The sequence below is a fragment of the Poromitra crassiceps genome, assembly GCF_964638095.1.
Source record: "Poromitra crassiceps genome assembly, chromosome: 17".
In the NCBI taxonomy this organism is placed as follows: Eukaryota; Metazoa; Chordata; class Actinopteri; order Beryciformes; family Melamphaidae; genus Poromitra; species Poromitra crassiceps.
This window is the reverse complement of record NC_139635.1, coordinates 10,770,960-10,825,903: the sequence shown is the minus strand read 5'-3', so window position 1 is coordinate 10,825,903 and position 54,944 is coordinate 10,770,960. Positions and strand designations below refer to the sequence as shown.

At 43.5% G+C, this 54,944-nt stretch overlaps 1 protein-coding gene across 1 annotated transcript; it reads left to right on the top strand.

The window, feature by feature from the left end:
• Positions 1-16,458: 16,458 nt before the first annotated feature.
• LOC310792199 (NLR family CARD domain-containing protein 3-like) lies at positions 16,459-54,658 on the top strand (the record flags this gene model as incomplete). Its single annotated transcript, XM_083653928.1, has 6 exons — positions 16,459-16,726; positions 17,009-17,076; positions 23,694-24,652; positions 42,809-43,000; positions 47,399-47,659; positions 54,652-54,658. 6 exons carry the CDS (start codon positions 16,459-16,461, stop codon positions 54,656-54,658), a joined length of 1,755 nt encoding a protein of 584 aa, XP_083510054.1.
• Positions 54,659-54,944: the final 286 nt, after the last annotated feature.

Sequence of the window (54,944 nt, the reverse complement as noted above, 5' to 3'; positions counted from 1 at the left end):
AGATCTAATCATGTGTGATCAATCAATAAGCTATTATGGTTCATAAGATATCTGTGCTATATGTGTGTAAAGTGGCTGCTGTGGTGTTTAGTAAGCAGAGAACCAGTCAGATTTTTCTGGCCCATCCTGATTCATGTTGTTTATGTGCAAATCAGTGCAATAAACATGGACATATAAACACATCATCAACTATACAAGAGGCTATAGGAAATGATGAGTGAGTGTGTGCATCAAAGTGCATTCCAAGAATTCCATGTGTTAAATTAAGGATGATTGAACATAGCCTACATATATGAAATGTACGATGAGTGTAACAGCATCTGATAATGCTGCATAATCAAAGCAGTCTAAAACCAGGCCAGCTCTGTGCTGAAAGGGCGCACTGCGCTTTATGCGGTGATATTCCCGTGTGTTTGAAATTAAAGAAATTGTGAATTAAGTAGCCTATGGCTTTAGATCAAAACATAACATATAGCTTACAGAACACTCAGTTGGTGATCGCCCTCTATAATCAAATCAGTTTAACACTACAGGGACAGCTCCATGGTGCTGAAAGAACACACAGGCTACTTCCCAATACCATAAATAATGGAGAGAGAAAAACAACACACGAGAAAATGGACTTTGTTATATCGAGATAACGAAATAAGTAGTAGTTATCATGATAAAACGGCTTCCGTATGCTACTTGCCCTATTAGATGCTTTGATAAATGTAGTGTTTTTCACTGTGGAAAGAGGTTTGCTGCCACACAACATTTACAACGGACGATAATGTGCTTAGCATCCTTGACTGACATAGATTCAAAGCAATGGGAAAACTTCCAGCTGTTGAAAGTCTGCCTCTCTCCTCACGCTTGCTGTTTTAACTCATAGTCGACTCATAAACCTGCTTTAATTGACTTTAATTAGATATCTCTGTTTCCCAGGAGGATCTCTCTGCTTCCCAGGAGGATCACTCTGCTTCCCAGGAGGATCTCTCTGTTTCCCAGGAGGATCTCTCTGCTTCCCAGGAGGATCTCTGTTTCCCAGGAGGATCTCTCTGCTTCCCAGGAGGATCTCTCTGTTTCCCAGGAGGATCTCTCTGCTTCCCAGGAGGATCTCTCAGTTTCCCAGGAGGATCTTTCTGCTTCCCAGGAGACAGAGTACAGGACATCACTGGTGCCATTCCAAAATGTCTTCAAGATCACCATCTCCACAGTCGTCACATATGGCGAATTGGACATAAAATCACAACAGTCTGATACTCAAAGATGTCTTGCTTCACCTTATGCTGCAAGCGACAGGTAAACAAAACATGCCTGGCCCTGCCTTCTCCCAGATGACAGGCTCTTCTCTGTTATCTGTTATCTGTTCTTGCTTTAATCCAGACAAATCTCCTGACTCTCAGGTTCGAAAAAGAAAAAAAACACTGTGGGCCCTGGATCATGGGCAACCCTTGAGCTAGCAGGTGAACAGGACCAAACCGCCAACTTCCATCCGGAAGGGGCGTAAAGGCTCTCCCTGGGCCACAACGCATCGTGGCCCAGGGCCTGTCACCTGGCATCGCATCAACGCATCGTGGCCTAAAGGGAGGGTTGTCATTTTCGACAGAGAACCACAAGTTCTCTGTTGCAAGCCGCAATACGAAGAGATCGACGCGGGCGCGTCGTAGTAATACCAGCGGTGCAGCCATTTTATAACTCGACGCACAGAAGGCATTTGATCATGTTGAGTGGCCCTATATGTTTGAGTCAATGCACAGATTCAGGTTTGGCAAATCATTCAGATCCTGGGTAAAGCTTATATATGGTAGTCCAACATGTTCAGTTATAACCAACAGTGACAAGTCAACCAGATTTCCACTACTTCGCTCGGTCCAGCAGGGTTGCCCTCTTTCGCCGGCCCTCTTCGCGGTTACGCTCGAGCCACTCGTGCAAAAAATACGTAGCCACCCAAGCCTTACAGGCCTGGGGATCATTGGTATTTTTTTTGTCCAATATTTTATTTTCAAGTTTTCCTGAAATAGAACAAGACAAACAAACAGGCTCAGATACAGGGGAAAACAAAACATAAAACAAACAAACAAAACATGCCACAACGACACTCAATATTACAGCTTTGTGATATAATATCGTGCTACCAGCTGGATAGGGTGCTCATGTGCTTCTAGGAAATGTTGTGTAAGAGGTCAATGAGGAACTAGCCGGGCAAGTCACCTGTTACCCTTAACCTCATCGAGGTTAAAACCTCAAGGGTCGGTTTCGCAGAAGGCTTAGATTAAGCCAGGAGTAGGCCTAATTTGGACTAGTTAAACTAGGACATTTAAGTGGCTCGCATGAACGTGGTTTAAATCTGACTTAGTTAGTCAGAGACTATGGAGTCCTGGAGTAAGCCTAAATGAGAACACCTGGGTCAAGCCTCATTAGGTTAAGTAGGAGGAAAGGCTGTTGGTCTAATGGTGCTCAACAAAACCCGGAATATAATTGAAAACACCATTACTGGAGTGAATCTTGAGTCCAAACAATGGCAGAAGCAAAAAGAACTCGCTCAAAAAACTATAGTGAGTATTAAAAAACTACTAAAACAAATTGTGGCAAACCATCCAGTTATACAAGGGATCAGCCGAGCAGCATTTTGCTAAACAAACCGTGTCACTGAGTGGCAACGGCAATGGAACACTATGGAGCCCAAGTGGCGTGAGGCTTGAGTGTCTGACTCTAGCAGACTACATCAAACTCTTGAGCTAATTCTGCTCTCACTCAGAATGTCAAAATATAAGCGATGTGATGTATAGTTTTTGAGATATTAACGTTTGTTTGGCACAACTCATATAACTGCTGCAGGGTTCCGCATTTCTGGGTGGCAAGTGACATCACGCTGATTTGTCCTATAGAAAGTAAGAACCATACTGCTGCTACTGAGCAAAAGAAGAAGAGAGTTTGGGCTGCAATTTGCAGTGAATTCAATGCCTCAAAGTGATCAGAACTTAGAGAGAACTGGGTACAGGCCTTCCTCTTTGAGACAGAGAGGAAAGTCTAGGCTTGAGCAAAGTAATGATCTCCAATGCATTTTCTTTGTACATACGAAAGTGGTCTCGGAAAGTTATTTCATCAAACTGATTCAATGGATTACTCCTATCCACAAGTACTGGTCTGGCTGGCCCCTGTAGTGCATATTGGTCTTCATTTAGATATTCCAAATAGTCCATGCTCCCAAACAGTCCATGCTCCCTTTCACAAACAGTACTAAGCAGAAGTTAAACCTGCTGCTTTGGAGGATTAATTTAAGCTTCAATTTAGTCCCAGAGTAGCTTTGATCCACCCTCTTGCAATCGGCTTTGTTTAATCCAGAACAGGCTAAATCTACAACTATTTTAAGATAAGGCTGTGCAAGTGATTTAGAGTTAAGCCAGCTCAAACAGCATTTTAGTCTGGGACTATAGCCTTGTCTGCGAAACCGCTTCCAAATGTTTATCCAAATCGATCCCCATCTTCTAGAATGATCCTTCGGCAAGCTGTCCGGATACACAATTAACTGGACAAAGAGTGACTTCATGCCCCTTTCTGACATCTTCACTCGCGGCTTTCTGGAAAACCGCCTCACCTATCTTGGCTTGACCATACCCAGAGTTTCGAAGCAAATATTTAAGTTGAATTTTGATGATTTTGTTTTAAGATTTAAACAATGTATAGAAAACGAAGGTTTAGGGAATAAACCAGTTTATACATATTAGTGAAGCCCTTTAGGCCTCACTTATTGGGTAATATCCCTCGCATCAGCGAAATAGACTGAAGATTTTTCCTGGTGGTAGCACCTGTGGGCGTGGTCGGCCGCACAGCACGGCTGGCCAATGAGAAGTGGCCCTACTCCGCTGCATGCTATATAAGGCCAGCTCGCCAATTGTTCTGCTCTCAATTTAGTAATTTTTCTTCATTACTATGGGGAGCAGGGTGCACCGAGCCTAAAGGGCTTCACTAATATGGTTTATTCCCTAAACCTTTGTTTATCTTCTATTAGTTCCGCCCTTCAGGCCTCACTTATTGGGTAAAGGGCGGGGCCTGATCTCCTCTACGCACACTGCGACCCCATAGGTTTAGTAGCGGAGGATATGCTGTAGCCCAGGTATCTCATATAAGCATCTGTCCTTGGCGTCCGCACAGGCAAGGCCTGGGGAGTAGGCGTGTAAAACGAGAGAGGGGAACCTAGACAGTAACATATTTATAATAGGGGAATTTTCCTAACCTTCATGCTTTAGGCAGGACGTCACCCCCCAGTGCATGTTATCTTTAACACGTTGAGTGCCATAGCCGAGATAATTCGTCTTACATAATCCAACGCTTGAGTGCCAGAGCCGAGTTTACTCGTCTTACATAAACATTTTTTTTTTTTGACGGTGGGACATCAATCAACAACTTTTACATCTTCGAGATCACTATTGGAGCAAGATAATGTGTATAATCTATTTTACCGACCCACTAAGTGTTGACAGTGCTCCCCCAGACGACCGAAATCAAAGAAAAAACTGCCGCGGGAGCAAGCCCCATTCAAGGAAATGGCGAGGCGATTTTACAGTAATCCATTTCAGACTTGTCTTGCCGAGAGCGGCCGCGCGCAGGCAGCAGCACACAGAGAGCGGAGAGCGATTTGCAAAATAGATTATAGGTGAAACACACTTTGAAACACCTCAGAAAGGCCAGAATCAACATCTGCCCATCGCCCACGCATTCCCCGGCCCATCTTGACTCGCACAAGGAGCGTCCGCACGCAGGCAAGCAGGCAGGCAGGCACGCAGACAGGCAGGGAGGCAGCAGCAACGCGCTTCTGACACGCCCGCCAGGAGGAAGGAGGAGAAGACACACGGAGGGAGGAGTTTGAATGAGAGGGGTGTTTCCTGTTGTTATGGAGGAAATTACTGTTCAAAACTATTGTTTAGAATGTCTGACGGTCTTACTGATGCCAAAAATGAATGGTTAAAGTGACTGTTTCACAAAAAGCCATTTATCTCTGAATAAATTTCCAGACGCTGAAACCATGCTGTACTCAACGGCTAATATCTACATAACTACTAACTCTGCAAACTAACTCTTTTAGACAGAGAAAGCACACATTCTATTAGTTATTTTTAGATGATTGGTGTTCATGAATTCTTAACAGAAAATAATTCTCGGCTGTTGTAAAATGAGCCAGAATCGTCAAAAACACCCCTGGCACAAGTTACCTACAGGATTGAAAACATGGCTGGCACTCAATGTGTTAAGGAGAGCCATGAGCTTCCCTGAGGTGTTATTTCGAATCGCACATAGGTTACGCAAAAACCACGCCCTGTGCCCGCCTACGCAGCAGTCAAGCGCCGGGATTGGCCAGGAGCAAGTCTTTTGTCTTCTTTTGACAGCTGGAATCTCCCACACCACAACCACTGCACGGCACGCAGCCCAGCGATTTCATGAACCAACTGAATTGCTCTTTATAGCGGACATTGAAATGAATTATTAGTGCATTAACGCATTAATGAAAACGCAACACACAAGCTTTTCAAACAAACATTTCCCACACACCAGGCCAGCGATTTTATTAACCAAATTGCTCTTGATAGCTGACATTGAAAATAAATTACTGTAATTACGCCAATGAAAACACAAGCTTTAACACACAATCGATTTTTAAACATTTATTTCAAAACATCATTGTAAAATTCAGGCCTTTAGCCAAAGCTTCAATAACAGAGCTCAGCTGACAGTTTAACCTGCAAATGAAAAATATAAAAAATATAAAATTAAAAATACAATAGGCTACAGCACATAGGCCTGATTCGAAATAACGCTTCCCTGAGGACGTTTCCATCATCCTGGGGCTGCTTCAGGATGGGTCTGGGGTATTTTGCACCAACACTTGTGCATGGGGAGATAAATTATCTATACTCCCCGAGTGGGTTAGAGAGACCCCTGACACATCCTTCAGGTAGAAGCGGATGAAATGCCCCGCTGAGACCCATGAGGCAGCTGGAAAGATGTCTACCGACATACCTCTCAACAGATCTGAATGTCCCCCCCCACCCGTAGAGGGAGGCATCCATGAACACCGTTACGTGTGACGTCACTCTCCCCAGGGGGACCCTGGTGGCTCCCCAAAACCTCAGATCCGGTTGGGTTCAAAATGCATCTTTTGTCTGATTTTGGATCCACCCCTGTCTGGTTGAACCAACATTGTATCCTCATGTGGAGGAGACCCAGCGTCACTAGCACATGGCTTGCTGCCATTATACCCAGTAGGCGCATCACAGTGAGGGCTGTCACTGATGCTCCGGGAACACAGACTCGGAGGAGGTGGAGGAGGGCATCTGCCCTTTCTTCTGCCCCGTCTTCCTCTCATAGTCTTGGAATTGAGGTGTATCCCCAGATACAGAGGTCTGCATAGCCAGGGGGAGGTGACGTTGCCTTTTCCCGCGGTGTGCCGCTTTGATGAAAAAAAATAGGCTGCAGTAATATTTATTAGACGATAGGTGGCAGCAGATCACCTGAATCTGCTGAATCACCTGAAAAACCGATACACTGTGTGACCACAACACGGTTAAAACATAGACAGTAAATATAGTGGACCACCTTAGCTATATGTTTTTGACACGGCAAAATGAAGCTCACTTCCCGATATTGTTTGATTTCGTTTGATTGATTGATTGATTCGAGTGAACACAAACTACGAACCGAAGATTGGACCAGAGGACATGACGACGGAGAAACTTAACCGACCAGCAGTCTGCCGGCTTCAATCAATGAATGCTTAATATTTATTGAAATGAAATATGGTGATATCTGGTGGTCTGAAATTACTCTCTCTAGCTAGGGTAACTGGCTTATATTGTCATATTATTGTAACGTCTGAATACAGACTGCATTATGCTACACCATGCAAATATATTTCGATATAATTCAAACAATTAGCTCACCATACCATGGTGGGCTGGACTGTATTGCTGTGAAAAAGTTGAATTACCTCAACACAATTGTGTATCAGCTTTAAATGTCCAATTTAACAACAATTTGTCCAACAGCATTAAACAAACGACCAGCAGCATTCAAATGTGCAAAAACTTTATATTTATTGAAATGTGGTGATCATGTCACAAGTCACATTACATAACGATATAGCGTTAGGTGTTCTTTTGATCAACATACCTCATAACGGGGATCTATACTGTTACATGTGTCTACTAACATCATTAAAAGATCATAAAGGTAACGCTTCTGGTAGTTTACTTTTAATCTCTGGCTACGTTGCTAGCTAGCTAGCCGCAGATCAGCTCTGAAGCCCCAACTTGTATGGTCGCTGCCCGTCCACTAAAACCCGATTTCGATATAGCGTTAGGTGTTATTTTGATCAACAGACCTCATAACGGGGATCTATACTGTTACGTGTGTCTACTAACATCATTAAAAGATCAGAAAGTTCACGCTGTTTCTGGTAATTTACATTTAATCTATGGCTACGTTGCTAGCTAGCTAGCTAGCCTGCCTTGGCAACTGGTTGTGCTGTGGTTGGGATCATCTGGTTTCCTGTGGCTGGTGTCAATCAAGGAATATCCCGCCCCTAAAGTTATAATTTTTATCGGCTCTTTTACTCAAAATGGGACCATAATTTAGAAAACGGAGCCCAGGAGAGCATGAAAAAGACTTGAAATTGTTTATTCAGACCATAAACTTATTCGGAAAATGTTTATTTAAGATACAGACCGAGAGAGAAGTTGGCTCATTTTTAAATTGGAGCCAATGTACGTGTCGTCGCTTCCGGACCTGACGTGCGCCCCCCTACGGACTTTCGAATTAATGGAATTCCAGGATGGGCTTCAGAAATTCCCATATTCTGTTGGCCACTGGGTTAAAATGACAGAGTGGCGCTGTCCACTATTTCTGTTCATTGACTCCACAGGAAGTGCCTGGAGTGAACCAAAGAAGAAGAAGGCTGTCTAACGTTAAAGGCCCATTCCGTTGGTTCTGGCGAGAAATAAATGTGCACAAAGTGTTTATTATTGGCACTGAGTGAATGCGCCTTGACGTAACTTAAAAATGGCGACCAGGGGCGTTTCTCTCCGACCAGCCGTTCAGAAGATACATGGAAAAACCGCAGTTTCGAAGTGGATAGCATCTCCCGCCACAGCTAGAGGATGTGACGTCTGCGCGCGTTCATGAGCTTCGCCTCTTGTCCTAGACTGCTAACAGGAAATGGCTAAAGTAGCTTTTAACGTTTCGTTCGTCGCTAGCTAGCTACAGGAAACAACAACACAGACTCCAGATAAATAAATATTTATCTAATGAAGCCCGTCTGGCCAGACAGCAGCAATGTGACCGACATCGGAGGGAAACTAGAGTCAGGACTGTGTTTTCGGTTCATGAAGGAAACTTGCTGCTTGTAGCTACTGTAATGTGGTTTTGACCAGATAACGTTAGCTGCTTGCTAATTTTCAAGATTCAAGATTTTTACTGTCACTCCGTAGTAGGCTACAAGTATCTGACCACCTGGTCAGAAACTCTGCTAACATTACCGTCTTGTGTGAAGTAATGCAACCCTAACGTTACTACCGTTATGCATGGAACATTATTGTTTGACTGCATTTAGCTGCGGTGGTGAACCTGCAGCTGCTATTAGAACCATAACGTTAGCTTGATGCTATACGCGGCTAACTAATAGATTTAGCTATATTTATAGAAATTACCACCAGCCCCACTAATAACGTTACTGTCTTGTGTTGATAATGAATCTAACAGTCGGAAATATGCCTAACGTTAGCCTACTGTCTGTTATGCTTACGGTACATTGTTTGAGTTCAGTTTGGTCAACTCCAGGCATTACACGGTACCGTACATACAGTGGGAGCAGGCTATTTCCTGGCTTGTCCCGCAGCCAGCAGGCTCTAGTTAACGTTAGCTTGATGCTAATCGCGGCTAACTAATATTAATTTACATTTATAGAAATTACCACCAGCCCCACTAATAACGTTACCGTCTTGTGTGGATAATGAATTTAACAGTCGTAAATATGCCTAACGTTACTGTTATGCTTATGAAACATTGTTTGATTGTTCAGTTTGGTCAACTCCAGGCATTAGACGGTACCGTACATACAGGGGGAGCAGGCTATTTCCTGGCTTGTGCTAACATGAGTATCGACTTCCCCGCAGTCAACGCAAGCCAAAACACGGCCAAACATGCCACAATAACGTCCCCTAATTCATCCAGAATCCTTCCTGGGCATCTCGAGGCTGATCTGACTGATACATTTTCCAGGTTGCCGTTTTCAAGTGACTTTTATGAGTTAACGTTACAAAGCAACCATCACAGTCTGCTGTTGCCAGGCAACTGCTTGTGCGCGTGCAAGTATGGTGCCCGCACGTCAGCTCGTTCACACGCTGCCTGCAGTTACACTAACGGCCACCGGCGTCAGTAATAGTGAGTATTGACGGATTGGGCCTTTAAATAAAAATAAATAAATAAATAATAGTATTTTATGCAACGCAGCGCTGTGGAAATAGGCTACAGTGTGTGCTCATCCCTTTACAAGTCCATTCACTATCCATCAACTTTGTAACACAACAGTGAAGGTAAGACATCAAAGTGAAGTGGCTAGCTAACATGTGGCTAATGGGAGCTAAATCTAACTCCCGTGTAAACCGTAATATCTGCTGTGTCGTTTCAACTTTGATTGAAAAATGTTTCCACCAGATTAAAGAAAACATTTAGGCCTATGTGATATTGACTGATGCGCGGTCATGCATCATGGTGTAGCTAACGCTAATCAATCTACAGTAGCTAGCTCTATTTTGGACTGGAGCTGCTGTATGGAGCTAGCTTGTCGTCTGAGCCATGATCTGTTTTCCAATCAGGGAATTAGGAAAACAAACGTGCACATTACATTAAAAAACACATCAGTCAACATCACACAGGGTCTTTTCTTTAATCTGGTGGCAGCATTTTTCAGTAAAATGTGAAACGACGACAGATAATGGTTTATAGTGGGACTTAACGTAGGTTCCATAAAGATCAGGTTGTTTGTAAACAAACTGCTTCGGTTGCTAACAGAAAGAAGATGATGTATGGGCTTGTAATTATTTTATAATGTTAAACTCAGAGCATACATGTACAGGTTTGTACAGACAACAGATTTGTAATATTGATGGGGATATTCTGATGTTGATGTAGGTTACCAATAAGACATAACAAGTATGACTGAATATATTGTGATTGACGCCCCCCTACAAATTATTAATGCCATTAAATAGGAACAGGTCTCTTTATAAAAACATACAGTATCATTTTAGGCCTATTAATAAGTATCAATAATAATAATAATAATTTAATTTATTTTTCAGTAAATCACAGCATCGTACAGCTCCATGTTCAACTGAGCAGAAGCAGCTGAGTCAGACAGCATTCTGAACATGATTGCTACAGACATCCATCAAGAACCTACTTCATGAACATGACGGAGGAAAAGTATGAAGACCTCAAATTCAAGTTGCCATTCTTGTCATCAGCTCAATCCATTCCTTAACACGTTGAGTGCCAGAGCCGAGATATCTCGTCTTACATAATCCAACGCTTGAGTGCCAGAGCCGAGATATCTCGTCTTACATAAACATTTTTTTTTTTTGACGGTGGGACATCAATCAACAACTTTTACGTCTTCTAGATCACCATTGGAGCAAGAGAATGTGTATAATCTATTTTACCGACCACTAAGTGGCGACAGTGCTCTCCTGACTAGAGGAAGGCAAGCATTTTTTTAACTTGTCACGCCATTCTCACCCCAGCCATTCTCATGAAAATGGATGGGGGAAAACGCTTTCGTTTTCGCGCTGATTGCTGGCGATGCGGGATTGCAAATTTACATAATAGATTACAGGTGGAACACACTTTGAAACACGCAGCATAAATATGACCAGAATCGCAAAAGCTTCTCTCAACCAAAACTCCAAGAAGCGAGCGAGTCCATCCCGACTTCCTCAAACAGCGGCCGCGCAGCCACAGGCACAGGACAGCAGCAAAGCACTGAGACTGGTGACAAGCTTGTGACGGCCGCTGCAGCCAAGAAGAACGCCCACGGAGGGAGGAGTTGAAGCAACTCTCCCTCTCGCTCTCTCCCTCTCTCTCTCTCTCTCTCTCTCGAGAGAGAGAGAGAGAGAGAGAGAGAGAGAGAGGAGAGAGAGAGAGAGAGAGAGAGAGGAGAGAGAGAGAGAGAGAGAGAGAGAGAGAGCGCACAGAGTGGGAGACAAGGGCACCCATAATCACAGGCACGTGAGGTGGTTCTAAAAATCCATTTATCTCCAAACTCTCTGAAAATCTCTGAAACCATGCTGTACTCAACGGCTAATATCTACATAACTACTAACTCTGCAAACTAACTCTTTTAGACAGAGAAAGCACACATTCTATTAGTTATTTTTAGATGATTGGTGTTCACGAATTCTTAACAGAAAATAATCCTTGGCTCTTGTAAAATGAGCCAGAATCCTCAAAAAAAAACCTGGCACAACTTACCTACAGGATTGAAAAAATAGCTGGCACTCAATGTGTTAAAACCACATGGGCTACATTATTTCCAGTGTCTCAATATTATTCTACACCCTGTTGTGGCCAACCAGCCTCTTCTGTTCAATAAAATCATGTTTCACTGATGGAAGTCTGATTGAAATGATGTAATCAGAAGTCTAACTAACTGGATTGGTTAATTCAATTACTTTGATGTATGCCATGCAGAATAGTCACTGTTCAAATTGTCCTACTGTATATATCTTATTGTTAGGCTACTTTAGACTTGGGGAAACAGGGAAAATCCAGTTTGTGTATAGAAAACTTTATTCAAACCAAATAAATATGTTTACCATATTCCACACAACATTAGGCTACTTTGACAAAGTTTTGAGTTAAGTCCATCTTCCATTTAAAACAGTCACTTTTTTAATTGAAAAGTGAGCCCCATGTCTACATTGGAATGTGCAGGGTGTTGGAAGAGCAGGGTGAATTAGCAAAACAAAAGACTAGGGGAAGGGCATTGCTATTCACAACACATTAAAGGCCCATTCTGAGCTGAGCCAGAAAAAAGCCCTGTTGAAATTATTTTCTATTGCAGACCAACAGGTTTACATTTCAAATAAAAGTTTGTTTCAACATAACCACTATAGACTGTGTTAATTAACAGCATACTCCCACATACATACTGTATCATCATATAGGTTATTACATACTGTGTAATTTACAGTGGCTGCAGTTTAATTTAGCAGCAGTAATGTGTTTTATATTTCATTCATTCACTGTTGAGCCTTTCTTTAAGCTCAGTGATATGATATTGCAGTGTTTCAGATCAAATGATTGCCTTCTGTCAATGAGTATTGTTTGTTTCAACTTTCATTCTTGAAAATGCTCTCGTGTCTGGTCTTGGTCTCGTCCCAGCACGGCAACTAGCTTGGAGGGTGGAGCGCTTTGTCTCACTGAAGGCTCGTCAGCAAGGGGGGACGGCGGGTTGTCCTGAAAAAACAAGTCAAAACAGTCAAGAGAGTGCAGAGCCAGGTCCAAAAACATAATATGCACAACTTGAATGTAACAGCTTATTTCACAGTATTATTAAAGTGCAAACCAGGGTTCCAGACTAACTTTTACCCATAGCTGGGTAACTATGCAGTGAACTCTTTATGCATATACAGAGCTGAATGTTGGAGCTTCGCTGCAGAATAATATATGTGATTAGGGTTGCGAGGGTGCGATGTCAACCAAATAGCCATTGCGTGGTATTTATGAATTCATTAATTGGTTTATGAAGTAGCTGCGATACTGTTTGGCTGCGACGCTGCACGTTCACAACCTGACAGCTGATCTCTGCATGAGAGACACCAGTAATACAGTACAGTCAAGTGGCTGAACTAAGCACTATAGGCTATCACTACCAGTAATATTGAAAGGCCAAAACAAATAACGTTAACGATACAGATCCTGACCAACAACGTGTGTATTGCTGGCAGAAAACAGGCAGAATTACTGGCGGATAACGTTAGTTATCGCGTGGCTTTGAACCTAACGCTATTGGAGAGAGATAAACACAGCAGCAGCATGGATGTAATGGAAGCGACTTTATGCAAATAGGCGAGTTGAATTCACAATTGAAGACCTGTTCATTACTCACATTGGGTTGAAAACAGGAAAGAATGTGAAAGAAACATTTTCACAACACAAATGACTTCTGCTGAATCTGCTCCTAGTCCGCCTCCCCAGTCTGAACTGCACCTGGGGATACTTAGGGCGCGCTTGTTCAACAACGCCTGCACCTCCCCCGAGTGTTACGTTGAGTGGAATTGGCCTTTTTTATGATTAAATCTGCAAATTTGTAATTCAAACAGGTAATTAATCACGATGGTCCGATGTAGAAGGCTCAGAGGTCCGCCTCCCCTCCGCTATACTGCTTCTCTAACATACTTGGGTGCGCTTGTTTAATGCCTCTTCGCTAGAGTCCTGCACGCTATCGTTGCAAACCAGTCGCTTCGTCTTATACATGACATCAACATCTGTCAACATGTGAAAGTGTCTCTTTACTATGAAGTGATTGAAGAATGACAGGGCCAATATCGGGCATACCCCACCTGACTTATTTGGTGTGAGGAAGTAACGGGAGTAGAATCCACTCTGTACTTCCTCCAGGGGGACACGAGAAATTGCCTTTTTTGCTAAAAGGTCTAACAATTCTTTTTCCAGAGCCATCTTCCCTCCTGGGAAGATGTCTTCTACCACAGTCTCTAACACACCTTTGAAGTGGGGAGGCGTTGTTTTGAATTATAGCATGTACCCTCCTGTCAGCGTGTTTAAAACCCACTTTTGTCCGCCTGCAATCTGTTTCCAAACTGCATAGCGTTCTGACAGGGAGCGCACCCTGTTTGGACTTGTGATCTTTGATTGTTTCAACAGGCAGTTCTTGGACCACCACACTGCTGTTATGTTCGCGGGGGCCGGAGCGAAAGGGAGAGAGAGCCTTATCCCTATCGGGATTGCTGTCGCTCTGGTCATGTCCTCCCAGCATCGCCACGCCTTGTGCTGAGCTCGGTAAGGCGAAGGCACTGTTACTTAGCTCCTGGAAGCCTGGCATTTTGGGCCAGCGAGCGGGGCCGGGCCGGGCCGTTAGTGGTCCCGGGAGCATGAGGTCCAAGCGGTGCGCTGCTTTGATAATCACCTCCGGGAGATTAAAGCAGGGACCCACTGGTTCAGCGGCTGCAGCAGGGAGAGTTAGGGCTGCTGGCGGGACTGCGGTGGCAAGTGGCCGTGGTGGAGATGATGTAGGAGAGAGGAAGAGCCTGAAAGGCACCGCACTCTCGTCTTGGGATGAGTCCGCCCCGTCCAGCTCTCTCAATGGGGAAGAGGGGGTTAGGGAGACAGTCTCCTCATCCGGAGCGGATTCCTGGTCGGTGGAGCTCGACTCGTCGGGCGTGCTAAATTGCGGGACTTCCGCAGAAGCAGCCGAGGCCCAGTCCGAGGTGCTGCAACCCTCGAGCCCAGAGGAAATTAACTCTAGCCGGCTTACAAGCTCTGCACGGTCCAGGTGCTGGCGAGAACAGCAGTGCTGAGCGCCTTGTTCGCATGCACAGGTCCCAGGCACGAGAGGCATTTGTAGTGGGGATCTTCCCGAGTGATGTAGCCGGTTCCGGTAGACGTACATCTGGCTTAAAGCGAAAGCTCGTGCGCTTTTGCCCATCGCCACTGCCAGAGTGTCCTTCGCCAGCATCAAGGTTTCGCTGGGAGCCGCTCATCCTTGTCTTGTCAGTCTTGCTGAATGAAGAATTTGAGAGCAGAACAATGGGAAAGCCGGCCTTATATAGCACGCAGCGGAGTAGGGCCACTTCTCATTGGCTGCTGTGCGGCTGACCACGCCCACAGGTGGTACCACCAGGAAAAATCTTCAGTCTATTTCGCTGATGCGAGGGATATTACCCAATAAGTGAGATCTAGTGAGGCGGAACTAATACAAGATAAACTGGAAAATCCTGCCTCTGTCCATGATTGGTCGCATAAACTCAATTATGATGGTTTCACTTCCCAGATTCCTCTATTTATGATAGAACCTTCCCATACTTCTTACATCGGCTTAAAAAAAATTACTCCATAATTCTGTCTTACATCTGGAACTACAAGAACCATAGAATCTCGAAAATTCATCTGCAAAAATGTAAGTCTGAAGGAGGGCTGGCCTTGCCAGCATTTAGGCACTACTACTGGGCTGCTAATGCCAGGGCTCTAATGTTTTGGCTCCAGGGGATCCCTGACAATATAGCTTCCGGGGCCCCCCTGTGGCTGAAAATGGAGGCTAGCTCTATTGGCAACTCTTCACTGCCAGCCATGCTGTTTGCTAAGTTAGAGGACCCTGGGAAAATGTACTTTTACTGTGAAGAGCTCTGTCAGAATTCTGAACCAAGTCAGGAGTGTTTTGAGTCTACCAGATGTCTCTGTCCACACACCAATTTGTTTTAATCACTCCTTTTTGCCTCCATGGTTGCACAGAGACTACCATGCCTGAAGTGAGAAGGGGCTAGTTTCCATCAAGGACCTTTACATAGATAGTCACTTAGCATCCTTTGATCTACTGAAGAAGAAGTTTGAGTTGCCTGGCACGAACTGGCTCAGATTCCTGCAACTCAGAAATTATGTTCGATCCAGGATTTACACTTTTGAAGCATACGCGACCTCACCTGCTCTTCAGCCAGGAAGGATGACATCACTGATGACATCATCACTGATGTCATCACATCATTAGGTAATTAGGGCAATCACCTAATAAAAAAGATCCGGCTCCGTCAGGTCACCCTGGGTGCTCTTTACACCGCCTGCAATTTTCAGCTCGATCACGCGTAAAACGGCACGTGGCCGGCCAAAATTCTGCTCACACGCACACACATTCTTATTATAGGATAGTGAAGTAAATAGTTGTTCTGTTTCTCCTGTTGGTTGTCTGTGCAGGTAGAGGGAGGCACACCTGGAGAGCTCTCTCTCCCGCGGTCTCCTGAAGATGTCAGATCAAATGAACTCTCTCCTGGAGAGACAGACCCCCTGGTGTGCCCTGGAGAGACAGGTCCCAGGTCACCAGGACCAGATGAGCAGAAGGTATTGCGACCATCACACACACACACACACACACACACACACACACACACACACACACACACACACACACACACACACACACACACACACACACACACACACACACACACACACACACACACACACACACCTTTTATCCTGAAAATATATTGGGTTTGTAGACTTTGGACTTAGATTGTGTAGGTAAACTGTTGTATCTACTACAAATTATGTATGGAGATTTTATTTATTTATTAAGTGCAAATAGTTATTTTTTTTGGTTTAATTGTTCTTGGATTTGACTTTTTTGTTTGTTTAATTGTTCTTGGATTTGACTATTTACTGTGATTTTACCAGGGAGCAAAGGTGGCAATGGATAAACGGAGGCTCTTGGAAGTGCTGGATGATTTGGGAGGCAAAGAGTTCAAGAAGTTCAAGTGGTCCCTGCAGCAGCCTGGCAGGCTGGGTTTCCCGGCCATCAAAAAGCGCCTGTTGGAGAAAGCAGACAGGATGGACACAGTGGATAAGATGGCCCAGACCTACACCGCAGAGACTCTGGAGGTGGCCAAGAAGATTCTATTGGAGATGAAGAGGACAGATCTAGTGGAGAGTTTGTCAAACAGCAGCTCAGAACCCAAAGGTATTGTGATAAATGATGATGTAATATGCTGCAGAGGAGCAGCATGGCTCTGTGATGGCTTTTTAATGGTTTTTAATACAGTGGAGTTCTAAGGCTGCACTGAGCACGGTTACATGGACCAGACTTGTAAGCAAAACAAATTCATTGTTGATTTTGTTATTTTAATATGATTTGGTTGACAGGAAGCAATGCTTTAAAAAAAGAATTTCATTATTTTTATTGGGCCTATTTTTTTTAAACTTTTTTAACAAATTAGAGCAGAAATCTTTGAAACTGATGCAGTATTGAATGAGATCCAGCTGTACAACGGGCTGGAACAGAGGCAGACGGGGCATCAGGGTACCGTGGATGTACGTCCTGTATAGAGCTTATATTTTATGATGCCATTGCCTAAATACCATCTGGTAGAAGACGTAGATCAGGGGTTCCCAACCTTTTTTACACCGCGGACCGGTTTAAAATGTACAATGTTGCTGCGGACCGGGGGGTGGTGGTCGTGGTGGTGGCGGGGGGGGGGGGGGGGCCGTGTACGCACAGCACATAGTTCATACATATGAATAGACGATAGCGTCTAAGCTATCGTCTGCCTCCACTGTCCAGTTTTGCGTTGGGATGATGCAGGTATAGGCGTGGCCCAGGCGTGTCCGTGGCCTCTAGCCTATCATCTGTCTCGCGCAAGTGTCATTTAGCGCTCTGGGGAAGATACTGTCGGAATGTGCCGAGCGCAAAGAGCGGTTTGGGCGTTGCCCGTTCCAAAATAGGCGTTCCAGTGCAATGTGTTAGAAAAAGCGGCTTGGGTGCTCTCAATTTTAATGCCAGCAAATAGCTGGTCTTAGCGCAAACAACCCCACTACGCCAGGCGTACGCCTAAGCGCAGACAGCATTCTCCGTGCAGTACAGGAAATCCTTGCTTGGATACATTTACGCATGGCATGGATGTCACTCTTCTCGCGCCTGCACACACTCTTCTCTCCTCGGAATGCCATGTTGAGTTTCAACTATAGCCTGCATTGCAGAAAACACACACCTTGATTTAAAAATTAGAATTAGTTTGTCATGGTTTTATTAGGCTACATAATTCCCGTGGTGTAACATTAGATTACTTTAGGTAGGAGAGGGTAGGAGAAAATAAAAAGCAAATGTTGATCTTTTCCAACCATTATACGTTTAATAGCACCGCAATAGCCCTCTCCACTTCCCTCGTCGGGGGGAGAGAGAGAGAGATACTGCCTCACCTCGTAATAGCCAGTAACCTATAGTCTAGTAGGAAGGAGGGGGTATCATGCACCCCCCGGAAATATACTTCTAATCAGCATTTCTAGATTGGAAAAATTGTGTAAAAAATGATGAGCTATGTTAAAAAGTTGTGAAAATGTCCCACATATCATTTCTATGCACGCTCACTCGCTCACGGCCGGGCCAGACATCTTGCGTCTGCTGTGCGTCTGCGTCGCGTTACCTGTTGATTTTCATTTCGGCGCCCATGTTAACAGGTTACAGCAGCCACACCACCGGCATGAGACGCGCATCTCAGGCGCGTGTCTTGCGCGTCATCTAGAGAATAGGAGCGACGCCTATTTTTCCTGCTTACCGCGCGCGTGTCTCTACAAAAATAGACATTAAAATATTTTGCTGTTCATAATCATATCATACAAGCACTATTAACTACATTTTCAAAGCAGACATAATAAAATATAACAACACTTCCGTTTTTTTTTCTCTGGGCGAATTTGCGGCATATCTTTTTTCGACTCTGGTTCGACTTTTGCGAGTTTTCGCCTGCGACTTGAATTGATAACCACTGATTTCCATAGGCTATAGGCTATTTATTTTACAGGGGCAGCCACAGCCAATCAAGGCTCGTTTTGATTTGAGACGGGAGGATGAGCTCACAGCAGTTCTCCTGCCCTCTGAAAACCACATACAGTACATAGGCTACAACGTGGCTTCGTTCCTCCCCTCCCCACACACACACACACACACACACACACAAATCAATACTGCCTCGATTATGAAGTGAGCCCAAGCGATCTTCAGTTAAAATTATCATTGTATTGTTTATAGCAAATTTAATATAAGGGAAACTCTATAGGAAGAGAGTTGGCAGACAGACAGCAGCGCAGCAGCTGCAACGCAGCAGCAACGCTGCCTGTGTGGATGCCGCACGCGTCCCAGCCGCAGCCCCCACGCGACGCACACACACGCACTAGGTAGACGCGAGATGTCTGGCCCGGGCGTCACTCTCTCCCTCTCTGTGATATGCCCTGGGTGACACCACTGATTGTTCACATAGAGGCACACACCTCCACCAGATTTTTTATCCCTCTTCTCCAAATCCCTATCCAGTCTGAGCATGGTAAATCCGTCCAGTTCTGTATGCGTGGTAGGGATCCGGTCCGTCAGCCTGGTCTCCGTGAAGCATAACAGGCTGCTTTGTCGGAAAAGTTGGTCATGTTTCATCAGTCCCGCTAGTTCATCAACTATTATTCAGTGATTGCACGTTGCCCATAATTACTAATGGTAGGACCGGTTTGAAGCGTCGCAGCCTATTTATGACGCCTCCTCTCCGGCCTCCCTTTCTTGGCCTCATTTCGGTAGGTAGATCAAGGGAGAGACGCTCCACTACAGTCGGGTGAAGCTGGAGGAGCTCCTCTGAATTGTAGGTGTATTTTGCTGGGCAAGTAGTCACTTCACGATGGGCTCGCACGCTTGGCCAGAGAAATCCCCACAACAGCCATAAAACAAGACCGATTGCTATTTCCTTTATCCCCCGACATCTTATGGTAGTTCGTGCAATCCACTTAAAAACACATGCTTGAGACCAGTAAAAACACGATAAAACAATCAAAATGCACCAAACAAACAGACAGGTGATGAACTGGGCTGGCGCCTGTGCAGACTGATACAGAGACACAGGGCCCTATTGTAGCAAAAGCGGTAAATTTGCATTTGCGCTTGTTTTGCGGTCATTTTACACCGCACACAACGCAAATTGGGGGCGTGCCCAAGCGCATTTGTATTCTCCCTGCCGCGCTATTACCACGTTATAGCCTATATTGTCACAGCCCTATGTTCCCCCAGCCCTATGTTCCCACAGCCCTATGTTCCCACAGCCCTATGTTCTCCCAGCCCTGTTTCCTCTGTTTAATAATAAAATAAAGATGTTCACCTGTCTTTCAAGCATTTTCATAAATGATAAAAAAGCATAGAAAAATCATCCTACCCCGCCAGCGATAGCCGTGGCCGGAGGCATTATGTTTTCGGATTGTCCGTATGTACTGTACAGTATTTCTGTCCTGCCCATTCTCGTTACATCTCATGGGAATGCATGAAAAGAAAGTGTGTCTAAATTGCACAAAATCCTACACTGGACTTCTTCGTGTCCCATACAAGCAACCCACCAAGTGTGAAGTCAAGTGAACAATATGAGGATATGAGGACACACAGACATACAGTACAGAGATTCCTGCCTTTACAGTATGATTACTCATTATTACTGTACTATATTACTACTACCTATTATTTGTTTGTTTATTTAGATCCCCATTAGCTACTGTAAGGAAACAGTAGCTATGGGGTCCACATTAATATTTTACAATACTTCAATACTTCAATTCAGAAGCCACATATAGAATATATTAAAAGTAAACTAGCTAAATCTGTTGGTATTCTGTACAAAACTAGGGATCTGCTGAATAAGAAATGTTTGCATATATTGTATTTTTCACTTATAGTGCCATATATGTCATACTGTGTTGAGGTCTGGGGTAATGTATATAAAACAAATATAGATCCTATTATTAAACTACAAAAAAGAGCTATTAGAATAATAAATAAAGTTGGTTACCTCGAATCGACCAATCCACTATTCATAAGGTCCTGCACCTTACAATTCGTAGATATTGTGTATATAAAAATGTTAGAAATTGTTTTCCGTGTTAGGAGTAAAAGCCTTCCAGTTTGTATTCAACATTTTTTTAATTTAAGAGAAGGAAATTATAATTTAAGAGGGTTATGCATTTTTAAAACAGGCAAAGCGAGAATTAACTCATTGAGTGCCAGCCACTTTTGGAAAACGGATGCTCCCAGTGCCAGCCCTTTCAGAGCGTTTTCAGTGATTTCTCGAGCCCCACAGAATATTGTGTGATATTACTATGTAAACACCGAACACGCCCAAAGAACGATGAGACTCTATTGTATCATCAGCAAAAAAAAGTTTATTGATATCATTTTCCGTTCTTTAGTTATCAGCAGTAGAAGATAGGTTGTTTTCATCAAAAACAGACGTTTCAAACTAGAAGCTGAGATAATGAGCCTTGAAGCATTTCAAGCACATCACTGACTCTGAAGCTAATATTTTCTGATGTAGTGACACCTCAAAAATAATTTCCTTCAATAAAACAGCTAAAACAAAGGAATTTTGTTTGGCAAAATAATATTTTTTAGCTGCAACCAGCAGCGCTGGCCCCTGCGTGCGCAGACCCTACACCTTCTTGCTGGTCTTGATTTACTGCTGGTGGGCATCAGATATTCTAGCTTGTGTTTGGCAATCTGTCCATCGAGCATGCTGTCACAACACCAACACTGTTGTATGCTGCCCTGCGTGCCCCACCCCCCTCAACTGCACACCCCTCCTCCGTGGGAGTGTCTCTGGTGGCTCTCTGCTGCGTTTGCTCTGCACTGAAAAGTGCGCTACACCCAGCTTTTTCACAGCGTTCCGCCGTTTTTGTCGCCGGCTCCCAGCGCTTCCAGCTGAGAATAATGTAACTTTTCAGAAAGACGCTGGTGTCGGCAACTAATCATGTGGAGGGGCTATCGCAGCGGAGACGGAGGGGCTCAATTGTGGCAGCAGATTGGCTGCTGTTCACAGGCACAGCTAATGTTATGCTTCATGCATATCGATGCATACCGATGCGGTTTCCGTTTCCCCATGACTTCTTCTGTTTTTTCCTCACCTTTCTCTAATCTGGAGAGCACTGTCGCCACCTAATGGGTCCGTAAAATAGCTTATACACATTCGACATCCCCCATATTTTTACAGGAGATGCATCAGGCTTTGATCCACGTCCCACCGTCAAAAAACGCAATTGACGACTTTAGTCGTCATTGGCACTCTACGTTACTATTTGAATTGACAACGATAGTCGTCATTGGCACTCAATGAGTGTCAAATCTCGATGTGTTTCAGTTTTGGGAGTTAAACTATGGAATAGCCTTTGTGATGATTTGAAATTGTGTACATCATTGTTGAGGTTTAAAAAAGCCTTAAAAAGTCAAATAATTCAGGATTATAACTTACAGTAAATTCTGTCTTTCTTTCTATTCTTTATTTTGCTGCAGATATTCTGGGTTTTTCTAATGAATTATACAGGATAGGCAAAAAATAAGCCTTGGCTTCAGCCTATTCCTTTTTTCGGTCATTGATTGTATAAATTGTATTTGTGTGAAATGGTCTGATATGTACATGTATGATGATGTTCTCTTGCTGTATATTCATACAAATTGTTAAATTTTGTTTGTGGTTCATTATAACCTATGACCGAAAATAAACCATTCATTCATTCAAGATACATGTGCTGTGGGGATGTAAGCCTGAGGGAACATAGGGCTGTGGGAACATAGGGCCTAATTTTGAGGTAAATCCTTGGGGAAACATAGGGCTTTGGGTATTGTGTTTGGATAGAGGCTAAATAATCACACCGTGTTGCCTAGTTTCATGCTCTTTACTTCACTGCCATGAACCCACGCTTTGCAACAATCCCATACATCGGGTGCAGTAACTCTTAAAGGCACAGTAACATGTACCTAACTTAACAAGGCCAACCAGACCATAACCATAACGTTTTCAGACATAACATTTTCTCCCCCAACCCCCCTTTTAAAGAAACATAACATTCACTCCACATCCCCTGTGTCACAGACCCGGTGGTAGGGAAGCAGAAATATGAACTGTATATCTCGGTTGGCTTTGTCTTCAGCCCAGTCCAGGGTGAACTTTTGTGTTAAGACTGCCAGTAATGGTGGGTAGAGCAGAATACAGTCCATGGAGTTGGGAATAACTTATTATTATTGTGTAAAATTACTCAACTCTCATTGATTCCATCTGTTGTTTGTTCTTTCAGAAACGTGTGAAGCTGTGTGTCAACGTCAACACAAATCTAAACTCATAGATGAGTTGCAATATCTGTCTGAGGGGATTGCTAAAGCAGGAGGAAATCCCACAATTCTGAAGCAGATCTTCACAATGCTTTACCTCACATTGGGAGGGAGTGGAGGGGTCAATTGTGAACATGAGATCAGACAGATTGAAGAAGCATCCTGGAAACCAGCGAGATCAGAAGCAACAATAAGATGTGAAGACATCTTTAAACCCTTACCTGGAAGAGTTAAACCAACCAGAACATTGATGACAATGGGAGTGGCTGGCATTGGGAAAACAGTCTTAACACAAAAGTTCACCCTGGACTGGGCTGAAGACAAAGCCAACCGAGATATACAGTTCATATTTCTGTTCACTTTCCGAGAGCTGAATCTGCTGAAAGGGAAAAAGTTCAACTTGGTGGAACTTCTTCATCTGTTCTTTCCTGCAATCAAAGAAGCAGGAATCTGCAGTTTTGACGAGTTCCAGGTTGTGTTCATCTTTGACGGTGTGGATGAGTGTCGACCTCCTCTAGACTTCCAGAACGAGATCCTGACTGATGTCACAAAGTCGACCTCAGTGGATGTACTGCTGACAAACCTCATCAGGGGGAAACTGCTTCCCCTTGCTCGCCTCTGGATGACCACACGACCTGGAGCAGCCAATCAGATCCCTCCTGAGTGCATTGACGTGGTGACAGAGGTGAGAGGCTTCACTGAGCCACAGAAGGAAGAGTACTTCAAGAAGAGATTCAGTGATAGGAAGAAATTCACAGAGGAGCAGGCCAGCAGAATCATCTCCCACATCAAGGCTTCACGTACCCTCCAGATCATGTGCTACATCCCCATCTTCTGCTGGATCACTGCTATGGTTCTGGAGTCTGTGTGGAAAACCAGTGAGACAGGAAAGATGCCCAAGACCCTGACTGAGATGTACATCCACTTCCTGGTGCTTCAGTCCAAACGGGCGGACGTCAAGTATCATGGGAGAACTGAGAAAGAGACTAGGGAGATTATTCTCTCTCTGGCAAAATTGGCTTTTGAGCAGCTGGAAAAAGGCAAGCTGATCTTCTATGAAACCGACCTGACAGAGTGTGGCATTGATATCACAGCAGCCTCAGTGTACTCAGGAGTGTTCACACAGATCTTTAAAGAGGAGAAGTGTGGGCTGTACATGCAGGACATGGTGTACTCTTTTGTCCATCTGAGCATTCAGGAGTTTCTGGCTGCTGTCTACATGTTCCATTGTCACATAAACATGGATGAGAAGGTACTGGAGACATTCCTGGGAAAAGGTTTGGTTAGATCTGAAGACAGTGGACACTCCCTTGATGTCTTCCTGCAGACAGCCATGGACAAATCCCTGGAGAGTAAAAATGGCCACCTGGACCTCTTTGTCCGCTTCCTTCATGGCCTCTCACTAGAGTCCAGCCAGGAACTCTTACGAGGCCTGCTGGGTCAGACAGAGAGCAGACCAGACGACATCCAGAGAGCCATCAGCAACCTGAAGGAGATGACCATCTCCAATACCTCTCGTGACAGAAGCATCAACATCTTCCACTGTTTGGTGGAGATGAATGACAAGTCAGTACATCAGCAGATCCTACAGTTCCTGAAGTCAGAGAACAGATCAGTGGATGAACCCTCTGAGATCCAGTGCTCAGCTTTGGCCTACATGCTAGAGATGTCAGAGGAAGTTCTGGATGTGTTGGACCTGGAGGCCTACAACATATCACAGAGCCGACGACTGAGACTGATCCCAGCTGTGAGGAACTGCAGGAAGGCTCGGTTAGTCCTGATGTGATTGTGAATACCAACAGTGTCGATTTTTTTCCAAAGGGCCATACTGTCTTATACATAAAGTAACCGAAGAGGACAGTGAACATTATACATGCCAACACTACTGATTTTCGCAAGAGTCCCCCTATTTGTAACCCTCTCTCCCACTGTGACTCTCGTAAACTCTCGTAACGGGACAAGCCCCGTATTTTATTGTCACACGAATGCATGCGGCGACAACACACTCATGCTGACGGTGGCCGGTGAAAAGTGTCCTCTGCATTTAACCCATCCAGGCATGTCCTTTCCTCCGGGGGCAGGCCAGGAGCAGTGGTCGCTTTCTCGTAGAGCGCCCGGGGACCAACTTCGGATGTTGTCGTCACTGGTCGGATGACGATGACGATCTGATCTTCTGCATGTTTTTAGTGGGGGGGTTATATACGGAGAAACCCCCTGTGGGAGCACGGGGAGAACATGCAAACTCCACACAGAGAGAAAGGCCCTTACGGCGAGATACCCCACCTGGGCAGTAGGCACTGAGGATATGGGGGGGAACACAACCACAGCGCCCACAGTGTCCCAGGCGAGAATCGAACTCAGGACCTTCTGACTGTGAGGCGACAGCTCTACCACTGAGCCACCGTGCCCCCCGATTGGGCATTTCTCTTGTTAATTCCCCAATATTATATACATAGTGATACAAATCCAATGGCTGTAGCAGATGGGATTTACTAACACAATTCTGCCTTTTATTGAGTTTTTGGGTGTTGTTTAGTTTTTCTTTGAGAACGTTGGGGGCCGGATTGAGATGGTCCAGGGGCTGGCCCCTGGGGCCGAATTTTGCCCATGTATGGTGTAGACTGAAACTTATACTAGGGTTGTCACGATACTAGAATTCCTAACTTCAACACTGATACCAAGGAAAATATCGATACTCTATACCAGAGGTTTTCAAAGTAGGAGGGGGCCTCCCCAGGGTTAGGGTGGGTTAGGGTTAGGGTTAGTAGTTCCAAGCAGTTTCAGGGGAGGTTCAGTGAACGGAAATAAAAATATATTACATTAGTTGTTATTTGTTATCAAAAGGAGATCACATAATAGCCTAAATGTTTGTGATTTGGTTAAAGACCACTTTGCCAGAGTCAGAACTAATAAACGCCGTCAGACAGACATGTACAGTATTTATGTATTTGGTGTAGTAGTCAAACAGCAATATCAGGCCTTTGGCTTAACTGTTGAGTGTCTATGGGATCAAATAACATAATCATGAGCCAATACAGGCATCCAGGAATTGAGCCCCTGCTCTAGTCATCAGCCTATTGCCACTTTCACACACAGATCCCGCAATATTGCCGTTCAGAAGGCCTGCAACCCCGGCAGTGTTGCCACAGAAATTGCTTTCACACAGAACCAAGCAGCCCCGCCATATTTCTATGCTTTCAGATAGCATCCACCCCTCCCGGATTGAAATGAGGCGTGAACCATGGGTGCTGAGTTTCCGTTATTACAATTAATCAAAGCCTGACAAATTAAAATGATGCTGGTCACCAAGTCCGATGAAAATAATCCCATCTCAGCTCAATTTGAGTTGTAGCCTATTGGGCTCAAATTACATTTCCATGCAGCTCCTCCTATTAAGTAGCCTAAATTAATATTTTCATGTGTAGGTTATAGCGTAGGCTACTGTATGATGAATGAAACCACCAAACATCGCCTGCATGCGCAACAACTGTCAACAGTGCAGCTGGTCGTTAAAAAGATCAAAGAGAAAAGACGAGAGCTCACCCAATGTCATGGTATGGTTAGATGGTGTAGTGTGTGGACCCAAATGCAGAGGAGAGAGAGGCAGCAGGCAAGGCAATGCAGACCAGGCAGGCAAGGTTTCTTAGAGAAAAACAGTCTTTACTGAATCATTCAAAAATACAAAATAACAGAAACCCACTAGCCAGAGGCTAGACTAAACTCAAGAGCAATTGTCAAAACAACACAGGGAAGACGATACATACCAACCAAGGGACAGATAGACAATGATTCAACAGGGACCACACACAGACTGAGACAATATATACACAAGGGAATCATCAGGAATAGCTGGGGAGGTAGGAACACAGGGGCAAACCGGGAGAGCTGATTGGTGGGGAGAACTCAGGTAATGGGGCAGACTAACGAGACACATAGGCAACAGGTGGGAGGAATTAAGGCAGACTAACAAGGGAACATGGGCAACAAGTGGGGAGAAGACAGACTAATACACAAGGGAAAAACACAACATAACTCCTTTCTCTATTCCCAGACTGATCGTCCACTGAGTTTTAGCTCCTCAGAAATCACACATACATGGCAGGCCACACCGTGGCCTGGGTGTTACACTGCCCCCTCCTTAGGAACGGCTTCCAGACGTTCCCCTGAAACACTGAGCAGGGTGGGCGGAGGGGGACCCGGAGGCGGGACACAAGAACCAGAGACCCGGATGGGGAAAGGGCAGAGCCGGCAACCTCAGGTGGACAACCTGGGGGCAGGCCAAACTGGCGGAGCAGGTCTGGCGGACGGCCAGGCGGACTGCCAGGCCGACAGAGAAGGTCAGGGGGACGGCCAGGAAAACCAGACCCTGGCAGAAGACCAGGAGCGGAGCCAGGAGTCGGAACGCCCGGACCGGAGCCAGGAGGCGGAACGCCAGCACCGGAGCCAGGAGGCGGAGGACCAGGACCGGACCCGGGAGGCAGAGAACCAGGACCGGACCCGGGCGGCGGAGGACCAGGACCGGAGCCAGGAGGCGGAGGACCCGGACCGGACCCAGGAGGCGGACGACCCGGACCTGGGCTGGAGCTGAGAGACACAAGACCAGAGTACCTGCGAGACACCGGGACCAGTGGCACACACTGCACAGGAAGTTCCCGCACCACAGGAAGCTTGCTGGGTGCCGGAACCGGTGGCTCCCGCAGCACAGGAACAGGAAGTCTGCGGGGCGCAAGAACTGGTTGCTCCCGCAACACAGGAAGCTTGCGGGGCGCCGGAACCGGTGGCTCCTGTAGCACAGGAAGTCTGCGGGGTGCAGGAACCGCTGGCTCCCGTAGCACAGGAAGTCTGCAGGGCGCCGGAACCGGTGGCTCCCGTAGCACAGGAAGTCTGCGGGGCGCAGGAACCGGTGGCTCCCGTAGCACAGGAAGTCTGCGGGGCGCAGGAACCGGTGGCTCCCATAGCACAGGAAGTCTGCGGGGCGCAGGAACTGGTGGCTCCTGTAGCACAGGAAGTCTGCGGGGCGCAGGAACCGGTGGCTCCCTTAGCACAGAAACAGGAAGCTTGCGGGGTGCCGGAACCGGTGGCTCCCGCAGCACAGGAACAGGAAGTCTGCGGGGCGCAGGAACCGGTGGCTCCCGCAACACAGGAAGCTTGCGGGGCGCAGGAACCGGTGGCTCCCGTAGCACAGGAAGTCTGCGGGGCGCAGGAACCGGTGGCTCCCTTAGCACAGAAACAGGAAGCTTGCGGGGTGCCGGAACCGGTGGCTCCCGCAGCACAGGAACAGGAAGTCTGCGGGGTGGAGGAACTGGTGGCTCCCGCAACCCAGGAAGCTTGCGGGGCGCCGGAACCGTTGGCTCCTGTAGCCCAGGAAGTCTGCGGGGTGCAGGAACCGGTGGCTCCAGCGACACAGGAAGATAACGTTTGCGGGGTGTCGGAACCGGTGGCCCCTGCAGCCCAGGAACAGGCCGCACCAGGACCACGAGACCACGGGGAGCAGAGACTGGAGGCTCCCTAGCACTGGGCAGTGAGGACTCTGTAGCACTGGGCAGTGAGGGCTCTGTAGCACTGGGCAGTAAGGGCTCTGTCGCACTGGGCAGTGAGGGCTCTGTAGCACTGGGCAGTGAGGGCTCTATGGCACTGGGCAGTGAGGGCTCTGTAGCACTGGGCAGTGAGGGCTCTGTGACACTGGGCAGTGAGGGCTCTGTGACACTGGGCAGTGAGGGCTCTATGACACTGGGCAGTGATGGCTCTATGACACTGGGCAGTGAGGGCTCTATGACACTGGGCAGTGAGGGCTCTATGACACTGGGCAGTGAGGGCTCTATGACACTGGGCAGTGAGGGCTTACCCTTGTGGCGGCGTTGACGCTGGGACTTGGATTTGGACCTCGGCAAGGTCAGGCAGGGGACCAAAGCCGGCTTCACCGCGGGCAACATTGGTGCAGTTTGCAGCTGCTGGTAGGCGACGGTGAGGCGGGCAAAGTCAGCCTGGAGAGAGGGAGGTTGTTTGCCAGCCGACAAGGCTGCCTGCCGGGCAAAGTGTGCGAACTGCATCATGATCTCGTAACGGGACAAGCCCTGTCTTCTCCAACCCACCAGACATGGTTCCGCCCTGTTGTTGGATGGCGCAGCGCACTCTCTGAAGTTCTGCTGGGTCCATGACTGGTTGAATCATTCTGTCATGGTATGGTTAGATGGTGTAGTGTGTGGACCCAAATGCAGAGGAGAGAGAGGCAGCAGGCAAGGCAATGCAGACCAGGCAGGCAAGGTTTCTTGGAGAAAAACAGTCTTTACTGAATCATTCAAAAATACAAAATAACAGAAACCCACTAGCCAGAGGCTAGGCTAAACTCAAGAGCAATTGTCAAAACAACACAGGGAAGATGATACATACCAACCAAGGGACAGATAGACAATGATTCAACAGGGACCACACACAGACTGAGACAATATATACACAAGGGAATCATCAGGAACAGCTGGGGAGGTAGGAACACAGGGGCAAACCGGGAGAGCTGATTGGTGGGGAGAACTCAGGTAATGGGGCAGACTAACGAGACACATAGGCAACAGGTGGGAGGAATTAAGGCAGACTAACAAGGGAACATGGGCAACAAGTGGGGAGAAGACAGACTAATACACAAGGGAAAAACACAACATAACTCCTTTCTCTATTCCCAGACTGATCGTCCACTGAGTTTTAGCTCCTCAGAAATCACACATACATGGCAGGCCACACCGTGGCCTGGGCGTTACACCCAAATATGCCGACAACGCGGAAACTGGTAATCCATTAAAGTTGCTGGTGAATTTGGTCACATTTTCAACACAGATTTGAGACAAAGAAGATACGGGTGAAGGACATCATAACCATGGATAAAACTGCATTGTGGTTTGACATGGTCGGCTCGACGGGGGCACGGTGGCGCAGTGGTAGTGCTGTCGCCTCACAGCTAGAAGGTCCTGGGTTCGATTCCCACCTGGGACGCTGTGAGCGCTGAAAGAGTGCGTGCCCGTCCGCATGTCCTCGAGTGCCCACCGCCCGGGTGGGGTCGTCAAAAGGGCCCCCTGGGGGTTTCCTTCATATTATACCCCTCACCAAAAACATGCAATATCCTGGTCACTGAAGTGGTGCCTCCTCTGGTCGTTTGGGGCACCTGTTCAGAGCGAGGGGAACTCGTTGGAATAGTGTGATCCACCCACGTGCTATGTCCTACCGGTGAAGCTTCCCCTGTCAGGTGAAAAGAAGCGGCTACTGCCCATGTCTCGAAGGAAGCATGGATCCAGTTTCAGCTCTCCCCAGATCGGCAGAGGGTGGAGCACCAACCAGGATAAACAAATTAAATTTGCACTAATGGGCGATAAAAATGCGATAAAAAAAGATCTGGGAAAAAAATATATATAACTCAACTACAGTAAATGCGAGAGTGGCGGGGTTTGATTGATGCACTCTTTAAAGTGGAAATGTGTTCCCCCGCAACACATTTTGGTTCTGAGCTTTTCCTTTTAGTTTCTGATGATTTCTCTACATCAAATCCCTCAGGTTTGGTCCAATGATTTGTTTGAGAATTGTATAGATTTTTCCCCCTGCCAGCGTTCTCATCAATATGCGCAGCTCAGCAGCATGCAACAATTAAGCTGCCTTCACATGATGAGTGATCTTCTCTTCTCTCACCGTGAGGTAGAGAATTTTGCCTACTAATGTCAACATCGTTTGAGCATAAAATAGCCTAACCTACTTACTCATAAACTGTAGGTACGGAGCATTCTTCCTGGCGCCCCTGTTGCAGTCATGGATTGCATAGGCTACTTTTTTTACTTTCATTTAAATCTTTCCCCTTTTTATTTCTGTGTGAGGTAGTTTCCCCTGTAATTTATTTTAATGAGAGCTGAGCTTCGATCCGTCTTCCCACGGGTACCCTTTCAGACAGACGTCGATTCGGGGCTATGACTACCTTCACTGGTGGAACGAAAGGCGTAACAAAATGATCCACTACTCCGCATTTGTGACTTTCACACAGGAGGAAGTCTTAATAATCCCACAACATTCACGGCTTTCACAGACTGTGTGAAAGGGGCTTGAGAGAACACAGCAGTTTAACCCTGCTCTAGTCAGCCTATAGAGAAATTTGGAGTGGACGTCACAGGGTTATGTCACTAGTACCAGAAACCGAAACTAGAGACCTCCGGAATAAGGGAAAAAGACGTCTTGTGCCGTATAGGCGCTGCGCTTTCCAACAAGGAATATGAAGATGTCCGGCACTGCAACTTTGGCAATGTAGTTTGATCCAAGACCAATCCTGACAGCGAGTACTGGTCAGGAAACCTCACCCCATTGGGAGATTTACAGTAGCTTAGTTGTGTAAGATAACCTGTCTGTTGCTGGCAAACCTTTGAAATACGTAGAGAAGGCATCCAGGTCTTCCATATTTCTATGACCACTAAATCGCTAGCTGTCACTTTCTGCAACCAGTTTGGCTAGGCCCACAAAATGCATAATCACTGTTTGCAAACATATACAATGTCTGTAACAACACAGCAGATTACCCCTGCTGTAGTCATCAGCCTATCACAACACAGCAGATTATCCCTGCTCTACTCATCAGCCTATCACAACACAGCAGATTGCCTCTGCTCTAGTCATCAGCCTATCACAACACAGCAGATTACCCCTGATGTAGTCATCAGCCTATCACAACACAGCAGATTACCTCTGCTCTAGTCATCAGCCTATCACAACACAGCAGATTATCCCTGCTCTACTCATCAGCCTATCACAACACAGCAGATTACCTCTGCTCTAGTCATCAGCCTATCATAACACAGCAGATTACACCTGCTCTAGTCATCAGCCTATCATAACACAGCAGATTACACCTGCTCTAGTCATCAGCCTATCACAACACAGCAGATTACACCTGCTCTAGTCATCAGCCTATCACAACACAGCAGATTATTCCTGCTCTAGTCATCAGCCTATCACAACACAGCAGATTACCTCTGCTCTAGTCATCAGCCTATCACAACACAGCAGATTACCCCTGCTCTAGTCATCAGCCTATCACCAATCTGGGAACCCATTGGTGAAAAAAAAAAACTCTAACCTCTGGGGGCAGCCCCGTTTCCATGTGGTGCAACAGGAACTCAAGACGCGCAGTCGGCAGCGGAAGAAAATTCCTTTCCGCTCCCTGCAAGCTCTATAGTCTAGCAGCAAGTCCTCAAAAAAGGCTTTAGTTTTCGAGATACCCCTACCCGAGGTAGAACAAATGACAACAATGATTTTTCTTATCTTTAGGGTCTCCCATTAATGAAATTGATTCTTGGCAAATTTTATTTTTGGGGAAAAAATGTTTTTTTGGCTGTTCTTTAGAACTACCCCAATCCCTGAAAAAGAGCCAAATTAGGCCAGTCCGAATAGGGTAAAGGTGACAAAAAAGCTCATACCTTGAGAATGCTCACTCTTTTCCTCACCAGACTTGCTGAGGTATGAACCAGGTGGCTGCCCTACATCACCAAATAGTCAGAAAATGATTTACCTAAAAATATCATGAATTATAGTCCTGTAAATATAGCTTTAGTTTAGGCGGACATTGTACTTTGTGGTGATAGGAACATAGGACTCCATCACTTTTCTCTCATTTATCAGAAAAACAGAAATCCCTGGAAAATATACCATTACTGAATTGTCTAGGGTGCTATTGAACCCTGACCAGTAGTTGTATGGAGATATCTGGTACAGTTCTATTGCAAATGAGATTTCTTTAGACATAGACCTACTACCTCTTCTCTGAAACTGTCAAATTAGGTCATTCTGAATGGGGGATAAGTGAAGTGGCATAATAGCCTATAAGTTAAGAATGCTCACTCTGATGGTCATCATATTTGGAGAGGGAAATACCAGGTGGCTGAACTACATCACCAAATAGTCAGAATGTGGGTAAACCAATAAAATAAAGTTGATCTAAATTACAAACCACCTGGAGCGGCTGTAGCTCAGGAGGTAGAGCAGGTCGTCCACTAATCACTTTGGATAAAATAGGTCGGTGGTTCGATTTCCACCTCCTCCAGTCTGCATGTCGAAGTGTCCTTGGGCAAGATACTGAACTCCAATCGCTCCGGATGGTGTGCCAGCACCCTGCGTGGCAGCCTGCCGCCATCGGTGTATGAATGGGTGAATGTACCTACTGATTGTAAAGCACTATATAAATGCAGGCCATTTACCATTTACCATAAAACATAGAAATACAAGGTGTAAATATTGGAAGTTTTATTGAAACTGGAACATTAATCCAAGTATAATAGTAATCATAATACACAATCACAAAAACAGACTAGAAAAATGGATTAGAAAACAAAATAACCAAGGCAAAAATAAAACAGAACAGAGAAATAAAAAGTGACTGCTTTTTTGTCCACGTATATGGACACTTTTTTCACAGCCAAAGTATCAGGCCTTTGTTGCGTATTATGACCCAACCAGATGATTGTGCCAGTGTTTGGGAGTCTGGGGCACATTCACAACCTTATCCTCCATGGACTGCAGTTGTAAGGATTGCAAAAGAGTGATGCAAACAAAACTGTCTAAATATTGTTCAGTCTGGAGGCAGCCTGTCTATCTGGAGACGATCATGTTTAATATACTGTATCCTTAGTATCATTGTCCATTTGTCAGATTAAGCTATCACAATGTTACATTCTTCCCTCTTCTGTGTATCATATTGTAACCTTTTTCCAAAGTATTTAGATCTTGCATTGTTGCTGCGCGTATATAAGATGTTGGAAGGGCAACAGAGAGGCACTGGCCCTTTCCACTCTCTCCACAGTTTGCATCTTTGCAATACAAGTAAGTAATGTCTCTCACTTCTGTAGGTGCTGGGGGTTTCCTAAATAGAGCTGGTCAAATGGTTCCATCTCTGTCAATCCATCCCTTGACGATAGGACTCCATAACACGGGTTTGGACATGTGACTGTGACACCATATCACTGTCTGATACATTGCTCTTGCTGTCTACCAGCATGTCATGCACTCACTGACTGTGACACAACAAGTAGTTTGTACAGAATAGGAAAGACAACAGCATTCACCAAACTCAAGACCCATCTCAGTGAGCTCAAAGATCTGGCCCATTTTCGACTCTTCCAGCTTGGAAGTCTTTGCCAGTCGCAAGAGAATTTGCGCTTCTGCTTTACGGAAAAAATAAAAAGGAAAATGGACTGATGTGCACAAACTTGGATGAACTGAGGTTCATAATTGCATCAACAACATATGCAGCCTCTGCAAACCTGCCACCAACAGAGGATGAATTTGCACAACATGTGCAAAGAGCAATGTACTGTATCAGACAGCGATATGGTGTCAGAGTCACATGCCCAAACCCCTTTTATGGAGTCTTATCGGCAAGGGATGGATTGTCAGAGATGGAGCCATTAAACCAGTCCTATTTAAGAAACCCCAGCACCTACAGAAGTGAGAGACATTACTTACTTGTATTGCAAAGATCCAAACTGTGGAGAGAGTGGAAAGTGCCAGTGCCTCTCTGTTGGCCTCCCCTGTACGGAGTTCTGTACCTGGTGTGTAGAATGTCAAAATGTGTCCCCAAACGTCTCTGAGGAACCTGACATTTGACATTCTAGTATCTATATACTTGACCTCTCACTGAAACACATCTTATGTACGCGCAGCAACAATGAAAGATCCAAATACTTGGGAAAAAGGTTACAATATGATACACAGAAGAGGAAAACATTTAACATTGTGATAGCTTAATTTGACAAATGGACAATGATACTAAGGATATATTAAACATGATTGTCTCCAGATAGACAGGCTGCCTACAGACTGAACAATATTTACACAGTTTTGTTTGCATCAGTCTTTTGCAAGCCTAACAATTGCAGTCCATGGAGTATAAGCTTGTGAATGTGCCCCAGACTCCCAAACACCGGCACAATAATCTGGTACGGTCATAATACGTTCAACAAAGGGCTGATACTGTATTTCATATTTGGATATTTGGACTTTGGCTGTGAAACAAGTGTCCATATACCAGGTCAAACGAGCAGTCACTTTTTATTCCTCTGTTCTGTTTTATTTTTGCCTTGGTTATTTTGTTTTCTAGTCTGTTATCCTGTTTTTGTTTATGAAATGAAATGAAGCACTGAGATTTGGGGCTACCATAAAACAAATGTATTATTATTACTATTATACTTGTATTATTTCATCATGTCAAGACAGGAGATACTACTGATTTATTATAGTTTGGATTAATGTTCCAGTTTCCAGCAAACTTCCAATATTTACACCTTGTATTTCTATGTTTTCGAGGCTTGTAATTTTGATAAACTTTATTTATTGGGTTACCCACATTCTGATTATTTGGTGATGTTGTTCAGCCACCTGGTATTTCCCTCTCCAAATATGATGACCATCAGAGTGGGCATTCTTAACTTATGTGCCACAGTACCCATCTGACCTGAACCACTACTGTCCCAACTCCAACCTCCCCTTCATCTCCAAAACTCTTGAGAGGGTGGTTGCCGCCCAACTCCAGTCCCACCTCGACTCAAACAACCTCCACAAACCATTTAAACAGCCCTGGTAAAAATAACTAATGACCTCCTCCGTGTAGCTGACTCTGGACTCCTCACCATCCTCATCCTCCTTGACCTCTCCACTGCTTTCGATACCATCTCCCACCCGCTACTTCTGGAGCACCTGGCGAACATTGGAATCACTGGTGTTGTAATTCCCTGGTTTGCATCCTACCTCACCGACAGACAACATTTTGTCCAACTAGGGAACCACACGTCCGGGTGTTCTGCCGTTTGACCCAGGGGTCAGTATTGGGTCGACTCCTATTCATCACCTACCTCCTCCCCCTGGGTAAAATCCTCCGACACCATGGTGTCCGGTTTCACTGCTACTCCGATGATACCCAGGTCTATATCTCCACGAAACCCACCACCACTCTTCCTCCCACCTCCCTCACTGCCTGCCTCCAGGACATCAGGAGCTGGATGAGCAGGAAGTTCCTGAAGTTAAACGCCAGTAAAACCGAGGCCTTGCCCATCAGCTCCAAAAACACCCTCTCAAAAGCTCATAACACCACTGCCCCAAACATCATCATTGACAGCTTCCCTGTTCCCTTCTCCACCCAAGTCAACAGCCTCAGCGTCATTCTGGACAGCACCCTTTCCTTTGCACCCCACATAAAAAACATCACCCGGTCTGCTTTCTTCCACATCCGCAACATCTCCAGACTCCGCCCATCCCTGTCCCAATACAGCACCAAAGTCCTCATCCACACATTTCTTACATCCCAGATTGATTACTGCAACTCTCTTCTCTCTGGCCTACCCACCAAATTGCTCAACAGACTCCAAATGCCTGGATCATCACCCGCACTAAATCATCTGACCACCCTGTTCTCATTCAACTCCACTGGCTTCCCATTCACTACCAGATTGACTTTAAAAACCTTCTGCTCACTTACAAAGCCCTACACAACCTAGCACCCACCCATCTCTCTGACCTCCAGGAATACACCCCTTCCCGCTCCCTACGCTCTTCCTCAGCTGGCCTCCTGACCGTCCCCACCTCTCGCCTCAGTAAGATGGGTGCTAGGGCCTTCAGCTGCTCTGCACCCAGACTCTGGAACTCCTTGCCCCCACACATCCAACAGTCTGACTTCATCACCACATTCAAATCCCACCTCAAAACCCACCTGTACAAATTGGCCTACTCACTTTAATCATATACAGCACTTAATCTGTTATTCGCCTGCCGTGTTTATCTCCTGTCTTTTCTTATATCTATGCTCGTCGTATTTTAATGATGCTGGTGTTTGCCATGCCTGTTGTTTTTATGTATGATCTTTTAGAATGTTATGTCTCTTATGCACTGTACAATGACCTTGGGTGTTTTGAAAGGTGTCATCAAATAAAATTATTATTATTAGAAGTATACCACTTATCCCCCCATTCGGAATTTTGACTGGTTCAGAGAAAAGGCAGGGCTATGTCTAAAGAAATCTCATTTGCAATAGAACGGTACCAGATATCTCCATACAACTACTGGTTAGTGTTCAATAGCACCCTAGACAATTCAGTAATGGTATATTTTTCAGGGATTTCTGTTTTTCTGATAAATGAGAGAAAAGTGATGGAGTCCTGTTCCTATCACCACAAAGTACAATTTCCGCCTAAACTAAAGCTATATTTACAGGACTATAATTCATGATCTTTTTAGGTAAATAATTTTCTGACTATTTGGTGATGTAGGGCAGCCACCTGGTTCATACCTCAGCAAATCTGATGAGGAAAAGAGTGAGCATTCTCAAGGTATGAGCTTTTTTGTCACCTTTACCCTATTCGGACTGGCCTAATTTGGCTCTTTTTCAGGGATTGGGGTAGTTCTAAAGAACAGCCAAAAAAACATTTTTTCCCCAAAAATAAAATTTGCCAAGAATCAATTTCATTAATGGGAGACCTTAAAGATAAGAAAAAACATTGTTGGCATTTGTTCTACCTCGGGTAGGGGTATCTCAAAATCTGAGGGCCCTTTCTGCTAGACTATAAGTGTAACACCGGTCACGTGCATTTTGATCAGGTAAAGTGCAGCATGACTGCGAGCGCACACCCCTTTTGACAGAGCCTGCGTTAATGCTTTAGAATACAGCCGGCAAATAAGCATGTAGTTATAGTATAACTACGGGGTACAAGGAGTGTAGTTATAGTATAACTACGGGGTACAAGGAGTGAATTTAAACTTTAACTAGAGGGTAACAAGATCTGTAGTTATAGTATAACTACGGGGTACAAGGAGTGTAGTTATAGTATAACTACGGGGTACAAGGAGTGAATTTAGACTGTAACTAGAGGGTAACAAGATCTGTACTGTATAACTACGGCGTACCACACTGTACTTACAGGGTAACTACGGGGTCGCGGTCTGTATTCTGAAGCAGGGGACCAATTCTGTACTTATAGCCTAATTACGGGGTACCACACTGTACTTACAGGGTAACTAGGGGGTCGCAGGCTGTATTCTAAAGCAGGGGACCAATTCTGTACTTATAGGCTAATTACGGGGTACCACACTGTACCACACTGCACTCCTTAAACCCCGTAGTCATACTATAACTACACTCCTTGTACCCCGTAGTTATACTATAACTACACTCCTTAAACCCCGTAGTTATACTATAACTACACTCCTTAAACCCGTAGTTATACTAAAACTACACTCCTTGTACCCCGTAGTTACACTATAAGTACAGTGTGGTACCCCATAATTAGCCTATAAGTACATAATTGGCCCCCTGCTTTAAAATACAGCCCACGACCCCGTAGTTACCCTGTAAGTACAGTGTGGTACCCCGTAATTAGGCTGTAAGTACAGATCTTGTTACACTCTAGTTAAAGTCTAAATTCACTCCTTGTACCCCATAGTTATACTATAACTACACTCCTTCTACCCCTTGATTGATTGATTGATTTTTATTTATGGATACAGAGAAGACAATTTACAAAAGAAAATTCCAAAGGATAACATGTTAAAGTGAGAACACTTATTTCCAACATGGTCCCTGCTGTTGTAGGACAGAACGCACAACACATAACATGTAAAAAGTCAGTCATATCAATATACAATTTCTAATCAATATACCATTTCTTATCCGTAACCAGACACCTAAAATCATTAAAACAAATAACAAAACAAAAACATGAAAATCGGCAACAATTTCAGAGAACCAAATCCAAGAACAAAAACAACAATATCACGAATTAAAAACACTGTTTTGCTGGCGGCAAAACCTGTGCTCTAGCTGGCCACTTTACTCCAAAGATGATCCCGGACCTGCCTTCTAAAGACACCTCTCGACTCTGACAGCTTGATACCTAGGGGAAGGCTGTTCCACAGCAAGGACCCAGTATAAAAAAGGAGCTTCGAGCTGCTACACTATTCACTCGTGGTACCTTGCATGAGCGCACACTAGCCCTGGTGTTGTGACCATGCTGGGTATGGACCATTGCTATCTGTGAGCCCAGATACATGGGGGCAGTACCATTGATGATGTTATACATATGGTTTAGCTTTAGCTGTTCAATCCTAAACTCAACAGGCAACAGACCCACCTTTTTGAATTCGTTTCCACCTACATGTGTCCTAGGAGGAACATTCAGTGAATAACGAATTATATTATTTTGCATAACCTGCAACTTCTTCTGTAATTTCATGTTCAGACCACAGGTACCAAGCTGAACAGGCAAAATCAAAGTGGCACTGTATCAGTGCTGTTACAAGGAGTTTTTTAATAGCAATATCAAACTGCCTTGTTCTGCGATACAGAAACTTGAGTTTACTGGCACTAACTGATCCAGAGTGATCCCAAGGTACGTAACACAAGCCTGTGAGACGATTTCAGTATCTTCACATGTAACCTTTATCTTGCTCGACTTCTGCAGCCTACGCTTAGTGGCGAACAGAATTGACTCAGTTTTGCCTAAGTGCAGTGACAATTTGTTGTCAATGAGCCACTCCCTTACATTTTCTAACTCCCTACTAAGAGTGATCTCAATATCATGGATATCTTTCCCAGACACTAGTAGGGAAGAGTCATCAGCATACAAAATAAGTTTACATTTTACTGCCGCTGGCATGTCATTAACATAAATGAGAAATAAAATAGGCCCTAAAATTGAACCCTGCGGCACACCACAGGTGACACTCATGGGTTCAGACAGGGTCCCCTCAACATCACAGAGCTGGGTTCTCCCTGTGAGATAAGATTTGAACCAGTTTAAAGCTGCAGACCCAAATCCCATACTCTGAAGTTTGGATAAAAGTATAGAGTGATCTACTGTGTCGAACGCTTTCTGTAGGTCCAATAATACCATGCCAGTGTAGTTACCATTTTCACTTTCTTGTCTGATGGAATCACAGAGGTGGATGAGGCAGGTATCGGTGGAATAGGCTGCTCTAAAGCCAGACTGGAAATCATACAGAAGGTGGTGCTGGATCATATACTCTTCCATTTGATCAAACACAGCTCTCTCCAATAACTTGGATATGGTTGGTAAAATCGATATGGGTCTGTAGTTTCCTACGTCAGAACTGCTATTCTTTTTAAACAGGGGGAGGACTCTTGCCTTTTTCATTTGAGCAGGAACTTTTCCTGATTTTAATGATAAATTAAGAATGTAAGCTATGACCTCACAAATAACACCTGCGCTATCTTTCAAGAACCTAGCTGGGATCAGATCCAGCCCAGTTGCTTTGCTAAGACACAATGAAGACAACATTTTCTTGACTTTCTCCACTGAGACAGGTTTCAACTCAAAGGTGTTAGGAGTAACATTTTTACCTTGGTAAAAACTGTTCACAAAAGGCAAACCAAACCTCCCTGAGCCATTTGGTAGTTTGGAGACCAGGCTTGCAGCAATGGTTGTAAAAAAAGAATTAAACTGCCTAGAAATGATATGCTTATCAAAACACATTTTGCCATCATTGTTCAATTCAGTACTACAAGATTTTGTATTACATTTTCCCGTGGAGCCCATATCTTTGAGGACTTTCCACAGTTTTTTGGGCTGATGCACATTCTCTGCGACTGCATCCGTGTAGTACTGAGACTTAGCTTTCTGTATTTTGTATTGAGCCTGATTTCTACACTGAAGATATCTTTCGTGGTCAGTATTAAGTTTAGACTTTTTGAACATTGCTAAGTTGCCATCCCTCTGTCTAATGAGGTCTATTATTTCTGCTGTCATCCATTTGGCACTTCTCTGTTTAAGTCTGACCTCTTTCATGGGTGCAACAATATTTAGTACCTCTAAGAAAATACCTTTAAATGAATCCCATGCCTTATCAGCATCATTACATTCAAAGACAACAGACCAATTTTGTTCAGTAAGCTTCTGCTCAAGCTTCTGCTTAGTTATACTATAAGTACAGATCTTGTTAACTCTACTTAAAGTCTAAATTCACTCCTTGTACCCCATAGTTATACTATAACTACACTCCTTGTACCCCGTAGTTATACTATAACTACATTCCTTGTACCCCGTAGTTATACTATAACTACATATCTTGTTACCCTCTAGTTAAAGTTTAAATTCACTCCTTGTACCCCATAGTTATGCTATAACTACACTCCTTAAACCCTGTAGTTATACTATAACTACAGTCCTTAAACCCTGTAGTTATACTATAACTACACTCCTTAAACCCCGTAGTTATACTCTAACTACACTCCTTAAACCCCGTAGTTATACTATAACTACAGTCCTTAAACCCCATAGTTATACTATAACTACACTCCTTAAACCCCATGGTTATACTATAACTACACTCCTTGTACCCCGTAGTTATACTATGACTACACTCCTTAAACCCCGTAGTTATACTATAACTACACTCCTTAAACCCTGTAGTTATACTATAACTACACTCCTTAAACCCTGTAGTTATACTATAACTACACTCCTTAAACCCCGTAGTTATACTATAACTACACTCCTTGTACCCCGTAGTTACACTATATAAGTACAGTGTGGTTCCCCCGTAATTAGCCTATAAGTACAGAATTGGTCCCCTGCTTTAGAATACAGCCCGCGACCCCATAGTTACCCTGTAAGTACAGTGTGGTACCCCGTAATTAGGCTATAAGTACAGATCTTGTTACCCTCTAGTTAAAGTCTAAATTCACTCCTTGTACCCTGTAGTTATACTATAACTACACTCCTTCTACCCCTTAGTTATACTATAAGTACAGATCTTGTTACCCTCTACTTAAAGTCTAAATTCACTCCTTGTACCCCATAGTTATACTATAACTACACTCCTTGTACACGTAGTTATACTATAACTACACTCTACATATCTTGTTACCCTCTAGTTAAAGTTTAAATTCACTCCTTGTACCCCGTAGTTATGCTATAACTACACTCCTTGTACCCCGTAGTTATACTATAAGTACAGATCTTGTTAAAGTCTAAATTCACTCCATACCCCGTAGTTATACTATAAGTACACTCCTTGTACCCCGTAGTTATACTATAACTACATGCTTATTTGCGGGCTGTATTCTAAAGCGTTACCGAGCCTGCCGACAGATTTTCAATGCAAGTCGAAAGTAATATGTTTGATTTGATGCGATATCAAAGTAGTATGTTTGATTTTTCATTAAGCGAAAGCACTGCTGGTATCGATACTGTTGCAAGTGAGTATTGTTTCAAATGTTTAGTATTGATACTTATAGATATTGACAACCTTACTTTATACCTGACACATCAGAATTTAAGTAAAGATCTATAGTTCCTCAAACATACAGAATATTAACTGTTGTTCTACATAGCAGTGGCTTAACATGTTACAAAGTAATGTGTCACACATTACTAATAATTACATTACATTACTGTAATCACATTACTTTTTCCTGTAACAGAGTAAAGACATTACTGTTCCAGGTTCAGTTTTATATTCCGTTACTGAGCAGATCGGTTGTTTCTTGAGTTTCATTCTTTAGTCAAGTTCAACTCTTTATTGATAATATCTATGAAAGATCCCCCTCGTCTTCTCCTGCCTTCAGCTCATGTGAGAAATATCAGAATTACAGAGTGACATGAACGAGCCGACACACAGGAAAATATGACTCGGAAACTTGTATTTTGTCTAAGGTGTCTAATGGTGTCAGGCGGAACTGTGTTACCAGAATTTGAACCGAACTGCCTCAATTATTGTAGTTATCCTCATTAGTAGTAGTAGTAATAGTAGTAGTAGTAGTAGTAGTAGCAGTTGTTGTAAATGTTTTTCTGTAAACAGAGTTTTTCTGTAAACAGAGTTTCCAACTTTGGACGCTTAGAGACCTCAGCTCTCAAGTCCTGGTCTCAGCTCTGAAGTCCATCTCCTCCTTTATCCTTTATTCAGATTGAGGGGCTGCAACTTGTCAGAGACTGACTGTGAAATCCTGGCCTCAGCTCTGAAGTCCAACCCCTCCCATCTGACAGAGCTGGACCTGAGTCACAGCAACCTGATTCTGGAGCGGATGAAGCTGCATTCAGGAGTGAAGCTTCTCTCTGCTGGACTGGAGAATCCACACTGCAGACTGGAGACTCTCAGGTCAGACATCATATCATATTTAATAATGTGCTGATGAGATTTCAATATTGTACTTTGAGGACATCTGAAGTTGTTCCATCTGAAATCAGACAGCATGTGGTTTTAGAGGCTTAGATCTCAGATGTTGCTCATGTTGTTTTCCCCAGAAGTGGAAAGTGGAAAGAGTACTGATAAATCCTACTCAAGTACAAATAAATAGTGTTACTTTAGTGAAGATCAAGTACAAGTGAAATTACCAGTCCAGGAAATTACTCAAGTAAGAGTAAAAAAAGTAGCCTATTTAAAAGTACTCGAGTAAAAGTACATTTGTGTTACTTTAAAAATCTTTTATTTATTTATTTATTTATTTGCGGGACAATGATGTCATCAGTGACATCATTATTGACCAAATCATCATTATGACATCACTGATGTAGTCATAGGCACTGTTGTCATAGGCATTGTGACATCATCAGTGACAGTGATGTCACCAGTAATGCGAAGTTGGGCAATTGTGCGCTGCACATGCCAATGGAGCATGCGAGGCGACGCAGCAGCCAAGCTGCATGCGAGGCAGCATCATCATTGCCAGCATTATTAACCAAAATCATCTTATGACATCACTGATGATGTCAGGGTCATTGTGACATCATCAGTGATGTCATAGGCATTGTGACATCATCAGTGACAGTGATGTCATCAGTGATGAGAAGTTCAGCAATTGTGCGCTTGTGAATGCCAATAGAGCAGGCGATTGTGCGCTGCGCATGCCAATAGAGCAGGGGAGGCCACGCAGCATCCGAGCTACGGACGAGGCCACGCGTTTCAGTCGGCAGCAGAAGGGCATCCCTGCAAGCTCTGCCATTGTCTCTGACCGGCTCTGACTGACCGGCTCCGCTCCCTGCGTGTCAAATCCCTCGATCTTAACTTTTGTGTCAGGTTAGTTTAGTTGTTACACATCCCGGGTTGACAGATTCTGTCCTCCATTGACTTCCATTCAAAAATGCTTTATTTGGCCATTTTTCAAAAGTCATCGATTCCCTGATGTTAGGCATCCATCCTGGAGGGAAGGCTTCAAATTATAGTTGTTACTGTGTTTGAGTATTTCCCCCCAATTTGACCAGTTATGGCACACCAATACAATACTATATACTGGTTAATGTCTAGAGTAGTCAGTTTGTCTGATCTTCTCCCCCCCCCTCTCTTTCTCTTTCCCCCTTCCCCCGCTCCTTCCCCTCTTCTCCCTTCCTGTTCTCTCCTCTCCCACATTTCCCATTCCCCCCCACCTCCTCTCTTTCCATGCTCTTTCCTCCCCCACATCCCACCGCTCTCCCCCCTCCCTTCTCCTGCTCTCTCCTCTTTCTCTCCTCCTCTGCTCCTTCTCCTTCTCCCCAATTTTTCCCCATTCCCTGCCACTTCCTGCTCTCCCCTTTCTCACATTCCCCCTGCTCTCCCTCCCCTGCACCCTCCCACCTCTCCTTCTCTGTTCTCTCCTCCCCCACATTTCCCATTTTCTCCCCACCTCCTCCCTCTCCCTGCCCTCTCCTCCCCCACATCCCCCCGCTCTCCCTCCCTCCTCCACTCTCCTGCTCTCTCCTCTTGCTCCTTCCCCACCTCCTATACCCTCCAACATTTCCCATTCCCTCCCCACCCCATCACTCTCTCACATTCCCCCTGCTCTCCTCCCTTCTCCTGCTCTCTCCTCTGCTCTATCCTTCATTTCTATATTTTCTATATTTCTCTATCAATTGTTCAAATGTTATCTTTATTCTGTATATTCTTGCTACTGTTGTGTCAGCTAGAATTAGCTAGACATATTTTCTGTGAAGCCCTCTGAGACATGCTTGTGAATTAGGGCTATATAAATAAACTTGACTTGACTTGACTTGACAATAAATTTCATGCAGTTTACATGAAATGTAATGGGTTACATTTGATTACCTTAGAATACATTATTATGTGATTATACATATGATTAGAACACATTATTATGTGATAAGCTTCTAACTTTGATAGGTTCGAGGTTAGGGGGGAAGGCCGTACCAGTTCCGACACAACCCTGCAGTGTTCGCCAGTCTATTTTGATGACAAATAACCTTATTTTGGGCTCAAAGTCTTACAAATAAGCTGTTGGTAAAAACAGGTGATGACGTCAGACATTATGGTTGTCTAACAGGGCTGGGTTAAAAAAATCGATTCTCCGATTTTGAATCGATTTTTATTTTAATCCTTTGATATCGATTCATATGCCTATTTTTAAATCAAGAATGAAAAAAACCCTGTTAAATCAATAATATCTCTTATCTGCATACATGTTTTGGCTCTTCTTTACTTTCGTTTCTTTTTTCGTAAAATTTTAATTTGATTTCATACTTGATGATTTTGTTTCTACTTATGATGTTATACAAGTAGATGCCTCGTATAGGCCCTTGCGGGTCTCTTGCCTCTACTTTGCACATTTCTTTTCTTGTTTATTATCTTGATAACTTGATAACTGTTTTAATATGTGCTAAATAAAATAAATATATATATATATATGTCCAGAGATCGATTTTTTTTTATTAAAACAATTTTTTTTTTAATAAACATAGGCTATATAATATTATAGGCTGTGTGTGGTAGTTGAAACATAGTTTCAAGTTGACGTTTATTTATGTTTGTAGTTGAAACAAGAACATAAATACTGTAGGCTACATAAATGGAAATGTTTGATCATTAATATCTACTTTTAGAAATTATATAGGCTTAAATCAAATCACTGTACATAATTGTGAAAGTGTCTTTATTGACAGATGAAAAGGCTGTTATTTAACCTTTGTCACCACCTGGTGAGTAAATATATGTGTAACTAAAACCATTAAAATTGACAACCGGTCCGCAACTTTTTTTCCCCATGTATCTACCGGTCCTTGGCGCAAAAAAGGTTGGGAACCCCTGTGTTACATAACTGGACAGTCATGTAATTCAGGTTACAGCTCAAAAAACCTGTTTTAGTATCACTAACCAAATCGATATTGAAATTAATCGAATCGGAATCGAATCGAATCGGGATTAATCGATTCGGAACCTTGTGAATCGGAATCGAATCGATTCTTGAAATTTCAACCAATACCCAGCCCTATTGTCTAACGACTGACGTATGGTATTCAGATAATAATCATTACTGTATGAGTTATAGTGAATAGTTGGCATTAGCGTCAGGCATTAGCTAGCTGTTAGCGTTTGAACTATGTTAGTTACATTGCAGTAAAAGGCCACTGAATGACCAGTTTGATATAACTGTCAAGCAGTTTGATTCACACTCTTTCCATAACTTTGATATATATTGGCTGGTTGCTGATATTTATAACAATATTGTGGCCTCTGGACAAACATTTTGCAGAGGTAGAGTCAGCCATACTGTTTTCGGTCTACCGCCTGGACTGTGTTGGCCTGGAAGGAAGACAAAGATCGTATATTGAATGCAGCAGCGAGGCTCTTTTCCTTTTTTGGACAACAGCGCTACAGCCATGATGTTGCAGTGGAACAAAGTATAACCCTTTGGTTCTAATATATGATCTTCGGCTCAAATGATGACGTGTGTTATTACAGCATGCGCTCATGTATGTTTTCATAGAACATCAATGGCGAGGAGACTGGCTATTGTGGACTAGAGGGGGAAAAAGCTGTTTACAGCCACCCACCGAACGTACCATGCAGGCTGCTTCATTGCATAATCCACATCAATCGTTTTCAGCATGTAGCAACGAGCTAGCAACTAGCGCTGCTGTTGTTATTGTTTCAAAGGCAGCAGCGCAGGCATTTGAGCTCGGCAGATTCGACACGTACAGCAGCAGAGGCATACAGATTCGACACGGGGGCTTGGAAAGGAAATCCAAATATGGTCGCAGCCGCAGTCAGAGCGGGTTGGAGCCAATGCATTGCTTGCAGGGAGCAGAATTGGATTTCCATCCGGCACCGACTGAAATGGTCGGCACCAATGAGAGAGCTAAGTCCACCATGCTGCTTCCCCCCAATCAGACTATGGTGGTGCTAACTACCAACATGTTAGTTTGTGTAGCTTGTTAAATAAATGTCTACCTCCAGCCTAGCAAGGGTTCATTTAGGGACAAGTCTAGGTTAAGTTAGGATCAAGTTATTGTTAAATCAGGATTAAGTTCCCCATCCGACTCAGATTCTGCTTTTTACCATTACTGTCAGAGAAAATACCATCTGAAAATGGTGTCCAATGTTGTAAAAATTGGATTCTGAAATTTAACTAAACCTTGTGACAGCCTGTCTGCTTTCAGATGAAAAGACTCTATAAGGCTGACATGATGCTGATCCACACTGACAAGATGCTGTCAGTGTCGATTGTTGAAAGCTTTCCGGGATATTTTATCTTATACCTGTAGCTATTTTGCTTTATTCTTTATTCAGATTGAGTGGCTGCAACTTGTCAGAGGCGTACTTTGAAGTCCTGTGCTCAGCTCTAAAGTCCAACCCCTCCCATCTGAGAGAGCTGGACCTGAGTGGATGCAGGTTGTCAGAGTCTCACTGTGAAGTCCTGGTCTCAGCTCTGAAGTCCACCCTGGCGTGTCTGAGAGAGCTGAACCTGAGTAACAACAACTTACAGGATTCTGGAGTGAAGCTGCTCTCTGCTGAGCTGGAGAGTCAACACTTCAGACTGGAGACTCTCAGGTAAAATCAGTTTACAGTTTTTCTCAGCTGATTTGACACATTTCTCCAAAATAAGGTCTGTTCTCTCAAAACAGGATTCCTGAATCTGCAAAGGTCGCCGTCTAGACAAGGGCCTCATCAATACAGTCTGTCAGTAGAAATAATACAATAAAGACATTAAATATAAGGGTTAGTTAACCTCATCAATACAGTCTGTCAGTAGAAATAATACAATAAAGACATTAAATATAATGGATAGTTAACCTCATCAATACAGTCTGTCAGTAAAAATAATACAATAATGACATTCATATAAGGTTAGTTAGCTTCATCAACACAGTCTGTCAGTAGAAGTAATACAATAATGACATTAAATGTAAGGGTTAGTTAGCTTCATCAATACAGTCTGTCAGTAGAAGTAATACAATATTTACATTAAATATAAGAGTTAGTTAACCTCATCAATACAGTCTGTCAGTATAATACAATGATGACATCAAATATAAGGGTCAGTTAGCCTCATCGATAGTCTGTCCGCGGAAATATCATTAATTAATACACAGGACAATATGTTACTATCCCTTGTGCCAAAATCCGAGGTAAAACACATTTAGAAGCCCAACCCAGATTAACAACAAGCTAACAAACAACAAACAAGCTAACAAGCTAACAAACAATATACAAATCACCAGTTAGCTGGTTAGTCAGTATAAATAATACAATCATGACATAAAATACAAGGGTCAGTTAGCCCCATCAATACAGTCTGTCAGTAGAAATAATACAATACTGAGATTAAATATAAGGTCAGTTAGCCTCAATGATAGAATCTGTCAGTAGAAATAATACAATAATGAGATTAAATATAAGGTCAGTTAGCCTCAATGATAGAGTCTGTCAGTAAAAAATAATACAATAATGAGATTAAATATAAGGTCAGTTAGCCTCAATGATAGAGTCTGTCAGTAAAAATAATACAATAATGAGATTAAATATAAGGCAGTTAGCCTCAATGATACAGTCTGTCAGTAGAAATAATACAATAATGAGATTAAATATAAGGTCAGTTAGCCTCAATGATAGAATCTGTCAGTAGAAATAATACAATAATGAGATTAAATATAAGGTCAGTTAGCCTCAATGATAGAGTCTGTCAGTAAAAAATAATACAATAATGAGATTAAATATAAGGTCAGTTAGCCTCAATGATAGAGTCTGTCAGTAAAAATAATACAATAATGAGATTAAATATAAGGCAGTTAGCCTCAATGATAGAGTCTGTCAGTAAAAATAATACAATAATGAGATTAAATATGAGGTCAGTTAGCCTCAATGATACAGTCTGTCAGTAAAAATAATACAATAATGAGATTAAATATGAGGTCAGTTAGCCTCAATGATAGAGTCTGTCAGTAAAAATAATACAATAATGAGATTAAATATGAGGTCAGTTAGCCTCAATGATACAGTCTGTCAGTAGAAATAATACAATAATGAGATTAAATATAAGGCAGTTAGCCTCAATGATAGAGTCTGTCAGTAAAAATAATACAATAATGAGATTAAATATGAGGTCAGTTAGCCTCAATGATACAGTCTGTCAGTAAAAATAATACAATAATGAGATTAAATATGAGGTCAGTTAGCCTCAATGATAGAGTCTGTCAGTAAAAATAATACAATAATGAGATTAAATATGAGGTCAGTTAGCCTCAATGATACAGTCTGTCAGTAGAAATAATACAATAATGAGATTAAATATAAGGCAGTTAGCCTCAATGATAGAGTCTGTCAGTAAAAATAATACAATAATGAGATTAAATATGAGGTCAGTTAGCCTCAATGATACAGTCTGTCAGTAAAAATAATACAATAATGAGATTAAATATGAGGTCAGTTAGCCTCAATGATACAGTCTGTCAGTAAAAATAATACAATAATGAGATTAAATATGAGGTCAGTTAGCCTCAATGATAGAGTCTGTCAGTAAAAATAATACAATAATGAGATTAAATATGAGGTCAGTTAGCCTCAATGATACAGTCTGTCAGTAAAAATAATACAATAATGAGATTAAATATAAGGCAGTTAGCCTCAATGATAGAGTCTGTCAGTAAAAATAATACAATAATGAGATTAAATATGAGGTCAGTTAGCCTCAATGATACAGTCTGTCAGTAGAAATAATACAATAATGAGATTAAATATAAGGCAGTTAGCCTCAATGATAGAGTCTGTCAGTAAAAATAATACAATAATGAGATTAAATATGAGGTCAGTTAGCCTCAATGATACAGTCTGTCAGTAAAAATAATACAATAATGAGATTAAATATGAGGTCAGTTAGCCTCAATGATACAGTCTGTCAGTAAAAATAATACAATAATGAGATTAAATATGAGGTCAGTTAGCCTCAATGATAGAGTCTGTCAGTAAAAATAATACAATAATGAGATTAAATATGAGGTCAGTTAGCCTCAATGATACAGTCTGTCAGTAGAAATAATACAATAATGAGATTGAATATAAGGCAGTTAGCCTCAATGATAGAGTCTGTCAGTAAAAATAATACAATAATGAGATTAAATATGAGGTCAGTTAGCCTCAATGATACAGTCTGTCAGTAAAAATAATACAATAATGAGATTAAATATGAGGTCAGTTAGCCTCAATGATACAGTCTGTCAGTAAAAATAATACAATAATGAGATTAAATATGAGGTCAGTTAGCCTCAATGATAGAGTCTGTCAGTAAAAATAATACAATAATGAGATTAAATATGAGGTCAGTTAGCCTCAATGATACAGTCTGTCAGTAAAAATAATACAATAATGAGATTAAATATGAGGTCAGTTAGCCTCAATGATACAGTCTGTCAGTAAAAATAATACAATAATGAGATTAAATATGAGGTCAGTTAGCCTCAATGATAGAGTCTGTCAGTAAAAATAATACAATAATGAGATTAAATATGAGGTCAGTTAGCCTCAATGATACAGTCTGTCAGTAAAAATAATACAATAATCAGATTAAATATGAGGTCAGTTAGCCTCAATGATAGAGTCTGTCAGTAAAAATAATACAATAATGAGATTAAATATGAGGTCAGTTAGCCTCAATGACAGAGTCTGTCAGTAAAAATAATACAATAATGAGATTAAATATGAGGTCAGTTAGCCTCAATGATAGAGTCTGTCAGTAAAAATAATACAATAATGAGATTAAATATGAGGTCAGTTAGCCTCAATGATACAGTCTGTCAGTAAAAATAATACAATAATGAGATTAAATATGAGGTCAGTTAGCCTCAATGATAGAGTCTGTCAGTAAAAATAATACAATAATGAGATTAAATATGAGGTCAGTTAGCCTCAATGATAGAGTCTGTCAGTAAAAATAATACAATAATGAGATTAAATATAAGGCAGTTAGCCTCAATGATAGAGTCTGTCAGTAAAAATAATACAATAATGAGATTAAATATAAGGTCAGTTAGCCTCAATGATACAGTCTGTCAGTAAAAATAATACAATAATGAGATTAAATATAAGGCAGTTAGCCTCAATGATACAGTCTGTCAGTAAAAATAATACAATAATGAGATTAAATATGAGGTCAGTTAGCCTCAATGATACAGTCTGTCAGTAAAAATAATACAATAATGAGATTAAATATGAGGTCAGTTAGCCTCAATGATACAGTCTGTCTGTAAAAATAATACAATAATGAGATTAAATATAAGGCAGTTAGCCTCAATGATAGAGTCTGTCAGTAGAAATAATACAATAATGAGATTAAATATGAGGTCAGTTAGCCTCAATGATACAGTCTGTCAGTAAAAATAATACAATAATGAGATTAAATATGAGGTCAGTTAGCCTCAATGATACAGTCTGTCAGTAAAAATAATACAATAATGAGATTAAATATAAGGCAGTTAGCCTCAATGATACAGTCTGTCAGTAAAAATAATACAATAATGAGATTAAATATGAGGTCAGTTAGCCTCAATGATAGAGTCTGTCAGTAGAAATAATACAATAATGAGATTAAAGTCCCCCTCCAGTGTATTTTGTCATTTTTAAGATAGTTAATATGTTGTTGAGTCATGACCTGGTCTGTTGATTAGCCAATGTATTTATTTTGTGCTCAAAGTCCAGAAAAAGAAGCTGTTGGTCAAAACGGGTGATGAGGTGAGACATTATAGTGGTCTGAAGACTGACACATGATAGGCAGATAATACAGTACAGTAGACAGTAAATAGCTAGTATTAACCTCTGGTATTATAGCTAGCTGTTAGCTATGTTAGTTACGTGGGCATAGCTACATTAGTTATGTGGGCATACCAGTGAATGACCTGTTAACCAGTTTGAGTCACTCTCTTTAAACCCCAACAGCTTTGATATCTGTTCTCTAGTTGTTGATAACAATATTATGGGTCCTATCTTGGCAAAAGCGGTAATTTAGTGTTTGCGCTCGTTTAACGCTGCGTGCAATGCAAATTGGGGGCGTGCACAAGCGCATGCCTGTTATAATTGTAGCTACTGGAAATATGCGTCCCACATGCCAAACCAGGCATTTCAGCGCTAAAATGTGGGGATAGATGGCATTATCCTATTGTCAGACCGCAAGGAGGGGTTAAGGTAAATTAATTGAGAAAACTTGGAGATTGTAGCCTGCAATAGGCTATTCACCTTCACCTGCTATCCCATAACCCGGAGGGTCGTTGGCACCACAGCCAATCTGTCGCAAGCTCTCTCCATCTCTCTCTGTCCTCGGCACGAGTCAGCAGTTCAATGTTTCGCCGAGTTTTAATTGAGTCCACTGTAAATCCTCCAATCTTTTCTTTTGTTTCTGCCATTTACCTGCTGCAAACACATTTCTATTGTCAAACCCCAATCAACAAAATAACGCAAATTGCATCAAAACACAGATGTTTTTAACAGGTATATGATGTGATGGTGTCGTTATGAGATAGGGATAATATATACAGTCAATAGGCCTACACCTATCCAAATTATGCATGGGCAGAATGACAGCATGCCTCATGCAAACTGTATTACAGGGACTGCAAGACGGGAATCTGTTTGATTGATGTAACGCCCAGGCATTGCCAAGCCACACCTGTGAATAATTCTGGTGGTGAACACCGCCCAAATCCCATTTGCTTCCATGCATAAATTATTTGGCACACCTCTAATCTGCGCTTGCGCCCATTGTTGTGATGAGTTATGGTCCCCCGCGAGTAATTGCATGCCCACCATATTTTGGGGCTGTTTTAACTTAAAAACAGGGAGGTCACGTCTACCCAAACAAGTATATCATTTTTAAACAGTTACGTTTCTGTATAAATCATTACAATATGCTCCCGTGAGGTGGCGATGGGTTTAGCTGCTGCCGGGCGGGGGTGCAAAACTCTGCATAACACCTGGACACTAGCGCAAGGCGGACTGCAATCTTCCCTGCCTTAAGGTGAGGAAGCGCAAATAGGGGATATCGCCTCTACCAAGACATAGGGCCCTATACTAATGTTTTCCAGAGACTGTCATGGCGGCATGGCTGTTTATAACTGTTTACCAGTATTTATGCTCTGGGCGCAGACAAAGACTTGAACAAAGAGAGAAGAGAGAGAGAACAGCGCTGCAGTCATTATGCTGCAGTAGCATAATGAGTGTAACAATTCCTAATTAGCCTTCGGTTCTTATCAATGTAAGTTCCTTGGCACAAATGATGACGTGTGTTTATACAGCGTCCACTCATGTATTTTTTCATAGAACACCAACGGCCCTATCTTGGCAAAAGCGGTAATTTACAGTAGCACTTGCGCATCTTTACCGCCAGGCGCAGGTGCAAATTGGAGGCGTGCCAAGTCATCTGCTATTCTCCGTGCCCCGCAAAATTCCACCCGTGCGCGACGCAAACGGGATTTGGGCGGTCTTAACCACCTGCATTATTCACAGTTGTGGCCTGTCAATGCCTGGGCGTTACATCAATCAAACCAATTGCATTCCTGTCTCACATTCCCTTTAATACAGTTTGCAGGATACATGCTGTAATTATTTTAATGCGTAATTTGGACATCTGACAACAACCATCGCATCAGATACCTGTTAAAAACATCTGTGATTTGTAACCAGGGGGAGAAACCCCTCAGTTGTTCACTATTCCTCTTTACTGGGGAGCACTCTGTCCGAACCAGCACACAGACACAGGTTCAAAGTTCACAAAAGGCATTTATTTTGACAGGTAAAAAGGATAAAAAGAGTCCCGGCTAAAAGTCTTTTTAAGAGTCCAACAGTGGCAGATGTCCGACGTGACGACGTCCCGGCTCTTTCGATCCCCCGAATAGGCTGTGGGGCGCCTAGGAGGCAAAATGGCAGTTACTGGGGATTCGCACAGCCAGCGGATTTAGAGGGGCCAAGGCACAGCCAGTCTTTTGCATTGGGTCAATAGTAATGTCAAATTAACAAACAAGCCAACTTGAGGAAAACAAATCAAAATCAGATGGCCACGGCACGCCAAACTATAACACAAAACAAATAACCTATAAGCTAAAGACCCAAGCAACTGATCCTGTAGCCTTAACTGGGAGGAGGGTGAAGCGAACTTCACTCCTCCACAATTCCCACAGGGCGTCCTCTCTCTTTTTCCTCAATCCGGTCCTGTGTGCTGTCTCACGCACCGCCTTGTCACCAGCTCTCGTACCACTTGTAGCCCTGGCTGTCCTGTCTCCGTCCCTCTGTGCCGTCTCAGCCCAGTCTGTCACTTGCTCATGCCGGTTTGCTCTGCCTTCTCTCCACTCTCCACCTGTATATATGGCAGCTTGTGTGGCCAGGAAAACCCACAGCTCACCCCAGGTGCGCCAATCACCCCAGGTGGAAACATTCACACTAATCACCAGGTGAGGGAGGGAATTGGATGGGTGCATTCATACAGAGTGCAGTGAAGGAGAGATGACCCACACCCACACACAGTCACCCCGTGACACTCCCCCCATCCTAATGTGTTCTAGTCCCTAGGACACCAATCAGTGCGTGTTCTAACACCCCTCCCGATACCTCTGTGGCAGTGCTCCCCTAGTAGACCTTTGGGACCGTCTGGGCTCAGGCTGGGGATCTTGTTCCTCTTGTCCCCCACCCAAAACTGGAACCATCAGTCCCCATGCTGGCCAGCACCCTTCATTCGGCTGGTCGCCTTTGGCCACAGTTGGTGCTTGGGGTGGGTAGTGGAGGCATGGCCGGAGTAGGTTGCGATGGAGGGAACGCTCAGGGCCCTCCTTACCCTCGGGTCTGATCCGGTACACCG